Source organism: Clupea harengus, unplaced genomic scaffold, assembly GCF_900700415.2.
Source record: "Clupea harengus unplaced genomic scaffold, Ch_v2.0.2, whole genome shotgun sequence".
Classification (NCBI taxonomy): Eukaryota; Metazoa; Chordata; class Actinopteri; order Clupeiformes; family Clupeidae; genus Clupea; species Clupea harengus.
The window spans coordinates 1-67,771 of NW_024879764.1; the positions used below are offsets into that span (position 1 = coordinate 1).

General features: G+C 41.1%; 9 protein-coding genes and 1 long non-coding RNA gene across 16 annotated transcripts in view; 4 read left to right on the forward strand and 6 right to left on the reverse strand.

The window, feature by feature from the left end:
• Nucleotides 1-332: 332 nt before the first annotated feature.
• Nucleotides 333-7,317, reverse strand: zgc:123258 (uncharacterized protein LOC641502 homolog). 3 transcript variants are annotated; one of them, XM_042704952.1, is made up of 17 exons: nucleotides 7,091-7,317; nucleotides 6,647-6,757; nucleotides 6,350-6,529; nucleotides 6,113-6,202; nucleotides 5,882-6,015; nucleotides 5,448-5,599; nucleotides 5,259-5,355; nucleotides 4,691-4,792; nucleotides 4,103-4,184; nucleotides 3,703-3,777; nucleotides 3,462-3,518; nucleotides 3,240-3,293; nucleotides 2,338-2,437; nucleotides 2,145-2,225; nucleotides 1,802-1,962; nucleotides 817-850; nucleotides 337-498 (listed from the first exon to the last, which is right to left on the reverse strand). In XM_042704952.1, the coding sequence occupies exons 1-17, from the start codon at nucleotides 7,139-7,141 to the stop codon at nucleotides 494-496; spliced, it is 1,566 nt and encodes a 521-aa protein (XP_042560886.1). In that variant the 5' UTR covers nucleotides 7,142-7,317; the 3' UTR covers nucleotides 337-493. The 3 variants fall into 3 exon arrangements, with proteins under 3 accessions (XP_042560885.1, XP_042560887.1, XP_042560886.1); XM_042704951.1 differs by having other exon boundaries at nucleotides 333-850; XM_042704953.1 differs by lacking the exon at nucleotides 3,240-3,293 and having other exon boundaries at nucleotides 333-850.
• Nucleotides 7,318-7,561: 244 nt separating this feature from the next.
• LOC122130276 (CDC42 small effector protein 2-like) lies at nucleotides 7,562-12,426 on the reverse strand. Its single transcript, XM_042704954.1, has 5 exons — nucleotides 12,306-12,426; nucleotides 10,599-10,841; nucleotides 9,877-9,978; nucleotides 8,796-8,874; nucleotides 7,562-8,150 (listed from the first exon to the last, which is right to left on the reverse strand). The coding sequence occupies exons 2-4, from the start codon at nucleotides 10,650-10,652 to the stop codon at nucleotides 8,800-8,802; spliced, it is 231 nt and encodes a 76-aa protein (XP_042560888.1). The 5' UTR covers nucleotides 10,653-10,841; nucleotides 12,306-12,426; the 3' UTR covers nucleotides 7,562-8,150; nucleotides 8,796-8,799.
• A 1,578-nt stretch (nucleotides 12,427-14,004) lies between these two features.
• On the forward strand, nucleotides 14,005-16,681 carry mibp2 (muscle-specific beta 1 integrin binding protein 2). Of its 2 annotated transcripts, XM_042704955.1 has the most exons (8): nucleotides 14,005-14,243; nucleotides 14,719-14,809; nucleotides 15,116-15,164; nucleotides 15,329-15,515; nucleotides 15,606-15,677; nucleotides 15,860-15,966; nucleotides 16,059-16,156; nucleotides 16,408-16,681. In XM_042704955.1, exons 1-7 carry the CDS (start codon nucleotides 14,218-14,220, stop codon nucleotides 16,148-16,150), a joined length of 624 nt encoding a protein of 207 aa, XP_042560889.1. In that variant the 5' UTR covers nucleotides 14,005-14,217; the 3' UTR covers nucleotides 16,151-16,156; nucleotides 16,408-16,681. The 2 variants fall into 2 exon arrangements, with proteins under 2 accessions (XP_042560889.1, XP_042560890.1); XM_042704956.1 differs by lacking the exons at nucleotides 14,005-14,243; nucleotides 15,116-15,164.
• Nucleotides 16,682-23,080: 6,399 nt separating this feature from the next.
• On the reverse strand, nucleotides 23,081-24,994 carry bloc1s6 (biogenesis of lysosomal organelles complex-1, subunit 6, pallidin). 2 transcript variants are annotated; one of them, XM_042704966.1, is made up of 6 exons: nucleotides 24,844-24,994; nucleotides 24,550-24,620; nucleotides 24,200-24,344; nucleotides 24,029-24,116; nucleotides 23,850-23,936; nucleotides 23,081-23,741 (listed from the first exon to the last, which is right to left on the reverse strand). In XM_042704966.1, the coding sequence occupies exons 2-6, from the start codon at nucleotides 24,602-24,604 to the stop codon at nucleotides 23,622-23,624; spliced, it is 495 nt and encodes a 164-aa protein (XP_042560900.1). In that variant the 5' UTR covers nucleotides 24,605-24,620; nucleotides 24,844-24,994; the 3' UTR covers nucleotides 23,081-23,621. The 2 variants fall into 2 exon arrangements, with proteins under 2 accessions (XP_042560900.1, XP_042560899.1); XM_042704965.1 differs by having other exon boundaries at nucleotides 24,716-24,949.
• Nucleotides 24,995-29,114: 4,120 nt separating this feature from the next.
• Nucleotides 29,115-35,677, forward strand: slc30a4 (solute carrier family 30 member 4). 2 transcript variants are annotated; one of them, XM_042704957.1, is made up of 8 exons: nucleotides 29,115-29,349; nucleotides 29,699-30,262; nucleotides 31,050-31,196; nucleotides 31,410-31,563; nucleotides 32,325-32,553; nucleotides 33,168-33,273; nucleotides 34,626-34,760; nucleotides 35,232-35,677. In XM_042704957.1, exons 2-8 carry the CDS (start codon nucleotides 29,875-29,877, stop codon nucleotides 35,384-35,386), a joined length of 1,314 nt encoding a protein of 437 aa, XP_042560891.1. In that variant the 5' UTR covers nucleotides 29,115-29,349; nucleotides 29,699-29,874; the 3' UTR covers nucleotides 35,387-35,677. The 2 variants fall into 2 exon arrangements, with proteins under 2 accessions (XP_042560891.1, XP_042560892.1); XM_042704958.1 differs by having other exon boundaries at nucleotides 29,115-29,325.
• A 5,503-nt stretch (nucleotides 35,678-41,180) lies between these two features.
• cunh15orf48 (chromosome unknown C15orf48 homolog) lies at nucleotides 41,181-42,597 on the reverse strand. The gene is made up of 5 exons (XM_042704960.1): nucleotides 42,521-42,597; nucleotides 42,342-42,391; nucleotides 42,120-42,208; nucleotides 41,867-41,927; nucleotides 41,181-41,550 (listed from the first exon to the last, which is right to left on the reverse strand). Exons 2-5 carry the CDS (start codon nucleotides 42,378-42,380, stop codon nucleotides 41,482-41,484), a joined length of 258 nt encoding a protein of 85 aa, XP_042560894.1. The 5' UTR covers nucleotides 42,381-42,391; nucleotides 42,521-42,597; the 3' UTR covers nucleotides 41,181-41,481.
• On the reverse strand, nucleotides 42,345-47,079 carry spata5l1 (spermatogenesis associated 5-like 1). Its single transcript, XM_042704959.1, has 9 exons — nucleotides 45,609-47,079; nucleotides 45,313-45,498; nucleotides 45,030-45,188; nucleotides 44,586-44,795; nucleotides 44,158-44,388; nucleotides 43,515-43,649; nucleotides 43,275-43,400; nucleotides 42,521-43,187; nucleotides 42,345-42,391 (listed from the first exon to the last, which is right to left on the reverse strand). The coding sequence occupies exons 1-8, from the start codon at nucleotides 46,686-46,688 to the stop codon at nucleotides 43,050-43,052; spliced, it is 2,265 nt and encodes a 754-aa protein (XP_042560893.1). The 5' UTR covers nucleotides 46,689-47,079; the 3' UTR covers nucleotides 42,345-42,391; nucleotides 42,521-43,049.
• Nucleotides 47,080-51,602: 4,523 nt separating this feature from the next.
• LOC122130285 lies at nucleotides 51,603-52,653 on the forward strand. The gene is made up of 3 exons (XR_006151852.1): nucleotides 51,603-51,709; nucleotides 51,949-52,150; nucleotides 52,337-52,653. It is a non-coding gene; the product is annotated as an uncharacterized LOC122130285 (long non-coding RNA).
• Nucleotides 52,654-52,880: 227 nt separating this feature from the next.
• LOC122130281 (NAD(P) transhydrogenase, mitochondrial-like) lies at nucleotides 52,881-67,701 on the forward strand. 2 transcript variants are annotated; one of them, XM_042704962.1, is made up of 22 exons: nucleotides 52,881-53,007; nucleotides 53,652-53,819; nucleotides 54,636-54,865; nucleotides 55,129-55,346; nucleotides 55,726-55,813; nucleotides 56,026-56,114; nucleotides 56,235-56,422; nucleotides 56,579-56,712; nucleotides 57,145-57,336; nucleotides 58,029-58,182; nucleotides 58,497-58,658; nucleotides 58,818-58,928; nucleotides 60,257-60,402; nucleotides 60,576-60,771; nucleotides 61,715-61,948; nucleotides 62,816-62,976; nucleotides 63,210-63,389; nucleotides 63,594-63,753; nucleotides 65,786-65,867; nucleotides 66,406-66,524; nucleotides 66,918-67,033; nucleotides 67,279-67,701. In XM_042704962.1, the coding sequence occupies exons 2-22, from the start codon at nucleotides 53,690-53,692 to the stop codon at nucleotides 67,423-67,425; spliced, it is 3,237 nt and encodes a 1,078-aa protein (XP_042560896.1). In that variant the 5' UTR covers nucleotides 52,881-53,007; nucleotides 53,652-53,689; the 3' UTR covers nucleotides 67,426-67,701. The 2 variants fall into 2 exon arrangements, with proteins under 2 accessions (XP_042560896.1, XP_042560895.1); XM_042704961.1 differs by lacking the exon at nucleotides 52,881-53,007 and having other exon boundaries at nucleotides 53,474-53,819.
• dtwd1 (DTW domain containing 1) overlaps nucleotides 67,615-67,771 on the reverse strand; it is a 2,008-nt gene continuing 1,851 nt past the window's right edge. The window contains exon 4 of the mRNA XM_042704963.1: nucleotides 67,615-67,771. This exon is cut by the window's right edge and continues 355 nt beyond it. The gene's annotated coding sequence lies outside the window, so the exon portion shown is untranslated.

The window sequence follows — 67,771 nt, forward strand, 5'->3', positions numbered from 1 at the left end:
TTAATTTTGCTGGATCAGACATGGCTGACAATCTGACATTACAGTCTCTTATAGTTTTAAGAACTTTAATTCATTAACACCTTGACGTATTTCATTCTTTTTTTCTTATGAGAGAGTAACCCCACCCTCTTTGAATTGTTTAATTGAAAATAAAATTATAATAGATATAATAGATAGCGTATGTTTACTACCAGTAAAGTTGTTTCATAAGACTTAACAGACATCAATACTGAGTACGCGGAGTACATACGTGTCACACACACACACACACACACACACACACACACACACACACACACAGACAATGTCACACAGACTCCCATAACTGTTACCTGAGGAGATGGATGGGTTATTGACACATCGCAATTATGGAACTTCACACATTAAATTAAAAACTGCTGTGAAATGAGCAAGCCAATGGTCCGCATGCAAAGAATATTCGTGTACTGCCAGTCACTGGAGATGTAAAGTGATGATGCAATGGCCTGAGATGTTAGTCTGTTAAAAGAGGATAGTGGTAGGGGACGGAGATTAGTAGAGAGGGGAGACGGACGTGTCAGCACTGGCCCAATGTTTGAGCCGAGCCACTATTTTTGACATGGAAGATGCTGAGCATCAGAACTGTTGAGTACAGAGCACAGCACATTCCCCAGAGCTTTGGCGACATCCAGTGGCCGTTTTGGTTATAGTAGATGGGCTTAAAAGGCTTGAAAGACTAGCAGAGGAGAAATGCAAAACAACACACAACCACACCACAAATGGCAGTAAGCAGGCAGATGATGATTTCTCAGACACTCAATTAAAGATAGTTCACACCTGGAGATAAAGGCTCCCTGGAAGAGTCCAACACCTAATGGAAGATCAAGTTGTAATAGATTATCACTTTTTGTGGAAGAAGAAAAAAAACAACATTTAAACTAGTACGATTTTTTAGAACGTCTCTTCTTCTTCTTAATGGGAACATATTTTATCATAACTATATATAACTTCCTAATATAAATTGCATTTTTTTTTACTATGCAATGAAATGTAAATTTGAGCTCCAAAGTACAACAATAAGGTGTACAGCTTTCATAGATTTTGATCTATCTATGGTCTATGTTAAGAATATCAGTGCAGAAAATTAGTTCCTGAGCTTAAGTAATTTAATCCTTTCCTCATACCTGGGGAATTAAACATTTTGATGTTTTCACCTCAATTCCCTAAGGACACTCTGGTCAGACCATAGTCATAGAGACTTCTCCTTGTGAAAATGTTTCATCGTTTCCTCACTGCAGGTTGGATGGATCCACAATCATTCTAATTATTATACCAGTGTACCAGTATTATACCAGTCTTCCAGTTTCAGTAGCAAAAGAGTTTAAAACCAATCTCTAACATTTTAGTCTAAATAATAACATCGTTCCTTCACACAGCACCCACAGGTTTTCATGCAGATTATATTTTGTACTTATTTGCACTTAGACCTCCAACTCACAACAGTAAGAACATGTCAGATCAGGCCTGCCTAAGAACAAACTTAGTTTTTTTTTTTATTTAGAATATAAGCAAAGCCATTAGCTGAACGTTGATCCAACTGCTGAATGTACAGAACATTTGACAGTTTTGTACAGTTCCTCCCTACCGCTCTTTCTCTCTCTAAACAGAAGTGAAATCTGAACCGCTAGCCAACAATACATGACACCTGACCATCTCCTCCAGCTAAGTGCCAAGCTTGAGTGAATGTAAGGGGTCTGTTAAGCATAGCTCTGCCAGTCAAGCATACTGAGCTAGGCTTTGAGTTGACTATTTGGACGCCTACCTGGTAAGTGGTTCCTGCCCAAAACTGCTGCATCTCTTTCCGGCTCCAAGCCACCACAGCACTGGTAAGGAGTGTGAAAGGCACCAGGTATAGCAAAGCTGGCTGTCCCATCTTGGATATGAGCATAACCGCAAAAGTCACGATCATGCCCAGGAAGTAGGCTGTTGAATGAAAGACAAGAACCAGAGGATGCAATGTTATTCCTTGGTGCCCACAAAGAAGACGATTTGATAGACATGTTATGTCTGAAATGTGATTGTAAGTGCGTAAGTTTCACAGATATCACATTAGAAATACCACTATTGTAATATTTCACAAACTCATGTTTGTCAGACAACCGTACCGATTGTGCTGCTGATGAAGTAAATTCTCTTGGAGCTGCCAGTCCAGACATCAAATCTATGGCAGTAGGCGATCAGCAAGCCTAAACAGCAAAACAAAAACAAATACAAAATTAAATTCAATAAAAAAGCAGACCCATAACACTGCTAATGCAAGTGTTGTTACCCATGATGTATTGAATGCCATGCTTTCACCTGGTACAATGATGTCTCCATAGCCCAGAATAGAGAATTGCATTCCACATAGGTTCTGGGCCCAGGCAGAGAACCTAGGGACCCTCATGACCACAGGAAGCTGAAAGGCAACAAGTGGGTATAAACTGGTGGACAAAAAAATCTACAGACGAAGAAGAAATCTCAAAATGGGCAACATCTAAACAGCTTTTCAATCATTTTTCAGGGAGGAGATAGTGTATGCTACACAGACTGTAACATACACATAAAATGCTTTAAGCGCTTATAAGATTGCATAAGTAATTCATTGTGAGACTAGCTTCTGCTAGCTACTGAAAACTACACCCTTTAGGTGTATTCTCCAATAATTTTGTACAATTTATTTTAAAGCATTTAGATGTTATCCCATAAAAAAGAACTTTGAAACAACATGAGTCTGACCAACAACTGCTAAAAGGTCACAAAACACAACAGACATACCAATAAAAACCCAAGAAGTATCTGTTAGTAATCAATTGTATACCAATTTAATATAATATATATCTCCGTCAAAACCCCAGGCCTTTAAAATGAGGGAGATATTTTTGCAAAGAAGTGACACTAAAATACCATTAAATACCATCGTTCCAGTGTTCTGATGCAACGGTTGCATTAAATGAGTAGTATAATCTACTACCGCAATCACAAATTCTATTTTGAATGAATCTTGGTTTTGGCTCAAAGCTATGCTCCAAACATGGGTAAGAGCTCCAATCATATGAGTAAACAAATTCAGATTTCAGACAGCTATTCTGTAGGACCTTGTTAGTGTCTCCCTCTCAGAGTAGGAATACAAACAGCTGTCCACTCTGTGGGAGCTGGAGACTGTAGCAGCACTGTCTTTGCACCCGTCCCCCCATGAAGAGGTGAAAGATGGGTCTTACTTTCTCATAGGTGGGTGTGGGGTCGGCTGGTACTTCCACAATGTTACCATCACTCTAGAACCAGAGCCAAGCCCAAATACACAGTCAGTAACTCTGTCCCTGGCACAAACAACCGCAGCAACGAAAATCAAGTGTCGTGCAATGTTAATGAAGCGTTTCCCTGCTATGCTAACCCTCTTACAGCAAACCTCCTTGTATAAAAATACTCTAGTTCATCCTCACCTTCTCCCCAGAAGACTCTGGTCCCAGGGCAACTTGGACCATGATGCTTTCCCCATTCTGTGGACATCAACATGTAATGCAATATTCTTAATTCTGCTTACTGAAAAAACACCATATTAAACATGAAATAGTCCACAGCCTAAAGTAGAAGTGATTTGTGATCTATTATAATTGATGGGAGGAACATTCCTTATTTTTTCAGCAGGGACTTAATATCAAATAGATGTGTGATGTGACCCACCGGAGTGAGGAAGGGTGTGATGAAGACGAAGAACACATCGTAGAGGAGCAACAGGCTCAGCAAGATCACACATATCTGTAGAGAAGACAGAGAACACTGAAGCACGATGGCACTCTCAACATGACAGCATGTCCTCTTTGTGATAGCACGCACTGGAATGCTCTAGGTATGTTAAAATTAAAGTTTATGGAGGATGCTGAGCCACTGTCATGTGGCTTCACTAAATGTTGGAAAGAAACAGAGATGCACACAGTCCTGAGGAACCAACTAAATGTCTGGAATAGATCAGAATAGATTATGTAAAGTTTTCAAGTTATCCATGTTGATCCAGATATCCATAATGTACTGTGAACGGAAGTAAACCATCAATAAAAAGGGCACTGTTTCAGTCTGTTTTTACCTTGAAGTTTGACAGGCTGATGGTTTTCATGAAATTCAGACAAAAGGCAATGCCCAACAAATCTTGGAGTATCCAGATCCATCTAAAAAAAAATGAGATATCTTCATTGTATTGTTTTGCTGATTCCAATTATAAAGGTTATTGACTATGATCACTCAAAAACATTACTTACAAGTGATAAGATCACTTGCGAACATATATAACAAAATGTTAAAGTAATGTCTTAATTTAGTCTCTGGACAATCTTCTGATACTAAAGCATACTTACATTTTGTAATCAAGGTATGTTTCATTCACATTGATTCATTCAGTGGCAGCATGGAAACGAGATGCATGGTGACAACATTTCATGCCAACTTTTATGACTAAACCAGACCTAACGCACGCGTCTTGTGAACCCAGACAAGTCATACATCAATATAAGAATCTCGTGCTGAAAACAACAGCTTGCCCTCCTCGCTGGCTTTCACGGTTCTAAAAACAACCCTGACCACTTCCTGACCACACAGCCAAGCCTCCCACTGGCTGTGGAGCGGCTGGAACAACAGCATCTATTGGAGAGAGTGAGCATGCAGACACTACTACTACCTGTCTTCATTCCTGTACACTCCCCAGACCACAGATACGCTGACGCATATGGCAAACAGCAACAGTGACCTCACAGAGACGTCTTTGCTCCGGCAGGAGAAGCTGAGGAAAAAATGAGACGGCAACAGTGGGTAAGAAAATGTGTGCCACCCGCAGACAGGTCCAAAAAAACCTCAGGATGAATCACTGGGACATACGCAATACAGGAATATGTGACTGTACAGCACAGCACTACGGTAGGGGAAATATTTTTCACCAAACCCTCTTGAGCACTCCCCTTTAATGTAACTGATGAGTCAGGCCAACATTCAATGCATAAAATGGGACTAACAATGAACTCCCAAAAATTGAATAGGAAAAAAGAGCTTCTGTCTCAAATGTAACTGTATGTCCTGTAAAAAAGACATTATCATGCAGCACATTCTTGCAGTTGCAAGAAAAAAAAATCTCATTGAATATCACAAAAACATAATTTCACTTTTCAGGTGTGGGCAGAAACGTCGATGCTTGTGTAACTTTAGATTACAATAGAGCTTCACATACAAAGTGAGACTGTAATTAATCTCACCTGCATGTTCCACACCCAATCTTATTCAGTAGGGCGTCCAGACAGCTGTACAAGGCCGTTGCTGAGGCCAGACAGAAGATGACGATGATAACATAAACTGAAAGAGAAACACCGGAGTCAACACCATTAATGTGCTAAGCAATTGCACTGCTTCATTTACTGTCCAAACTTGACTGGGTGGAGACTTACCAAGCCACTTGTAGAAAAAGTACATGAGCACCAGCATAACGCACATGAGGGCCACGTAGATGACTACTTTGAGAGGAGAGTACAAAGCCAGGTCTCCACTACTCGATGCTTCCTCTGCACTCCCAGGGAAAGCCCCTTCACTCTGTTTGTCTCTGATAAGGAACAAGCAAAATGCTAAATGCAATTGCAGAAGTTCTGACTGGCATTTACGGCGAAAGCCAAACACAATGCATGTCAGCATAAAATGGACACTTCGCTTAACTCTTCACATCCAAGGGTTTGCCACTCTTGGTGGACAATATTTGGATGACATAAAATGCTCCTTCCAAATGCACTCACAGTATTTACTTTAAGTAACATGTTATGTAGAGAATGTGGTCTGATGCAGGATCAAAGTCATGTGTATTGACTACAGATCCCATAGATTAACTCACTTTTCCGCAGATCCACTCCAGTAGCCTCCCAAAGCAACCGTAGACACTGCGATGATCAGCATCACAACAATGCTTACATCAAACACTGGCACAGGGGGAGCATACAGCCTCGCGCTCATATCTTTGCCAAAGACCTGAGGGGACAGAGACACATACACCATTTCCATTTTGAGGCTGACTTCCAAAACTCGACCGCTATATTTCACAAAAGAATGAACAATTCAGTCTTACCTGCTGAGCATCAACAATATCACGATAGCGCATGAGGGCCAGTGGAATCGTAACCTTGGCATATTCAGAGTCATTTGCTGATGGTGGACTCTGAAATGATAACATCAAATATGTTTTATATCCTTCCAATGCAATCAGATATAGTTCAAGTAGTTTAGCCAAAGGTTGATATTTAACTTTCTAGATGTCATACTGATGTGAATGTATTTGTCTTACACTACTTTGTTCAATGCGTACCATGGTTCGGTTACTGACAACGAGGAGAACAGCAGCTCCATGTTTTTGGGCTACCTGTGCCTTCTGACTGAAGTCACATTGCCCCCTCATTACCACAAGTGCCTTGCCCGTCACATCTGGGACTATGGCAGAGTCGTCACAAAGAAAACTGGAGACCAGATTCACCACCTGGTACTTCTCCTTTAGGGAAAAAGACCAAGCTCACAGATTACTTTCTGTTTTCATCATTTACATTATGTAGGAGCGCCAACTTAGTTTGTAAAAACATTAGTTTGCGAGCATATTAGGTGAACTTACCGAGTCTCTGAGAGAGTTGGAGAGATTTGTCCAGGAGGCATTGTAAACAATACAATATTCTTTATCGGTGGATTCATTCGAGATGTGCAAAATAGCCTCTTGAGAGTATGTCTAGCATAAAACAGTATGGAAATGACAACACTAAAACATAAATGGAATCATATACAGACACTATATGAAGTCATATAAGGGGGGAGAACAAATGCACTGTTAGGTGACGATAGCGTCAACCAGTAGCTTTCGGTTTTCTTTGGAATCTCCCTAGATTATCCAATATTACTAGATAGCTGGCTAAGCTAATTTATGGTGTAGTAATTACGAAGGGATAACTTTGAGAAGAATAACTACACACATACACATGAGTCTGGTAACACAAAGACTTCTTAACCCATAGTTTGGGCGATTAGCTAGCTAGCTAAACACCTAGCAAGTTTGCTAGCTCACCTGGGTTGACAAGAAAATGACAGAGAGTATTATCCATAGTTTTGTTGACATGCTGTCGACATTCGTGATTCCTTTGAGTGTGGTGGTTATGTGTCCAGACGAACGAAAGAAATGACCCTATCTAATATTAATGGGTTCTTCTGATTACTAGCATACTGCTGTTCCGAAGTAGAACATAAACTAATTTTACTTCCTCTTCCGTTTCATAAATCTATCAATGTGATGACAAGCAAGCCCAGTCACATGGTCACATGTCCGAAAGTAAAATCCATTTTTTTTTTTTTTAAACTAAACATGCTTTCTGGACGGACATGTGTCTCAAAGGGTAAGAACTTTACAGGAAAATTCTTCCAATAGCGTTTAAAGGGCTTACGAGAGCCCTTCAGTTCTACTCGTTGAGTGTTTTCATTACAAATGCAATTCATAAACACACACACACGACCTTTTAATAAGATGAAAATACAATTTACCTTAATTTAAAGTACTTTATTTGAACATCAGAGGAGAAAACAAATACCAGGATTTTTACAAAAATACATTTATGAAGTATACTCAATTTGCCAATGGGCATTTAATAACAGTGTATTCTACCATCTGCAAAATTCTACATAAAATCTGCGACCCTGACATTTTTTGTATAATAGAAAATTCAAGTGGCTCTGTTCATAAAACTGTTCTATGACATGACTTTAAAAATGAACATCATGAAAATGTGGCTCAATATCTTTAGTGGCCCAGCCACAATATCAAAACCAATTGCTTGATGACTTCAAAAATAAATATGCACCCACAAATAAATCTAAAAAGAAAAAAAAAAAGACAGCAAGAAAACAAAAAACCCTTCTCATACATAAACACAACCTCAACAGGCATTCAGCTAAGTAATCTATTTGTACAGTGCAACCAGCATAGCAAAGAATGTATTGCAGTGCTTTCAGTATAAAAAATATACAACTTCTTCAATACCAGAGGTTTTTTTGCTCTACAATCTGAGCGGAGAACATTTCTGCTTTCAAAATGGCCCCTTGTTCATCAGTAGTTTCCTTTGCCTTGTTTCAACCTAAGGGAAGCACAGGTAACAAAGGTCATGTTTAAGCTTCAAAAGCTAAAAACTGAAGTAATATTTCAAAATTAGAATTACAATGTAAAATTGCTTTATGATTTTATGAGGCTGAATATGACTCTTGTATGTCCACTGGGTTGGATTGATTAGTTAAAGCAACAGTATGAAGCAATTTGCCACTGTTGAAGTATGCTTTTATAGGCAACTGATTTTGGCATCATCTTCAAATTCATATATATGGTCATGTGTACAGATAAACACACCTGTCGTTCCCACTAGCCACCCAGACTATGCACTGTGTAGTTCTATGGCCAGGGACAAACCACCCACACAAAAAAGCAAGAAAAGCTTTTACAACCTGACATTGCCTAGACATGCACTAGAAGGAAGGAAGGGACGATTGACAAATAAAGGAAATGATAATCACCCTGTACTGTTGTTGGTGTATGTAAGGTTTCTTATGCTTTTAGGTAGTTAGCTCGCTAGTTTTTAGACTCAAACTCCTTACTGCTTAGGTATTCTATTTACGTATGTAATAAGCTGAATTTGTTAAGCATTTTTTTTATCTTGGCAACGTCATGTGCCAAAAGGTACTTCAAATCATACATATAAACCATGCATATGTCAATCATATGAACTCACTTGACTATATTTGGACACCATCAGACACACCATTTCCGTAACCACCTTTGGACCTCATCTGTTGTTGAACCGTGTCCGCCTAAAATACAATAGAACATTTTATTGGCATGTTATTTATTTTACTGGCATTGTATCAACTGGATTAGCAAATAGTATTTCATGCTGTAATGCTGGATCATTCAATAGACAATCATACCACAATTGATTCAGAGATGTGCTCTCTATTCGATTAAATTCAAGTGACACTGCTAGCCACGCTTAATACAGGCAACAGGCAGGTTGAAGTTGCTTGGATGTGTACAGGCTTTGGTATGGTAATTTTTGTTATCATACCAGACAAAGTTTGCTTGTTTGTATTGGATTTCGCCAAACAGGAGGTCAGCCATGTTGGATGGATTGCAGGATGTTCACATTTTCCTCAGCTACGACTTGTGCTGTAGTGTGAGGGCCCTACTTCCCCAGTGACAGGGGGACCCCCTCATTACCACATCCTTCTTGACAACTGAACGTATGTGTTTATAGTAGACTTATGTACACATTACATTTCTATTTTCATCAGGTCTACCTGGAACACATCCGGTTACTGTCTTTGCTGCTGCAACATTATAATTTCCCTGCGTAATCAATAAAGGTTATACAAACGCATTTCTAAACAAAATTGGGTTGAAACACAGTAGTGACTAGTTTTGCAACCACCAATTAATTCTGAAGAAGAAAAAAGGTGCAAGTGAATAGGATCCCCTTCTGCAATAGTTTGTTCCACTAGTACTGCTGATGGGCTGTCACTCACTCCTCCTGTGATATAACTGCAAGCTGATTAGAGCAGGTATGCCAATGTGATGCATTAGCATTTTAATTAAAAAAAAAAAAAAACTCCCATCACAGTTTTTGTAGAATGTAAGGTCATGAATGTGGCCAATCAGAGTGTGACTCATTTACCCACCTGATTTTTGTTAAACAACTTTGAATCTCTAATAGATCTGTGTGAATCTGTCAAATTCGCACAGAAGATTCTGAGACCCAGTATGAATGTGAAGCTGAGCTTCATTCCACCTAGGTTTCTGTTACACAGAACACTCACCGATCCAACCGCCGTGCCCGATTCTCCAGAGCCCACATGTGTGGTATGAACAAAGTTTGTGGGCTCCCCAATCATGGATCGATCAATCCGTCTCCTTCTCTTCTGGAATTACATAAAACAAATGTGTTATATTATGGGCTTATTCAACAAGGAAATATTCAGGGGAAAAAGCTGACTCCACAGTTTTGTCACATCGGGTCCGTGAGGAGTCCCTAATGGAGATGCTGCTGCTTATAATTTTCCCTTCCAAAAACAACCCAAAACTCAATAAAGAGTTTCAATTAGTGCACCTCGCCTTCAATTTGTGCCATTATCAGTTAATTTCAGTAAAACCACAGTTTCAGACATTTTCCTGACATTACCTACTCAGCAGCTAAATATCAAAATGGTCTTAATATCAGCCAGGATTCCTCATGACATAGGAAATACCCTTTCCTTTGAATACAGCTATTAGAAGAGGCCAGTCAAGGGAAAAAAGCAGGCATTATCAGGCCCATGGACTTTAGTTTGAGAACACCTGTGGTTAAGTGAAACACTAACAGCAACATCTTTATGGAGATCAAGCATCATATTTGACAAAATATGACCAAATAAGAATTCACAGTGGATTATTAATAGGCATCAGAGCAATCTGAACTATTTAAACCAGATTAGCACAAAAGGTGAAATGATGCTGTCTTGTGTGGCTATGAATAAAGTGATAACGGTAGACGTAAACTCACAGGCTGAGGTTGTTCAGCAATACAGCAGCTGAAGCAGATCCAGAATTCAGTCATGATGAACCGAAGGACGTCACAAAGCAGCAACTTCCTCAATCTCTTCGCCTGTCTTCCTGTTAGAGCTGCACAACTGCTACCGCAAGCTTATGCCGGAAGCTGATTGCAGACAAGGGCCATAGAAAAAGTACCTCCTCAGTACGATACACACTTGAGGCCTAACACAAACGATGTTTCCACAGACCTGAGCTAAAAGAAAAAGGTGTTTAGAAAATGATAAAGCAACACTACTTTGTGATTCTAACATATCTGTTGAAAAACAATGGATTCAATGCTTTAAGATACTTCCTGCCTATAGCCCAAGATTGAAGAAATAAATAGTAGCATCAAATTATTTACACAGGCTAGAGCAAGCAACAGTGCAGTGGTTTTAGAGAATATTATGTAACCTCTGTCTGGCTTTTGAAAGGGAATCTCTACATGCACGCATGAATGTGTGTCAAGTTATATAGCCCTTCCTAAAACAAGAGAGAGATTAATTTCTTGAAAACCCCCAAAACATCACTAAATGTATTTACAGTTTCACAAGTCAACTACAGAAATGAAAGCATTCCACTTTAAAAGTTTAAGTGCTGAACAATGACACCCTTTAGACTATTATAATGGCGGAGAGAGAAGTAGCTGTGGTTTTAAGGTCTGTCAACAAGGTTCCTGCACTTGCTCAGAAAAAAACAGGAAACATGCAATAGTGGTGAGGTCGAGACTGCATTCGTATTGCCAAATAATGTAAACGTTTACATGAATGTACATATTAACTTGCTGTGTACCTCTGTCTATATAATTGTGAGCACAGACCAAATGTGTGAAGTGTTTTAAAGGACCACGAAGAATACTCTCAAAGAAAGATATCTGGGAAAAAAAAATGAAATAAATTCATAGCTGATGGCTTTGCATAAATTGAGAAAATACAGAATCCTGAGGAGGATGCAAGCAATCCTATCAACACCGTGTCTGACCATACGTTACGTAAACGTAACACGTAGAAAATTCAATTTATCTTTCAAGCGTTCCAGACATTTCTCATTTTCAGCATTCGCGTTACAATACTTGAGCTCATATTCTAGACGTTAAGATACTGCAGCATTGCGAGGGATGGATGCTGACATCAAGAGATAGGCCAAGCCTAGGCACAAAATGACTAATCAGGAACATTTGAAATAAAAGATCGCAATAGCTTTTCCAGACTTTGTTTTTACCGGGTAATTAATTGATAGTCACAGGCAACATCTGAATGAAAAAAATTAAGACAGTAAAGACCTCTCCCCAAATGACCAAGCAGCTAATGATAGTCACCAGTTTTACAAGGAATGGAGCAATTGGCTAATGCTAACTAGCGAAAAAAATATGTTTAATATAGAGAGGATCATTAACTGCGCCCTGTTAATACTTTAAGGAGTCGATAACTACTATGAAATGTCATGTGTGCATCGAACAGAAGGCAGATCACTTAGTTACTATTTTCACTTTATCTAATACGTGCTAACAATACTATTACGACATTCAGCAAGGCAGTCAAAGTAGTAGTTTGACGTAATGGTTGTTGTATTATCAATATAAGACTGCTTCCATGTAATTACAAGGCAATAATGATAGGCAATCTCCATTCCAATTAATTCAAATTAAGTACACTGCATGATGTACATCTTAACTTACCTTGAAACAACGCTAGTCATACGCCTAGCATGCTAACTTCCGTGAAGTTGAGAAGTAACAGATGCCCCTCCTTGTTGAGTTGCACAAGCGCAGGGACAGCTGGGAAGCAGGGCATCCAACATGAGCCCGAGATTTTGGCTGGTCTATTGATGAACTACCGTGACTATATATTGTCAGATCAGGTTTATTCAGATTGTATTGGAAATCTGTAAAATAATGCATGTAGGCTACACGATCGCAGTTGTATCTAGTGAGACAAGATAAGGCTATTTGTAATTTATATGGGATTATTACTTACAAATAAAAATGCTAGATAAAACTTTGTGACACAAACTGTGGACCACAGGAAAACTTAGGAGGGCTTCTGACTATATGTAGTGATAATCGAATGGCTGTGGTCCCCAGTGCGTGAAGATGTTTGTAGGATAATTCTATTCTATTTCCCCACATTTTATTTGTGGATAATATTGTCTACATCCTTAAATTAGCCTCAAGGCACCTCATATTATTGTAGAGGTGCCCAAGCTATTTATTGCTGAAATAAATAAATAAACCAACAACAAACCATTGGCCCTTTTCAACATTTTCCAGTAAAGGCTGATCAACTCAACCATATTGCTCTTCCACTTGACTGTGGTAACTGCCCCACTGATATACATAAAGTAGGCCTATCCACACACAATCTCTGTCAGTATGCATTGACCTAATTAAACACACCACTTCCACTAATCAGGAATTCTGCATATATTTTAAAGTGAGCTTTGTAAAACATTACTTGTATGCCTGTTAATATAATGTTGGTATCTTACAAGGCCGCGTTTCATTTCTTAAAAGAAATAAGGCTTTTTGAGGTGGATTAGCTTTGACATTTGTCAATTATAGCCTGTCCTGCTATAATCCACCACCAGGTGGCAACATTTACAGGCTCAATAACAAAAATCGCTAGAGATGTAGAATGTCCATTAAAAGTAGACAATGTTCAATAGAAAGAAATCACGCGTTATATTCAATATGTATATATTAATTTGAAGTATGACAAAAATAAGGATAAACATACAGCATACATACAAACAAACAAACAGCTACCACATATATAGATTCTATGCAGGAGGTGATGTCAGCAGTTTCACGTCTACTTAACAAGAACACAATGAACTTGACCACATTAGGACAGGAAGGTGTGATATGTCGCCAGTATCCTTAACCAAGAAACTATTTGTCTTCATGATGTAACATGGGCTATACTGAACATAAAGACCACAGTGAAATGCGCTTCAGTAGTGTCAATAAAGATTTTTTTAAATGGTCTGTGAATAGCAATGCGTGCCTGTGTGTGGGGGGTAGCGGGATTAGCGCCACTTTTCTGTACAATTTGTTCATTTCTTTGAAGTAAATGTATCTTTTGAATTGTTGCGATAATCGTGTGCGGGCAACCGCACTGTGATAGAAAAAAAAGACACCGACAGTTTTATAAAACTGATAGTGTCATAAATCACGATACTAGGTTAAATTTCCAACTTGTGTTTGCTTTCTGTCATTTTGTTTATGCATATTGGTTATGGGGGTTGGGTGGAGCCTCCAAGGAGGAAAGCGGTCCTTAGCGGTCGCAACGCTCTGTGATTGGCTGTAGCAATTTCGTTTCCGCTGGATTCTACTCTTTATATGCCCAATCACATTTCAAGGAGTAGTATCTGTAGCACTGTGACTTGCCACAAGGTTCTCTCTTGGTGGAAGAATAGCAAAGGAGGAACATCGTCCTTTACTTTCACCCTAACCGACGCCATGGAAGACTCGACTAGTTGACATTACCTGAACCTTCTCTTTTAAGCTTTCTTCTTCCGATCACTGCGTTCCCTCAATAAGCAACCCGCCGGTTTTTATCGACGTTATCTCAAGTTTCTACACCCTAAAGATGAAGTACATTATCGGCATTGGCGGGTAAGTTAATGAATGGCCGGCTACTGAATTAGCATTGTAGGCCTCATGGAGGCACGTGGAATAAGGAAGGAAGTATGGTAAAGAAAGATTCGTCATTAGACCGATATTTATCTTTTGAGTAATTTTTAATTTTAAGCTTTCATTGTAAGAATTGCCTATGTAATGGGTAATTTGACGTTAGTAAACAATGATGGCCATTAGATAAAGTGATGAACCTTTTTATGTCTGGCTCGATCACATTTGAAGTGTTATAATCCTGCAAACGTCAGCTGTTACGTTATAGTTTAAAACATTTTGTTGTCTTCAAATTTGTATTATTGTTATTATTTTGCCTGTAGTAGTATAATTTGTTTCTTGAAATAGAGGTTTACTCCTTAACTTTCCCGCGGAGTGTCCACTTGTTTCAAAATGTCAACTGTCCAGTTGCGCCACATTTTAATCAATTTTAAAATATATATATTTTTTTTTCATGCAGCGTAACCAACGGGGGGAAAACTACCCTCACCAACAAGTTAATCAAGAACTTGCCCAATTGCTGTGTGGTTCATCAGGATGACTTTTTCAAGGTGAGCGAAATTCCAATATAGGACCTGAAATGCTTGCATATATTGGCCCTTCCAGTATCAGAATTACAGTTAGTTAGCCATCCTTACTTGGTTATGACTGCTTTGCTCTACATTTGATATTCAGTGGATGTCATTGTTTGGCAAATTACTGAAGGGATGTTGGTGGTTGGAAATTCATCGATTGTAAAACTCTGTGGACACAATTCCTTTGTGGCCATATGTCAAACAGGGAATGATTAGTTAGCTTCCGAAAGACACGCCCCCGATAGAATGTACACAAGTACATCTCATTCATGTATGTTTCAGCCCCAAGATGAGATTGACCTTGGCGAAGATGGCTTTAAGCAGTATGATGGTAAGCTGGGGTCTCTCTGAAGGGTCATCTGTGTGTGTGTGTGTGTGTGTGTGCAACATGGGCGCCTTATTTAATGCATTCTGCATGCTTTTAAACTAAGACGCCTATATGAGCACGTTGCAGATCAGGCTCTCATTCCTTTTGACCGGTTTGCTTCCCTATAGTCATTACTGCTTTGGACATGGACGCCATGATGAGCACAATCTACGCTTGGCTTGACAACCCGGTGAAGTTTGAAAGGTCACACGGTGTCAACAACACCATGGATACTGAGATACTCCCTAAAACCGAGAATAAGGATGAGGGTCTTCACATCCTTATTGTGGAGGGCTTTCTGCTTTACAACTATGGGTAAGTCCTCTTCTCTTTGCAAGCTTCATCTCTGTCCAGCTATATTAGAAATTCCACAGGTCCTGATTTTGATTTTATTTTCCTCCTCAGACCTTTGATCGATGTGCTGAACCAACGCTACTTTATTTCTATCCCATACGAAGAATGCAAAAAGAGGAGGTGGTAAGTAGAATTCTCCATTTTAATCATCATGAAAGACTGCTGTGACTGTCATTCTTCATAGAGCTGTGATCACAACACGAAGAGTGCACTGGCCACTGGAGTCATGCATGTAGTATTTCACAGGTTTGGGGAGGGGGAGAGAATCTATTTATTTTATTTATTTTTTAAATTCTTTTTTGTAGCTCAAGGAACTACGCGGTGCCAGACCCACCCGGTCTGTTCGATGGCCATGTCTGGCCCATGTACGTGAAACACAAGGATATCATGGAGAACTCAGGTGTTGACGTTGGTAAGTGTACATGGTTGTTTCTTCAGATCATGTCAAGCGTTTAAATATTTGACTTGAAATTGATTTTTGTTATCCGTTTCTTGTAATTACAGTGCAGTTGGACGGAAGAAGGACGAAGGAGCAACTGTACAATGCCGTTTACGGGGACATCATGAACAACACCCAGAAATGTCTTCAACATTAAACAAAGGTATGTTGTTTACAAAACCCCCAAAAACTAAGGCAAGTAGTTGTTTTGAATTATGCCTTAATTATGTTGTAGCAAATTACATTTGTCATTATTCTGTATTTAGAACTGGTGATCATGTGAGGTTGAATTCCTGTTTTGTTGAGTAGCAATGCCATAAAGTTTAAGAATGAACAATGATTAAATGCATGAGAGTGAGACTTGTCTTTCCCTCCATTCACCATGGAAAAATGAACGTGTGTTCTATGTTTCAGGTCACATGATCGGCTGAGAACAAGACACATACTCAAACCTGCAGGAGGAAAACTGCCTGGCTTAACTTTTGGAGTGGCAGCTCACTATAAACCAAACTGTCAGCCAAGACAAGAATTATTCATTCAACAGCATATAATATGCCAGCTTGAAATTTTATATCGTCAATATTTATTGCTTTTTACGTCTACTCAAGTTCATATCAGGTCAAGGATGATTGCAATTCATTACACAATATGAATTCAATGTCTAAATAAAGACTCCTCCTGCAACAAACATTCTTTTTGTCTTTTAGTTTTTCCCCCTGCTTGTGCAGAGAAGGAGGTCGTGAAATGAAATCATAATATCACATTTGGGCAGCCCATGGGAAGCCAAACATGCCATGACCTTGTTTATATGTGCTTCAAGTCTAAAACTCCACTACCCACCTGCCACTGGGAACACATGGCTGCGTAGGTGGCTGGCAAACACCAGTGCTCTAGTCCCCACTCTGCCAGGACAAAGTGCTTATTATGGTTTTCCCTTTTCGTCACTTTGCATTTCTTAAGTATGGGTTTCTAGAAAGAGGCGAGACACCACAGCTGCTTTGGTTTTAGGAGCTGTGTCACTATCTGTGTCGTTACGGCAACCATGGGCATTAGTGATAGCAGGGCGTATCCTACAGCAGCAACCTCGTGACCTGGGCCACAGAGGCGGGGCGGGTCATGGCTAACTGGAAAGCACTTGGTTGAGTAATGTCTACATTGCCCCCCCCTCCCCCTCCTCCTAGTCTGAATTTATTCAGGCATTTGCTTTCTGACTTTATGAAACAAGTTGTGAATATGAAGGGGAGACCTACAAGTAAAGACCTCTGCTTACAGTTATGCAAATAAGTGCCCATGCCATTGTTTCCGTCCCTCGGTTCAAGCTTGAGCCTAGAACTGATGAAAGTTTTGAAGACTTCTCATCTGTTGCGGAAATTGTGTTAACCCACAATATGGTTGAGAACATTGTGAACCTAAGGCAGAGCAGCGAGTACGGCCCTCTTGTTCTCTTTTCTTTTTTTTTGGTTTAGTTACGCAATGTGCACATGTGAGAATTCAGTCTGCAATACAGAGGGCATATCTAGCATGTTGTGAACTGCCAACTGTATAATCAAATAGTGTTCTCAAGTCATCTATAAAGAACTATTCATGACTCAAGTTGTGGTCTCAGCAGAGCCATACTGAGAAATTAAAAGAGATTTAAAGTCACATGGCCTTTTTGGCACCATATTGTTGGTTTGCACCTTCACATTTTTCCACAAGCTGGCATCAGATTCCTTCATTTATGAGGGATAAGTGAATTTACCATGCGCACAGCACCCCTGACCCGGCTCTTGTTTGCCCACATTTGTGAAAATGTTCTCCATATAAGATAGAATGTGAGTTGTATTTCATGAAGAATGCCTCATTTACTGAAGAAGTACAATAAGTAAATCAAAAATAATTTTAAGAATGGAGCGGTTCAAGTAATGGTATACTCTGAAGTAGTCTTCGTGTATTGAGGCCATATCCTGTTTCTAAAATCATAAATTTCATTATACCTTGCTATATCATTATACTTTGTGAAGAATATAATATAATCGTGATTTCAGTTGCTATTCAAAGGATGTATCAGTCTGTAACGTGCAATATAAAGGCTTTAGGACTGTTAATGTCACTACTATCCTATGATCACTTCAGTTAAAGACATCGGTAGCATATTTAGAGAAGGTATTTTTCACTTGTTTCTGGATAGATTAACTTTCCTGTAGCAACTTGATCCTGACTTGTCCTATGTCTTTCTAATGAACATAGTGTTCTATATGGCCTTCAGTTTTACTACGTCACTCTGGCACTGGCTACCACTGTCAGTCAAACAGCTAACAGTATGTAGTAGCAATCTAAACTCTGATACTGATCTGAAAACCGTCAGTGGATTCTTTCAGTTCAGTCCGGTTCGAAAACATTTAGGAATTCACCAGGAGTTATTCCCCTTGTGTGAACAGGCTACATATCTGTCGTATCTGCTAAGAGAGCCTGTACATGCAATGTGGCAGTTGCTGCTATTCTATCCACGCTGAGAATTTCCTGGTGTCTATTTTGGTTGCACATGGTGCACACCTGGTGCACACACAGTCTACAGTAAATAAATTAAATGGCCTCCTTTCTCTTTTTCTTTCTTTCTTTCTTTCTCTTAGTAAAGCACCGTTAATGAAAGCCTTTGTTTAGGCACCTGGGAAGGTCCAAATGGACCCACAGGTTTTTTGGCAGTATTCCCTGATGACCCATTTGACCTACTTATCTTGATCCTAACACTGTGCCCACTTACAAACACTTCAGCTATCCACAAAACCTGGCAGCTCTCAAACTCAGACTAAACGAAATTACAATGCAGCCCGCCTCACTTCTCCCTTAATTGTGAAGGAGCTCTTTGACAATGGATGTAAAAAAGCAAACCCTAACACCTCCTATGAATATTTGACACAGACTCACAAAAAGAGGGACAGCGTGGTCCTTACATCACTACGAGAGTGTTGAGAATGCATCTGGGAACGAATGCTCCAGATAAGGGGTTATGTAACGACAGGTTGTAGGCCCACCCGCACTTGAAAAAAACATGTCTGAATTTGTGTAAAGGCTTGGCCATTTGCCTTGCTAAACAGTCCCTACTGTGAGTGGTACAATACACATCGGCAACCCAATCTGCAAAACAACCACACGTACAGTAATTAATAAAATGTACAAAGCGTTTTAATGTTGTTTCATTTCTTTTTGGCAACAAGTGCTCTATTTGGGCTCCACTTGGTATCAAGCCAGTTCCTCAGAAAAAAAAGTCACATGCCCAGTAAAAATATCAAGATCAGATAAATGTGAAGACACATAATCAACAGGAAAGAATGTTCCTAAAACATCTTCATAAAAGCAGAACACTGTACAGATTCTGAAGATAGGAAATATAAAGCAAAAAAAGAGAGAACATTTAAAAAATGTAAAGCATAAAAAAACATTACCCATACATGTGGGTTATGTTTCTTTATGCTTTTAATTATAGTGAGTATATATATGCTTTAAATTCTTAATATGTTCAGTGTTAGTGTTCCGTATATATACTATACAAGGGCCCCCCTGAAAAACACCCTATCACGTCACTCTGTTTGTGATGATGAGCACAGACAAGATGCACATACTTCCCAGCAGCCTTTGCACTTAAATGACGTTGCTAACAACAAATAAAAATGCCAACATTGATTGAGGAAATAACTTAAATGTTACAGGTGAACCATAAGTGTTTGTGAAATGTTGTGAAATGTTTAAAATATGAAGTTTTTTTTAACTTTCATATTTTAAAACTAGACATTCTGATGGACATAAGTTGTCAGGTAAAGAGTGTATATATGTATTGTTTAGTTTGAACGAACACTTGTCAAACTTGTCACTGTGCTTCATGCTTCAATGAGCGATACAGTGAGTGAGTGAGTGAGTGAGTGAGTGAGTGAGCGATATAGTATCACTGAGGGATATATAGAAGGGGCCCAGTCCCCTGTGAGCTGTGGTCCCGAGTGCAGCTGCTCTGGCTGCACAGCCTATAGTTACGCCCTTGGTCCCCACTTCAGCCATTGCAAATACATTTGTTTGTTTTTTCACTTTAGCTCCTGTGGTAAATATTGAGAAAAGGTGCAGTTCTAGCACTTTCATACAACCCTAGGAATGACACGCCAGATTCCTCTCATGGACAGCAGCAGAAATGGATTCTCGCTGTGTCTGCCCCAGAACGCCTCCACATTGAGTATGGGCTAAGCATTTCACAACTCATCCACAAGGTCTGAGGCCAGATTCAGATGAAGCATAAACAAAGCAATAAATCCCCATATACGTCCCTCTCTCTCTTTCTCTCTGTCTCTAACCCCTCCATTTCAGTGTTGTTGCTCGGGCTGTCTGAAGCCTGCAGTCTTACAGCAGACACTCATCAACTCCAACCACTGGCAGCTCGATGGCCGTTGAGGTGTAGACTGATGTGAAGACATAGCATTTGCTTCAAGTCAACACATTTTCCCTGCTCAGTTATTCAATTCAAGGCAAAAACAAGGGCTTGGTGCATTGGCTTAATCAAATCGTCCTCATTCTCCTCACCGCAATTACTTGCCACTTCAAAGTCACTTTCTCTGCGTAGGCTGTGCTTCTATATTTACATGGTGCAGATGACTGGATGGAGCCTGTTGAAGCCATGCCCTGATTTTAATACAAAAACTCGTTTCCAAATCCTTGCTTTTTATATGTTTTCCTTTGAGAACAGTTCTTTTGACACAAACAACCCCCTGGACTTACATGGAGTTAAGTTGGTGCCTTGGGCAAAAACAAAAGAGAAGATTTAATCTCTTGTGGTTCACCATGAATGGCATTTACCAAAGCACATGGCATGCAACACCTTAAAGTTGTCATTTCATTGCCTTGAGGAAATATAGCATGCACGCACACACAAAAACAACATTCCAATAATGTTTCATTTACAGCTGTTCGTCAATAGTTTTGGACTAATTTGTTTTCAGCATGTATCTGACAGTGACTCAATATCTAAATTAAACTGGATATATTTATTGACTATTATTTCATTTTCTGTATGCAGCAATTGCCTTATGGCATCTGAATGTTACGTAAAGTTATATAACCGTGTTCTTTAAGAGGACGAGGACTTAATAAGACTAAAAACAGATGCGCAAAACATGTTTTTTCAGGCCAGTATTTAGGCTTCACATGGAATACTACCATACCAACCAAATGGTAGTGTGGAAGGGGGAAAAAATTGACATGATGCAGCAATTAGTAATAACGCCTGCAGACCATATCCTGTTATGGTGGGTCAAACTGAGGCTCTTTTTTGTTGATCCAGTCTGAGCAGGTCCCGGCAGGAGCCACAAGCCTCCTACTCCTCACCATGGTGAATCACTGTTTACTTAGACAGGAAGACAGCCCACGACTGCACCACATGCAGCTAAATATCTGTGGAGTCGGTTGTGGCTTGAGCAAGAGGTTTGTTTTCTTCCCCCTTACGGCCAAGTTCTAAATTGAGAGGCAAGTTTAAACGATACCAAGGGCAGGGAGAAACAGAGCCAGCCTCCAAAACCACAGTTTAGCCAGGCTTGTCTGGCGTCGTGAGCGTGGCCTTTTTCACGTATCCGCCCTGACCTCATTGAGGCGCTGTCTGAGGCACAAGTTCGCATCCAGACTTTTTTCAGCCCCAGTTCCTGATCTGAAACAGAACAAATAGAAAGGTGTTGTAAACCAGATGTTGTTGCCGTTGGATATTGCTCTTGCCTATAGTATGATTATAAATAGGCTTTATGCCAAAAGCGACAGGAGGCAGAGTAGACATCTGGTGTTTGGGGGAAGAAAACTATTTAACCTATTTTGTTGTGTTATTTACACAAACACGAAACCACTTACAGAAATCAACAGTCAAATCAAATATAAGATAAAAATATGTGACAACATGTTGGCAATAATTGATGATTAGCTTTAAACCAATACATATCATTTTCCCTAGTGTATGCGGTTCTAATGACTATAAGTATATATACAATTGTGATGGGTCTCCATACATTCACACTACTGTGATGTGTTTAGTTTAACTCTAACTTTTATCTACTTTGAGAATTTCCCTTCCCAGTTTTATTTATCTGTTGTCTCTCAGAAAAAAATCTGCATTCTCAAAAAAAAAAAAAATGTATTACTTATCTGCGTATCTGTGATCTGCTTGTTTGGATGACTTTGTGAAGATATGGAAAGGCCTGACGAATTAAAGATTCAAAATACTCTGCTGCTCTCTAGAGTCTAGGATGGGTAATAACAGCAGCATGGCCCAGGTTGCAGACACAAACTCTTACATCAGAGTTAGCAAGGTGGTGAACTACATGTAATTAAACTAATAGCTTATTATTATTTGTATAGTGATTCAAGTAGTTCAATTATTTTTTGCCATTATTTGTGTAGTTAACTACTGAAACAATTGTGGGTCATACAAGGAAAGGAATGATATTTTATTTTACCATTGCTTCTCTACTGTAATGGTACCCCCTTTGACTGCCCCCCCCTTTTTCTTTCTTCCTAACCGCTGTGAAGACATGGCCAAGCAATGCATTCATCAGGCAGTCACACTTGACCGTTGTGAGTGGATGTGCAAAACTGATTATTGCTGTTTACTAACAAATGTTCAGAGAAGTTGTTACATGCTATTTTAGAGGTTACATGGCTAATTGAATAATCCTAACCTAGTGGGGATTCTTGTTCCTGGAAGGCAGGTGTCTGACTGATAGACATTGATAACAGCTCTGATATCATTATGAGACAGTAAACCCTGTGGTAATATCAACTAACTCCTCAAATCTGATATCATTATGAGACCCTGTGTTAATACCAACTAACTCCTCACATCTGATATCATTATGACACGATACACCCTGTTAATACCAACTAACTCTAATTGTAGTTGAATATTCAACTGCTGGGCCACCCATTGCTTGAAACCCTTATCATATTGTGAGCATGAGTCTTTCATTATTTTCACTGCATTCACACTAAAAATATATTCTTTGAAAAGATGCATGTTCACATAGTCTGAGGACCAGCTCAACCTCTGTCCATGTTGGTATTTCAGTAAATGTTGCTAACATTTACAAACATTTGAATCAACTTTATTACCTTTTCAGACAAATACAATCATTTCACATTGTGCTCTATGATTTCACGTAGCCCAAACACCATGCATGTTTTGGAGTTCGAGAGACACCACAAACAAGATCTGAAATCTGGCCTCCAGCATAGTTGAGCTACAGAATGGAAGCATCACCAAAACAGTCTCTGATAAACCTATAGGTATCCCATATGGGCCATTTTCGTGATTTGTGATAATGTCACGTTCAATGTCACGTTCACTTTAAATGTTCATTGTTGCTCTAACCGGTCACTTCATGTTTGTGTCATTTCAGTTCACATATGAAATGCAAGTACATTAGCTGGTGCATCCTATGTTGTAAGATGTTACAGAGAAGGGATTAATGCCCCCCCCCCCCAATAAATTAAACTAAAAGTAAGAACGGCCTCTGTCCCCCCGTGGCTATCGAGGAATTAAAGTCCTTTTGTAAATACAGAGGTCAGTTGATTGGCCCAGTAGCCTCATACAGATGTCTTGTCACTGGTGTGGTCTGGCATGAATCTCTTTATGTTCTTTTTGCAGGCTTGGCAATAAGTAGCCGTTCTCGCTCCAGCTCCTTCTCACGCTGTTGTTCTTTCTCCAGGGCTTCTTTCTGTCTCTGTTGCTGAAGTTTTAATGCTCTTTTCTACAGAAAATAAAACATGAAATTTACTTTGAATGCAATGTCCCCTCTAAAAATGTATTCTAGCATTAGACTCTTATAACATGTTTACAGATTTGGGATCTCTCTTACCTTTAGTTTACTTGTCTTATCGTGAAGAATCATCATCTCTTTTCGTATGTTCACCAATTTGGTATGATAAATCTTTGCCTCTGTGAACTAACATACATACATACATGAAGTTGTTTTTCAAGAACACAAAATAACAAAGATTTGTATAAAACATGAATTTGATGAAATTGTATACATACCAGTGAATTTAAATCAAGCAATGAATTGCAGTCTTTAAATTTTGTTATTTCCTGGTCCAGTGTGTCGAGCAAAATTACTTGGTTTTGTCTGTGGAAAAAAACAGAACATAAGTGTGCACTAAATTTAAACATGCAATGACACTCTGCTTGTAACTAACCACAATTACATACGTCAGTTCCTGCAGTGCTTGCTTGGAGTCTTGCAGGTCTGGTAGATAATGAGCTATAAGTCCATGTGTCAGCTTCTCAACGGTCTGGTCACTGATGAAGGCAATGTCCTCTGGCGGTGTTGATTCTCTTATCACCATATTAAGCTCTGTAAAAGATGTGCAATAATATCTGGAGTAGCCTATATGGGTATATCTGGGTATATCAGTTTACTAACTGGGATACTGAGATCATTACTGAGGGGGGTCTACCCCATCAAATCACTTCTCACAATCCGTTTCCTTGAATTATGACATTTGACACTTCGAAGTTACGGAGGCAAGGCCTCAAATACTTTCACACCTATCACAAACCTTGATTCTGTGGTGTCTCGCCCTCAGGTAAAGGTTCTGTGTCGCATTCCTCCATGTGTGAGCTGTCACCACTGTCCTCAACAATAATCAACAGAAAAAATGTAAGCATTAGAGAAACATCTTTATATGCACGTCTATTATACAATTAAACAAAAACAATGAATACCAGTGAGTTTCCAAGATGAGGGCTAATCGTAATGGCTTCATAAAAGTGTCTCGAATTGGACGTACGTAGTTTTAAATATCAGTTACTCATAACGAGAAATACAAAAATGCACCATGCCAAAATATTACCAAACACTACGTCTTCTTTATATGTGACAATCATTTATCTCTTGATAATGCGCGGATTCATCATCAGGCCGCAGACCACCTCACTCAGCTACATTTAAATTCCTGTAAAAAGAAAATATCATGTGATTATTCTCATGTGACAGTGCATGTAACCAAACGTGCTGACTGTGGTTATCCAATCTGTTAGGTTATCTGCATGGTACGTCATACAGACGCAATATAACACATTCGTATTGGTCTACAGAGCATTACATACCGCGACGTAATTGGTCAAAACCATGGCTCCGGGATTCGTACGTTCCCTCCCTGCGCTGTCATGTTATGTCCCTTATAGAAATGATCTGGTAAGAGTATCGTTAAACACATTACCAGATCGCAATCTGTGCGACAGTAGCAGACATTTTCTAGCTATGTGAATCACCTAAAACTTAGAAACGTGTTGGATTTGTTTTGCCGTTTTTTATTCAGTTCTTTAATCAACGAAACATCGATATAAACCAAACATCCGTTGCAGCACACGTTTGAAAAGTTTTAGCAGATTCGCCTACCGGTACCCAGTGCTATGTAGAGAGCTCTGCCGTACAATTGGCGAGAAAACAGTGTCAAGTATATCAATATATTAAACTCTTATTTTAGATGTGAGAAATGAAATGGCAGGAAGATAGGTGCCAGTCTTCAGGTGGAGGATCTCCATATGCTGAAGTAATTTGTTAATGTTAAATTCTGCACACTTGTGGAAACAGACAAAACAAACTGCAAAGTGCTTTGTTTTAGAAGTCTTTATTTTGAAAACCTGTCAATGAAAATTAAGTATCAATCGTGGCTGGTGGTCAAATTATTTGACATAATTTTTGACACCTCAGGACCTGTCTTGTTGCAAAGCCGCTTTGCAATAATCCATTTTGTGAACAGGTCTGTTATTGTCACAATATACTTCCTTCCCTTTGCAGAAGTAGGAAGTGGTTCTATCAAATCAACTCATAGAACAGTCCATGGCTGGGACACTTCAATTTACCGCAACAGTGGGTCCACTGTTTTAATTTTCTCTCAGCACTGGTATTAAGGACATTCTGCGACCCATTTCTGAGAGGCCACTATCTTTTTCACTGTGCTCTGATACTCAAAATGTCCACCTGTTCCAAAATTGTCATGCCACTCGTAAGAATCTAATCCTTCTCCTCTGCATTCATAACCAGTACACATGCACAATCTCTACTCTTGTAATAAAGCTGGCTGTTTTCAAACGTGTAGCTATTGGCTGCTCTGCTAAAGGAGGCCCAAATTTCCCACTGCTCAGGTCCACCGATGTCAGGGTGGTGTGTGCCATTCCTCATGAAGTGGAGGATTCATACTTGTTCTGATAGCACGCCATGCTGCAGCAATGTCAAGAAGTGTGAAAATGTGCACATTGACGTCTGGTCACGTGAGACTTCGTCGTCTACTCCAGCAGAACTATGGTGAGAAGAGTAACAAGATCATAACCAAAAACCATACATCCTGAAATATTCATAAATCTCTTTTCTCTTTTCTCTTTTCCTCTGGTAACCACAGGCAAATGACAGTAGGCTAGCTACAATATAGTTTGCCTATGTGACACGAAGTGGGGAAAAAATGAATGACTTTCCACTCCACAAAAAAAAGTTTGCAATAAAAAAAAAACATGTTTGTCTCTTTAGTGTCACAAAAATATTGGTTGTGAATCAGTCCTCTTTGGTTGACATCTTGCTTGAGTCAAAAAGTTTTGCCTGTGAGTTAAAGAGTTTTGCAAGTTAAAAAGTTTTGGTTTGCATGTTGAACTGGAGAAAATGGGCAGGATCTACGCTGATGGATAAGAGAAGGGTTTCTATTGGTGGGTTTGAGTTGGTGGTACACCACCGTTTTCTTAAGCGCGCTCCCAATAAGCACTCGACTGGAGAGGAGAGAATGTTACATATTGAGCTACAAAAAGGTAAGTTGGCATTATGTTCTAATCAGATTTCTGTATGTGCTAATAGCATTAGTGTTATTATAAAAATATTTGTATTGCATTACATCAGCAAGTATAGAGTAGATATGTATAGTATTACATTACATGTTAAGCCATTTTTGCTTTTGGTTGTGGACACTTCTACTGGCAATAAAGCTGGCCACAACCTGTTCCTCACACAGTAAACATGCATCTAACGATGTCCACCTTTTCTAACCCCTCATCAGCTCGTACTCTAAATGAGGCAAATAGAGTAGTGATATGTTTTGAAGGGGAAAAAAAGACAACCTTTGATTGCAGTGCGAGAAATATGCTCTCAAAACTGTCTTTCATGCTTGCATTAACAAAATACAAAAATAACTTCATACATTAATGTGAGATCGTCTACCAACAGGGTCCTCTGGTATTCATTTTGACTAGAGCAGCTACGCCCCTGAACCCCTTGAGCTTCGGTTTTCACCTTGACAAATGAGGACGCGATACATCACAAACACAACACGTTCTATGATGTACCATGTAGATATGATAACCCTAGCAGATATGATACCCACACTGAATGTCCTCCTTCAAAAGAGTGAGGAAGGGATCCTCTCTCTCTCTTCTCCTCTTTTTCCTTTTCCTCCTCCTCCTCTCTCCCTTTCCATGACACTTGGGCAGCGCTTGGCCCTGGTTTGTCCTCTTGGATTGAGGTAATCAGACTGCTGCCGACTGCGTTAATGCTTCGTCCATGAGGGCAAACCAGTGCCAAGTCGCTGACGAGTCCAGACCAAACAGTCCAGACCAAACTTGGCTTGTTGTGATGGCAAAATAGAATTACTATTTCACTACTATTGTATTGTGCTACATCTAGGCTTATACTAAAGGCTTACTCAAAAGTACATACATTAATATGTGAACGTGAATATACAATAACCCTGTCCATAGTACTTCTCTCATCTTGTATTTTGTTTAAAAAAAAAATCATTTGTTTTGCCTGGCCGTGGGTGACCCTGCCCCCGATTCCCATCTTGTCCAAAATAATCCTATGTAAATTAAAACAAAAAAATGAATAAAGCTATATAACTTTATACATGTTGTGTTTGAAGATGATTACAGCAAGCCAGCTGACTTCAAATGACAGCTTCATTTACCCTACCTCACAAGGTATCAAGCTAATTATGAATAACTATTTATACTTGCATTAACACGTTTAGCTTTACTTTCATTGGATTGGATTGGACAGGGATAACAAATGTACAAGGACACTGGAGATACTAATATTTAAAGGAGCAATATGTAGACAGGACACCAAGCGTTTAAAATCGGTACTGCATTCTAAATTCTAAATATTCTAGAGCGTTTTTTCCCCCCTCCGCCTTCTCCCCAGACTCAAAGCTCATACCGGTTGCCAGGTTGAGGACAATGAACCTACACAAATAGGCGCAAGATGAGCTCAACATTAAACTTTGAGAATGGCAAGTAACAACGAGTCCTACACTATACCTAGATCAGCTAATTTATACGTTTGTAGTGTTTCTATTTATTGCAAATTATAAACCAGCACATATGGATTTTTTATACTCTGTTAGTATTAGCTAGATGCATGGCTTGCTACGGTTGCCAAAGCTAAGCCTGTTATCCTGAAAACAAGCTTTGAAGATACACACTGTAGTTGGAGTTCCTTCTTTCCAGGCCCCAGTAATGGAAACACATTGCCCAATTAAACAGATAACGTATAAATCATTTCACATCTATTTCAGAGAAGTACCCTACTGTTCTCCCTTGTTACAGCCTGATGCAGATCTCAGTTATGAAGTGTCCTCACCAGTGTCAAGTAAACCCAGTGAGGGCTGGTCAGGTGGCACTAATACAAGAGGCAGAGGGCGAAGAGGAGGAGGAGGAGAAAAGTGTCCTAGTGGTACAAGAGGCAAAGGATCTAGAGGAGGAGCAACAGAGAGGAGCAACAGGTCCTGCACTCACTAACTGTCCTAACCTGTCAAGTTAACATGACTGAAATCTGTGAGATCAGTGATTGAAATCTGTAAATCCATGAGCCTTACACATCGCCCACACATGCACACAAAAGACAAAACGTGCAAGCATATGGCAACCCAGGGTGTCAAAATGGTACTGGAGAAATGGGCAAAGGACAGAATCACACAGGCCAGTACACAAGGAGACAGTTTAGCATGTTTCCTTAATCTCTGATGACATATCATGTTCACTTTATGATTAAGTACAGTACATAATGTATTACATACTGGCCCTTTAAGGATCTTTCATTGACTTTGAGAAGCAGGTATCATGTGATATCTCTCATGTGACTGCGCATGTAACCGAACTTGCTGCCAAGGTAGTTTCCGAGACCGTCTTTCTCTGGTAGTGCTTCTCTTGTAAACAAGAAGCTAACCTTACTTCGATGCTAGCTAGTAAGGAAGCTAGCTCCCTAAAAAGTACTGTGTCCAGATCTTACACTTAAATCATGGAAGTGGGAACAAACAATGACTGATTCACAGGATTTAGTTCCCCCCTCTGAGGTAAATAACCTGACTTTGCTGACGGTGAGTACACGAAAAAGCTATTATGTACAGAGTTAATACTAGATACATACCGTTAACTGTTCTCTAGCAATGGGAGAAACAGTGGAATGTTATGTGGCGACTGACATCATACATTAAAGAGCGAGACTGACACCATCATTACAACCTCCATGGCAGAATAATTACCTAAATATTCATTGATTATAATAACAGAAAAACATTTGCTACATCATGAATTTGAGCTTCTAGTCTATAATAACTGGATTGTATACGTTAGCTATCTAACTAGCACGTTAGTGAGCTAACTTATCTACATTGCTAAAGTATAGCTACATTTAATGCTCTGTGGTCGCATGTTGTCATCACACAGGTTTCAAGAGCACAATGTGCCTGGTCTTGATGCCGACAGATGAACACGGTTTCTACTAAAAAGCGAACTCCCTATTTCTGACCTCTTGTCTCACCTGGGACGTTTTTTCGGTCTATTTTTATTTATTTATTGTTTTCTAATTTATTTATTTATTTTTATCAAACGACTGCTCCAACATGTCGGGTGCAAACTTTATGGCAAGGGTGAAGTCCGTCTTCAGGAAGGAACCCGAGGACTGGGACCTCAGTGACACCGCTCCATTTGATTTTTCTGACGATCTGGTAGAGGATGAAACACCCAAATTTAACAAATTAAAGGTTGTGGTCTCTGGAGAAATGGACGATTACTCAGCTGGTGCTCCATCTAATGGAACATCCGTCAACACTATCGTTGTGGACGATGATGACTCGCTTCTCGACTCAAGTCTTGGGAGCCCGGGTGTGAACATGGACCCTTGTGTGAACTGTTTGAAGAGGAAGGATAAGGTGAAACAACGAAGGGTGATGAAGAAGCTTGGCTGTGCTGCTGTTTTGTATTTCCTATTCATGATAGGAGAACTCGTCGGTAAGGATTCTTTCTCTTCATAGATGCTGGTGGGCATAGGGCAGGGTGTAGCTCAAGTTTTTCAGGTTGATGTGACATTCTTCAAGTAAGGATAAAATCTCAACGAAGTCTTGCGTAGCTGCACATGTTGTAGATTTAGATTACTAAATTTGATTGGGTTTTGAGTTTGAAGTGCAGCCTGCATGTATGCCCTTACTGCCAGGCTTATGATTCAAGTGTAATATATTGTCAGTTTAATGCTTAGGACAGTATGGGACATTAACAGTTAATAACACTGGTGCATCTCTGGTAAATCAGATTATTTTAAACGCTCCGAAGTGAAATCTTGAATCGCACAACGTCTTAAGGTTTGATTTACGAAGGATTAGATAATAATGGTACTAACACACAATTGCAACATTAACAGCTATGACGGACATTTGAATACAGACTAGAAATAGTTACAGGCAGTTTGTGCGCTGCCTTTATGGTGTTCAAAGTAGACCTAATACTAGTCTACTGGAGGCCAATTCCAGCTCTCCAGGATAGATTCTTCCTGCGCATGATGCACATGATGACAAATAACACAGTGACATCAATCTAATACTCATTCCAGGATAGTTCTTTACTCACATAGATGACTGGCATTGATTACATTGTTGCTTAGTGTTGATTGATGGCTTTGTTTATGTTTGCGTTACTATCTTAGACAAACACGTCCTGGCTGCTCAGTGATTGAACATTGCACTTTGCTTTGTTTGTTTGTGTATCAAAATTAAACAAACTAATTATGCAAATTTGTTGCCAGGTGGTTATGTCGCCAACAGCCTGGCAATCATGACTGACGCACTTCATATGATGACGGATCTTATTGGCATCATTGTGTCTTTGCTGGCCTTGTGGCTTTCAGGAAAGCCTCCATCAAATAGATTCACCTTTGGATTGCATCGCCTGGGTATGACAGACCCCATCCCAATCTCACTTTCTATCAGCATCTTGTGTAGAGATCTTTCTTAAAAGCAATCAGTTATTCCCCCCCCCGCCCCGCCCCCCCATTATCTAACAGTAGTTGGACAAATGTATTTATTTAATGAGCAATCTCATTGCTTGTGTTCATTGGACCGATTATGTTCCGTTCTTCATTGTTCTTTGTTATGTGGTTTTTCAGAGGTGGTGGCAGCAGGCATCAGTGTATTGCTCATATATATACTGACTGGAGTGTTACTGAATGAAGCTGTGCAGAGGACCGTCCATCAGGACTTCACCATAGATGGAGATGTCATGGTCATCACAGCTGCGGTTGGAGTCGCAGTGAATTTGATGTGAGAAACAATAACCCCGCACGCACACACACACACACACACACACGCATGCACACACGCATACACGCACGCACACGTTCGCACACACGCATACACGCACGCACACGTTCGCACACACGCACACACACACACACACACGCATGCACACACGCATACACGCACGCACACGTTCGCACACACACACACACACACGCATGCACATGCACACACGCATACACGCACGCACACATTCGCACACACACACGCATGCACATGCACATGCACATGCACACACGCACACGCACACGCACACGCACACACACACACACACACACACACACACACACAAACACACTCACAGCCAACCCCTGTTTGAGCATCATCTCTGTAATGCATCCCTCGTGATGAGCAGCAGCACTTATCATAAATTGCTAAATAGTGCTGTCCAAAGTCCTGTTGTTTTTCTGTCCCATGGGCACACAGTTCCCCTCAACTTGGTGATGTTTTAAAAAGTGGCTCTGATGGCCTGTTCTCTGAATGTTGTTATAGAATTTCCTCTGCTTCATTCCTCTTCAGTTTAAGCACCATCACTACTAAAATGAATTAGCACAATACACAGTCATTCCAAGCAGGCAGTATAATGCCCATCTTGAGTTTTACCTGCTGCTCTTACCGTACTATGTGACTGCAGTAGATCCTATACGCTAGAATGTGTGCAGCACTCTGAACGCAGTGGAAATGGACCAACTAATGCCAAATGGTTTTGTTGTGTGATGAGACAGAATGGGATTCCTCTTGAACCAGTCAGGACACCTTCACTCGCATTCCCACGGGGCCCCTCCTCCTCCTCCGCAGAGCCAGAGCCAGGCCCACGGACACGGGCACGGGCACGGCCACGGGCATCAGCAGGGTCAGGGCAGCCTGGCAGTCAGGGCTGCCTTCATCCACGCACTGGGTGACCTGGTGCAAAGCGTTGGTGTGCTCATCGCAGCTTATGTGGTCCGCTTCAAAGTAAGTTGAATCCATCGCATACATGTATGGTGATGGGAGGCACTGGTGTAGAGGTAGTGAAACCTGAGGAAGTTACTGCCTCTGCTCACAGCACTAGTTGATGCCCAACACTAGGCATACATCATATGTCACCTTTCTCTTGATTTGATTTGATATAATAGAGGAGTCCAATCCAATGTGACTTGATGTAATGGAGCGCTGGTTATCAATCGATAGAGTGTACGGTATGGCTCAGTAGGCTAACTAGGTCACAGTCAACAAACTTGGCTTGCAGTGACCTAAAGCTGCACAGATGACACAGATACTGATAAAAGTGAATTAGTGTGCCAACTGTTGGGTTTCAATGATGTATGCTGCTGTAAAAGCTGTTGTATTTTAAATGGGTTTCTTAGCCAGAGCACAAAACTACATAGTGACTAGCCTGGACAGATAGTGAGGATAATAAGTCTGTTAATCTGAAATGTACTTGACCATGTGCCAAAAGAATGAATATGCGAATGTTAGTGAATACTGCGAAAACTAGCAAAACATGCCTTAAAAATAATAAAATCCTGCATAAGGTAGCTATAATGTAACGGCTCTATATATATATATTTTTTTTTCTGTTTCCACAGCCAGAATATAAAATAGCAGACCCTATCTGCACATATGTGTTTTCAGCCCTGGTGCTTTTCACCACTGTGAGAATCATGAGGGACACGGGGATTATCGTATTGGAAGGTAAGGGCAGTCTCACAGGCGACATGGGTTTAGCCACAAACATCAGGCTGAACGTAATGCCCATAGGGATGATGTTGACTCAAAACACTTCAGAAAGCAATCCAAGTTTTGGTTGACCATGGACAGTCCCTAGCAGTGACCATGGAGGATGGGGTGGGCCTAAGTGACTGTGTGGTTGTATGGAAAGTAAATCAATTGTACACCATTTAAAGATTAACTCTGAGGCACTGGTTTAAAAAAAGCAAGACTGTGAGTATGTGTGACTGTGAGTGCTTCCACCCTCAAGGATTCTATGTGTTCCCTGACCGCAGTGTTGTGGGTGGGTGGGGGGGGGGGGTTGCTTTTGTACACAGTTTAAAGACAGTACTAATTAATGATGTGGTGTATAGATTGATATTTTCCTGTTTGGAGTCCAGTTTTTAATATTCAGCCTAGAAGCTTTGCATATTTAAGAAAAGTTCAGACACTGTACCTTCTAATGATTTACCAATTGTGAATGGCATTTTATTGAAGGTTTGGTGTTCTATTATGTGGTTGACTCGGAGCCAGGCTCGGCATCTGATGAATGTTCTCTACACCAGATACTTCCTCAAAGCTTGACCTTTGCTACATGAAGACAAACACATTGATTACATTCACCTCATCCTGTCTCAAGGGTGCATATTGCAGTAGCACCTTTGGTTATTAGCACATCTCATGTGCTGTCTGATATGAATACAACATTTAAGCTCCCAGGAGATTCTGTGCAATATTGATGATGCACGTTATGTAATTTGATCATTGATGGCATCCTGATATTTTTTGTTTGTGTGACAAAAAAAAAGAGCGCATTCAGCCTAATGGTATGGGGCGAGGGGTAATTCTGGGTCAGCATTTCAGCTTGTCTTGAAGTCAGGAAGTGGCTTTGTGCTTAAGCTCTCACATATGGGGCACTACAATTGTCTGTTTGGTTGGTGTTTCATAGCCTAGTTTCATTTTGATTCTCTGGTATTGCGTACATATCAGAAGTTCTCAAGCTGATCAGCCTTTTGATTTACCAGTGAGCTTCCTCTCAGCTGGTCATAATTTAGGAGCTTGTAAAATCATGTGTATGACTACCTCTGTGTCAAGTGAATTTTCGTGTGAAGTCAGTGAGCCAATACATCATCCTTGTGGTATAATTAGCGTGGAGCTTGTGCAATGTACCACTGCCCTAGGCCTAGACCATCTCTGAAATGCTTTCATTTGAGGAATCTAGGGTTGTTGTTCCAAATCAAGGTAGGGCTAATGAGCCAGAAGTTACTAGACTGTATCTAAACATACATTGAAAGAAATGTCCTGAGTCTTTTTTCCTCACCATGTCTTTCCATCAGGTGCTCCAAGGCATATGGATGTGGCACGCATCAGGGAGGACCTGTTGAAGCTGGAGGACGTGCGCTCAGTGGACGAGCTGAACATTTGGGCGCTCACCGGGGATAAGACGGTGGCCCTCGTCCATCTGCAGCTCTGTGAGTGGCTCTGCTTGCTCTGTCTCTGAGGCCTTAGCCAAGTCTTCAGATGGGATCCAAACTTTAATTAGAACCTTAATTAGAACCTTAATGTCCTAATCCTGTCCCTGCTGGCCTACTGCACTGCACGAGTTACCTACCCTGTGCTTTACCTACCACATCTGATTGAGCTCATCAGGAGCCCTGGTTAGAGTCTGGTGTTTTGATACAGAGTGTGGTGTGTGTCTCACTTCAATACACCTTATACTATAATGCTGTGTGACATACCCCAGTGTGAGAAACAACACCTTTACAGTAGATTATCCTTGACTCTGGCCTCATGTGTCTCAAATTGAAACAGATAGGATTTGTCTCTGTCCTGTTTTCATGCTGTACTGATGCATACAACCTTTCAGCACCTGACTTGAAATACTGTGATGGACCTTTGGTGTGTATGTATGTGTCTGTCTGTCTGTCTGTCTGTCTCTGCAGTGCCCTCCAGCAGCGGGAACTGGGAGGACGTCCAGGCCAAGGCCAGGCACCTGCTGCTGCACTCACACGGTGTGACCAGATGTACAGTCCAGCTCCAGTGCTCCCGGCTCAGGGCACCAAACATATGCACTAACTGCCAGCCTATCAGTGCCTGAACACACACACGCACACGCACACACACACACACACACACACACACACACACGCACTCACTCTTTCATACAGAGCATATGCTCACACCATATCACACACATTGGTGCAGCTTTCCAACCATGCAAGTTGTCTTCGGAACTGCAGATCGTATGATGGTCTTCAAAGCTATTACTAAGCTGTTGACATGTATTATGCAAGGAAGTGGAATCATTTTTGCATTGGAAGTGCCAAAGGATATTCTAGTCTAGTTTCTGTTGATGAATGCACTTTTTTAATAAAAAAAAAACATTGCATATTCTTCCCAGGTTTTTAAAACAAACTTGCCGAACTTTTGTAAAATAAAAATAAGACTTTTCATTTTTTTTATATATATCTAATTCAAATCAACTTGAGCTTCATACATGTTTAGTTGTTTTATCTGTGGATGAAAATCATGGTTTCACCGTCATGATCTGTAAGGAGTACTTTTTTTTTTTTTTTACCTTTATTGTATATATTAATTTTGGTTTTTTATTTTGTGAGGTTGTGTGTGTGTGTGTGTGTGTGAGTGTGGAAATTGAAAGGCTCCTAAAGTCAAGTATGATGTCCAAGAGAGTGTCATGTTGAATTTTTAGTTGGGTATATCATGTCATTTCGGCCTCAAGGCGAAGCTTCCTTATGCAGATGTGCTCATGATGTATCTTAATTGTGACTTGCCTTTTTCACACTAATTGACTGTATAATTTTGTTCTTTCTTTCCTTGAACACACATTCTAAGAGCGAAGACTGCTGAGGTTCAGTGCAGTATTTACCAGACAGAAAATACCATAGAAAGGTGATAACGAAAGAAATGCAGGCTTGTGTTTTAAGTGACCCTTGCATCGTTCTCGACTGGTTTGAAGGCTTGTGGATTCAGGTCATGTTGCTTGAAACTCAATATCTAGCTTCACTATATCATGCACAAAGTGAGCTTATCCTCTCATAAATGCAGTGTTGGCAGTGTTTCTTTGGTGGCGTGTTGACTAAATAGTTAACACACAAATGATAATCAGATTGATTTTGCCTTCTTTGATAACAGTGATGGTATTAAAGACATGCTGTGCATTGGTCATGTTGAGTACTGTTTTTTACATATATAAAATGCTCTGTACCATGCACATGGTTTCTGTAAACCACAACCAAAGCATACTTTTTGAACAGCATAAACATTTTGAAAATGCATCTCGCCTCTGCCAGTAATCTATACCATGCCTTCAGACCCTTAACTGGAAATGCACAACTCTGTGAATGCTAAAGGCATATTGTGCCAATGTGTTTCTTGTACAGTATTTTGCCAATGTTATGGCATCACAGCAGTTCATTATTTGGATGTTACTGTTAACACAGAGATGACTGGCCTGCTTTTTGTGTTGTTTTCATTATTAAACTGTAGTGACATTTGCCACGGGTGGTAGAATGCTCTGAAATGGGATCCGTTCCTTGTCATGATAGGCTTTTGACACTTGAGATTGAAAATTTGCACATTCCTTTAACTGGAACATACACAGTTTATGTTAGCAGTGTTGCTGTTGTCACATTGATTTATCTGTTTGTTCCATGTGGTCAGGATCTCATTCCTGTTGTTGTTGTCATTCATAGGGTATCATCAGTGGCTTTTCACGGACACTGAGAATGTGAATAACTGGGTGTTTTGTTTGAAATAAATATCTTTTCAGTATCTCCCTTGGCATTTTTGCACCATTTTGGAACCTTTAATGATCTGACTGGATTGACAACCGATAGTGAGGAGAGATGCTCTGTAGTTAGTTCTCACTGACACCACTAGGTGGCAATGGGTTCATACATTAGACTGTGCCTGTACTCTATGTGACGGAAGTAGATGTAAAAAGATGTACAGGACACTAAGACAGAACAAAGGACTTGATAAGACCTTTAGCGTTTGAGTAACTGTGATTGATTGAAGTCTATCCTTGGCAAGGGTCAAAGGGTCATGCTAGAAAAACAGAAATGAGTGAAAAACACTTCAAATTAAACATATGATTTTCGTTGGTTTCTCAATAACGTATTTATATAGTTTTGCTGTCAGCAATAACAGCCATTACATACAGTGCCCTGCAGAATTATTGGCACCCTTTAGTAAAATTTAGTAAAATGAGATGCGAAAAAAAGTCTTTATTGTTTATCCTCATGATCTTTCATTCAAAATATTCACAAAAATCTAACCTTTAATTGAAACAAATATTTTTCTCAAAAATATGTGTGCCACAATTATTGGCACCCCTTCATTTAATATTTTGTGCAGCCTCCCTTTGCCAACATAGCATCTCTGAGTCTTCTCCTATAATGCGTGATGAGGTTGGTGAACACATGGCACGGGATCTGAGAACATTCCTCCATACAGTATCTCCAGATCCTTCAGATTCTGAGGTTGACGCTTGTGGACTCTCCTCTTCAGCTCATCCCACAGATTTTCAATGGGGTTTAGGTCGGGGGACTGTGATGGCCATGGCAAAACCTTTATTCTGCGGTCGGTGAACCATTTTTGTGTAGATTTTGAGGTCAGGTTTGGATCATTGTCCTGCTGGAAGGTCCAACCACGGACCACTTTAAGATTCCTGGCAGGGGCTGTTAGGTTTTCATTTAATATCTGCTGGTATTTGATGGAGTCCATGTTACCATGTATCCTAACAAGATGTACAGGGCCTTTGGAAGAAAAACAGCACCACAACATCAAAGATCCGCCACCATACTTCACAGTGGGTATGAGGTGCTTCTCTGTATGGCTATTTTTCTGTCTATGCCAAACCCACCTTTGATGTTTGTTGCCAAAAAGCTCTGTTTTGGTCTCATCTGAACATATAACCCAGTCCCATTGAAAGTCCCAGTAACATTTGGCAAACTGTAGGCGCTTTAGTTTGTTGTTGATTGGCAGCAGAGGCTTTTTTCTGGCAACCCTCCCAATCAACTTGTGGTGATGTAGGTGGCGTCTGATGGTAGTTTTGGACACTTTCTGACCCCAAGACTCAACAAACCTCTGCAATTCTCCAGCTGTGATCCTTGGAGATTCTTTTGCCAGTCGAATTATCCTCCTAACGGTGCGTGTGGTCAATGTACACACACTCCCTCTTCTTAACCTCTCCTGTCGCTTTAACCTTCTTAATTATTGTCATGATAGTGGAAATGGGTATTTTCAACAGTTTAGAGATTTTCTAATATCCATTTCCTGATTTGTGCAGCTCAACAACCTTTCATCACACATTGTCACTGTTCTTGGGTCTTTCCCATAGTGATGAAAGACTAAGGGAATTTGGCCTGTGTCACCTCATATTTATACTTCAGTGAAACAGGAAGTCATGGTTGACCACTTAAGAGTCCCTAATCAAACATGTGAACTTAAAAATGTAAAACATGAATGGAAATATTATTCAGTTAGATTTTAATTATAAGATTTTCTAGCGGTGCCAATAATTGTGGCACACATGCTTTGTAGAAAAATATGTATTTAATGTCAACAATGAAAATATTTTTGTGAATATTTTGAGTGAAAGACTGTGGGAGCCTGGCCTTGCAAGGGCAAACAGTGGGTACACAAACTGGAAAAGAGCAGTCAGACAAAGGAGTTCCGGTGAACAGAACTTAGGATTTTATTGTACAAACTGAAGGGGGAAAAGGGAGGGGCGCACAAAGGTAACTCAAAAAGCTTCACCGGTCTGGCCGTTGGCGTCAGGGGCTCCGTCGGGCTCTTCCTGAGGCAAGAGAGAGATAGACAGCGATTACTCGTCTTCAGTAATATAAAAGGCAGGCCGCGGGCCTCCTACCCTGAAACTGTCTTGGAAGGCGTCTGGTTCTCACTCCTCTGTAGCTCAAGACAGTCTGGCTTCCATATCCTCTGGTTGAGTTTAAAAAGGCCCCTGATTGCCTGATTGATTCAGTGCACCTGGGAGGGACAACCAGAGACACCTGGGTGGGGAGGAGTTCCCTATGAGAATCCTCTGGGGTAGTACCGCCCATCACAACACACACACACACACACACACACACACACACACACACACACAGTAGTAGGGGTAGTACCGCCCATCCAACACCATGCCTCTTAATTGCCTTAGTTTGGCTGTACTCAGCCATGTGGGGCACTGCTCACCGGCTTTGCCATCACAAGACCAAGAGGATAAACATTTTTTCATAGCCTGTTTTGCTCATATTCACTAAGGGTGGCAATAATTCTGGAGGGCACTGTATACAAGGAAATACAAATCATGTCTGCGATTTTTTTTTTCAGTCATGGACAAAGCCCTCTGTTGTAACCCTGTTACCAGGCAATGTGGTTACTAGGGAAGTTATGAGAGATAACAACACAAGCAGTTAGGCGTGTGTATTTACTTAACACAAATTAGTTTTACTACACTCACTTTGCTCAAATGCTATATCTTGACCAATAAGACATGGACATGATGTCCTTTTCTTTTATTGCTTGTGAGTACATCATCTAGGAGTGTTCTGTCTTACACTAGCTCTGTTTCTAAGCAGAGAAGGAATGTTTAAAGAATAAAGGTTTATATCGGTAGCATCAGCACAGAGATGCCAAGCCAAAGTGTGTCTGTCAGTGGCCCCTGACAAGAACAGACCTTCTGATGGAGTCAAGTGGCTACAGGGCCATGAGCTCACTCTATTTCCTGGTCACATGATTTGCTGGTGGGAAACCATGACAGCATAGGCGAGTAGAGCAGTCAGTCACGTACACAGGACAGGGCATGAGGTCATAGTTACACTTTACCGTGTCTGCTCTCTCCCACTCCAGATTTCTGAATGAACAGTGTGGCCCCCAGCCCAACCTAGGGGCCACACTAGTGTTTATACACCAAAGAGGGCAATGACAGTGAAGAGGAATAATGTCAGCTTTGTTTTAACTTTTTGTCTCAGTAATTTGAGGCGAACAAATCTCTCAAACCAGACATTTTTTTTTTATCAATACGACTCAAATAATGTTATCTTTACATAATAGTTTATAGTTTAGGGTATACATAGCTTTGATAAAGAGCTAATGGCTGGCACCTCATGGAATCCTCTATGTGCCATAATGATCCACTGATGTTCACTTCTCTACTAGAAGCAGAATTCCACAATAAGAGGATTGTCTCTGAATGTCAGTGACAAGGTGATCATCATTAACTAGTGCAGCAATGAAAACAGCAAATGTCTCTAGGAAGAAACATGGCTGAGTGTTAATTGTCAGTTTTTGTCAACAAGTTTCGATATATCAACACGTGCATTTATTTCTGTTTCTGTTCAGAGATCAAATTGGTTTTAATTGAAGAACTGAACAGTATAAACAAGTGAGCCCAACATGTGTCTGATCATTCTGTCTAAATTCATTGTGTCCACTGAGGCATGAACATCATGCTCAAATGACCTTAGCAAATCACAATAGTCAACACTATATGTACACTGAGATCATTGGTTTTACAACGATTCATCTTTTGTTATGGATTACTGCTAAAGATACACTTCAACACAATAGAGCATGAATCACAGAGGCACTTATGAAGCTTTCCAATCGTGTTATTTATATATGTTTAAAATTCTGGTCATCATGACAGATTTCCACAGTATATGGGAAAGAACTTCACTGTGTTTTAAAATGACAAAATTGTATTTTCTTTTAAACTCCCTTATTGATTTTGTGTATTTTCACGGGAGTGTGCTGAGTTGCTGTAACAGAAGGCAGTGTCTATCAGAAAATTAATCTCACAGTAATTATGTTAAGAGCTGGATTGTGACTCAGTGATAGTCAGTAAGTATGAAATTACAAAATGACCATTTTTGTATCACTTTATTTTACTGTACACAGATTGTTATATTAACACATTTTAAGAGCACAAACATTCTTATAAACATATTTTTCAGATGTGCAGAAGATACATCACTTTCACATTTATTTTAAGTTGGGTAGCCAAAGCATAGACTGAGACAACGTAGGCTGTAACCCACCAATTTAGCAGAAGCATTTCCGCACACTGATCGTCCATGAGCCTAGTCTGTGCAGAAAGGATTCCGCTAGACTGGTGAGAGGTGCCGGCGCAGGTGTCTCTGAAGCAGGGAGGCATGTTCGTGGCTTTCATTTAGTCAGGCTCTTCACCAGCTCCAGCTCCTTCACCGGCTTCCATTGTTGGTTTATGGTGATGAGCTGAAGGTGAGGGGTTGAGGAAAAGCTATTGAATGTACTTAAAATATTCGAGACGTTGGGAGTTGTGAGATTGGTGACCAGCATTGGTGAACAACATTGGTCAAATTTTGACGTCACTATGAATTTCTAGATAGCTTCTTTGAAACTGGATGTCACGCGAGGATGACTCAGCAGAGAATTCTCTGATAACAACGTTGCCTCAGTTTTTTAAAGTTGTTTTCAATATATAATTATAATATATATATATATATATATATATATAATTCAGAATACATTTGAATGCACATTTATAGAACGCATGAATATTTAATCCTACCTTTTGTGGTTTGGATGGATCTACCCTCTCCCAGGGCTCTGGATTTTTCGACCGGTTAAGTCTAGAAAATGTACATTAATGATATATCAATTATGTAAATGAACCTATGAGCCATTTTTGACAAATGTAGTCAGAATCTGCAATAGGAAAGCAATTGAGATACTATTTTTTTTATGAGAGGCCATCACATAGTCGACCTATCTCTGGTCTAACTTAATCAAAACAAAATGTTCGAAAAGAGAAAGCTTCTCACATCACATCAGGCTTGGTCAGCAAGAAGTAAAGTGACGCAGTAGCGGCACCAGCTGCCGCCATACCCGTGAATCCAATTAAGGGAATAAGCTGGAAATATATATGATCAAATAGTCTAAATCAAGGCATTAATAATTCAAAACAAATTTGACGCAAAATAGTTTGAATGCTTCCACATACATAATATGTGGATTTCTCTTTCACTTTACACTCTCAATCCTACCTCTTTTCTCTTCCGTAACATCAAAAAGAACCCAGACATGTTGCCTAAATCTATAAAAGAATGGAAAATAAATTCAAACTAGTTACTTTTAAAGAATTTAAGAATTATTTTATCATGAACTACACACGGGCTCTCAGCATATTCCCAGCATCACACGGAAGCCAGGCGTTCATTCCTACCTTCCTCGGTTTAGCAATTGGCAGTTCAAGGTGCGTCTGTGAGCAGCATCCTGATACGAACCCTTATAGCTCACCACCGTAGAAGTGATACGAGTTTCAAGGCACGTACACAAACGTCCGGTATCAAAATCAATCGCAGAAACTAATTATGCAGAACAAGTTAGTTGTCACCAAGGGACAGGAACGCCCCCTGATGGCTTTACCATACCATAAATAAATGAACGTGAAGAGATACAGATGGCGCCAAAAGCATGCAGATGTTTCTTTTCAATAACCACAGCTCTAAACGTATTGCACCTGCTCAGTATTTCCGAGCAAGACCGCAAAATGCTCATTGACAATAATAGGTATTCACAAGGATCTCACAAAACAAGGATAGGATCACTAGAAACAAAGCACCTTGTATAATCACTAGACAGGATGTGTAGTAGGCCTACACTACATATTTTGCATATTTATTTAAAATAAACATTAAACATATATACACATGTATACACATACATTTTTTCGCTTGCCATGGGAACATCATTCATGTAAAAAGGTGTTGATAATTTTCTATTTCTTGTACATTGAGGGAGGGCTTCACATTTTGCAAGGCTTTAATGAAGTATTTTTGCTGGATTCTGGAAGCTTCCATGCTCTCCTCATGAAGAGTCAAAAGAGCCGCCTGATAAGAAGAAAAAAAAAAACAGGCAGATTAGGATAAGAGAGGATTCGTCATTTCAAAAAATACAGTTTTCGTTTTCCTCCTTACCTCTTTGCATAGATTTTCTAGGTCAGCTCCAGAGAAGAGTGATGTTTGAGTCGCCAGTTCTTCCAAGGACACATCTGAATCCAGCGGCATCCTTTCTGTGCAAAGCCTCAGTATGGCCAGTCGAGCCTACCGGGAGTACCATTCCCATCCAGATTAGTTTTCTTTTGTGTGCTGTACCTACAGTGTAACTCATGTCTGAACTTCTTTGCACAAGACTTGAAAGACCATGCATGCATTTACCTCATAGTCTGGGGGTGGTACATAGATGATCTGATCGAGCCTGCCAGGACGCATCAGGGCACTGTCCAAAGCATCAGGGCGATTTGTTGCAGCAACAATCATCACATCTTTGTTGCAAACCTCATGGAACTCCATCTAAAAGATGCAAGATACACAGTCAAGGCAATTTTCAGACATGCTTAGAGGCTGTGTATTGATGGGTTAACTCACAAAATCACACAAAAGCACATTCTTCATTTCTTCCATTAAAAGGGCCAGGGGTGTAACTATAGGGGGTGCAGCAGGTGCAGCTGCACCTGGGCCCGTGGGTCTTGGGGGCGGGTAGCCGGGGGTTTTTCAACCAAGAAAAATATCTGCGCAGGGGGAGGGGGTGTGGCGGCGGCGGTTAGTGACATACCCTGACAATTTCACAGTTTTAAGTGTTGTAGGCTGAATATCTGCGCAGGGGGAGGGGGCGTGGCGGCAGCGGCGGTTACAAACATGGGGTACGGGACTGTAAAATGTTTGGGAACCACTGCCTTACGCCACTGACTAGGGCCTGTCATAATAGCCTGCACCTGGGCCCGTCGTAACTACGTTACGCCACTGAAAAGGGCCTCTTTACGTTTTCATTACAAAGCTGTCCGTGAATGGCAACACTGACCTGCTGCTCCTGCTGGGACTCTGGATGCCCCTCGGACTCGCACAGCTTCTTCTGGGTGCTTCTCCTCTCGGCCGTCTTAAGGCCGACCCCATCCAGCTCGTTCAGCAGCACTGACAGCACCTGGGCCTGGACACTGTGGGCAGCACGAGCGCCCCCTCTGGAGCCCAGGATGGTGTCCACCTCGTCCAGGAACACAATGGAGGGGGCACAGGCCCTTGCCTGACGGAACAGCTGCAAAGGAGAAGAGCTTAACATTGTTTACCACGGTCAACTATCATAAAATAAGCCATTTGCTGACAATTGCATGCATCTTAATATGAAATTTAAACTTAAACTTACTTAAAATGCTAAAATCTAAATATATTGCATATTTCATACAAATAGTATAGAAACTGGAGTGTAATGGTTTGTTAAGAAGAAATATGAACCTGCGCCAAGGCCTTCTCAGAGTCTCCAACAAAGGGTGAGAAGAGGTCAGCTCCACTGACAGACAGAAAGGCACAGTGTGAGGAGGTGGCCACAGCTTTGACCAGGGTGGTCTTGGCACATCCTGGTGGCCCGTAGAGAAGTATACCTTTGGGGCGTGACAGGCCCAGTCTTATGAACGACTCGGGGTATTTCATGGGCCACTCAATACTCTGAGGAAAATCAGAAAAATATGTGTTAATTACACTGGCATGATGACAATATCCAATACAGCATCCTCACAAATACTGAAATGGAAATGCAGGCATATATATTTATATAATATATTTGAATTTTAGGAATCATAATTAGTTGCTTTAAAAACCCATCAAGATGTATCAAAAATGAAAACAACTAACAAAATACATTTTATAAGTCCAAAAATGAAAAGAAAGAAGATTAAGCACCTGTTTTAATTTGAGTTTCACGTCATCAAGTCCCCCTATCTGTTCCCAGGAGATTGGCTTGTAATCGGTCAGGCCAATACTGCTTCTTAAACAAGAAGGCTGTACCCGCTTTAGGGCTTCATGGAAGTGGTGCATTCCAATGGATTTCTCCTCCGAGCCCTTATAAAGCAGTAGACAAAACATGTTAATGACTCCGTTAATTAGTTAGATTAATTAATTAATATCCAATTAGATTCAGCATTTGAGTTTGATTTCCTCGTGTAAAACATTTGGGCTTCCGTACCTCTGGGGAGTGGAGGATGGCCTCAAGAGCGGCCTCCCTGCAGAGGGCACTCAGGTCAGCACCCACATATCCAGTGGTCACTTCAGCCAGGGCAGTGAAATCAACACTGCTTGAGAGGGGCATCTTGTCACTTACACATTCCAGGATTGATTTTCTTTGTCTAAGGGTTGGAACACCGATGATGACCTAGAAAAAAAAAAAAGACAAGGAAACTTAAGTTTTTGTCAGGATATAGAGTCACGTATACTTTCAATAAGTCACGCAACCGCAACCACTGTAAGTTTAACCAACTTCACCTCTCTGTCAAATCTGCCAGGCCTCCTAAGAGCAGGATCTAATGTGTCGGGCTGATTTGTTGCTCCAATTATGACAAAGTGGTCTTTACTGGCGATGCCGTCCATCAAGGTCAGCAACTGGGCCACCACTCTGTTCTCTGGCGCGCTTGATGAGCCTGCTCTCTTCGGACACAGGGAGTCTATCTCATCTATGAACAAGACACATCGTCCCTCTTCAGAAGCTGCCTGAGCCTGCTGGAACATGGCCCTCAAGTTCTCCTCACTCTCTCCAGGCCTGGATCCAAGGATCACGGGTCCGTTAATCGTTATCAGAGTGGCACCGACCTCGTTTACCAGGCTTCGCACTAGCATGCTCTTTCCTACACCCGGTGGCCCAACTAGCAGTACCCCTCTGGGACACGACACGCCTAGCTTTCTTAGGGTGTTGGGATAAAAGAGAGGCAAATTAATGAGCTCTTTCAGTGAGGCATAGATATCCTCCATCCCACCCATGGATATCCTTGGCAATTCCTCAGCAGTTCTTCGACGGTGTTCTGCAAGGGTGATGACAGCTGCTATTTCCAAAAAAGTCTTCTCTGTGACTAGGCCTGCCTTGGTGGAGCCTGAGTTAGCATTCTCAATGTGAATGCAGGTCATTTCAGTTGCAAAAGAACTGATGGTGATGATATGCTTTTCATGTACATACATACCACTTAGAATTTCCTTCACATTTTCACTAATTAAATGAGAGGGCATCATTTTCTTGAACTTCATGCTTTTCACAACAACGTTTACTTTGACACGTTTCAGTTTTGGACAATTCAGTGGTCTAATATCTTCACAGTTAAAAGGAAGTGATTTGTATATTGAACGGCTGAAATTAGGTGTAGCACATCTGGTATCAAACTGAAAATATCCCTCCGCCAAGTCACTTCGTGGCCAAGCTGTGCAAAGGCAGGCTCCTCCAGGTGTAGAAATCAGGACAGGTGTTCCAATAGTAAGTCTGAGGCTGGCCATTAGACCTGGACCGATTCGGCATCTTTGGGTGTTTTTGTCTTGCGGGTCACAGGGTAACAACTGCAGTTCTTTCATAGACATCATTTTTGCATCCTCTTGTAGAATATGAGTGAATTACAAATGGGCCAGAATGGGTGAAGATATAAAAACGCAATCTGGCAAGAAGGGTGACAATTGTTTTCTCAAGAAGGCTGTAACTGTGACTAATGTAACATTAGACGTATGCCATAACTTATTTCCAGTCGCAATATCGGATAAATTAGCTTACAACAGCTTAGCACTAGACAGGAATTTAAATATGAGAGGCAGAACTCAACAACGTAACATTACGAAGGCACGCTGAGTTTGGAAAAAAGGTTGACGTTGTTGTAATATACAAATATACTATTTCAAAGTTCCTTTACAGCATGGGTTAGCAGCGACGCTGATGGGCTACCATGTAAACAGTAACGTTACAGTAGAATCCACGTGTGCGACGTCCATATATTGTTGGTCAAGTAAAAACACTCCCTTGGTCTAAACGAATAAAACAACATGCAAGTCTACAAAAAAAGGATTCACAAATGAAGATATGTACGTGTATTTAATTTATAGTATTTTACTTATATTTGTAAGTTATTTTATTTTCATAAGAGGGAGTACTTGGTTAATGAATTTGGATTTATGGTCGTCCAACTATTTATGATCCGACGGTCTCTTCACTTTGAAAATCGTCGATCGCCATCGTGTGGGAAGGATAGGGAATGACATCTAATAAGGGACAGAAGAGTTTTCTCTATGATGCTATTTTCATATTCATTTCCAAATTAAGGGTGGGAGTTGCTTTTGCAACTCAGGAAACTCAAACCAATACAGTTAGTGGTGAAGATCAATGTGGTTAACCTTTTCTCTTTTAAAAAGTATTTTATTAGAACTTTTAATACATAATGAAATGAATTATACCTGATTAATTAAGGTATAGTAGTTGTCATTTTCACAGGTCCTACAAGAAGTTCACATCTGAATTACCAGGCAGCCTGTCACATATCTTGCTGTTTTATACATAAGTCTCTATTATTTGGTTGCCTCTTCTGTAAGCCTATTGGCTTATATCCTCTCCCTGCGGTTTCCACAGTAGATGTGTGATAGATGTTTATCTTGGTCAAGGAAGAAGTCAACTCATTTGTCTATCCATATCCCTGTGTGACACAAGGTAAGATCTATTTATGAAAGAAAGAAATTGATTATACAGGTGATAGAAGAGTTTTTCAGCCCTTTAGAACAAAATGGACCCCCTGTAGGACCTCCCACGACCCAGGTACTGGCCATGCTGAGAGCATACAATGATTTTCCAAGTGTGCTGTCATCATGAAATGCATAGTAAGAATTCATTTCAGTGGTAATAAAGTCAGTGTATCCACAGAGGAGGAGCAGTACGTTCGTGCAAATGATCGAGAGTATAATGGAAAATGCTGTGAGTATGTAATAGGCTACATGCCATGGATGATTATGTAGGTAAGGTAATATTCCATATATGATGTTAAACATGGAGACAGCTAGATGTTCTTACTTAGAGAGACGTCTCACTGATAATGCTAAGAGAACCACACTAAGCACAATACACTATTCATACATTTTCCATTTCAGTTGAAATTCATAGATCACTGCATTTGACCTACGAGGTTTGCAAAATCCTTGAGGGACTCATTTACAGACCGAACATCCTACATGGCAATATAACTGAATGTCAAAAGCAAACAAATTGGGAAAATAGCACAATTACAATAAAATACACACTGCTATAATGTGGCATTGTCATTATTGTTGGTTAGATAAATACAACTAGTAAACAATATGACAGTGAACAATTCTAATTTAGTGATCAGGATTATCAATGCTTATGAACAAATATGTAAGTGTTAAACAAACTACAGAGTAAAACAAACACAATATAATACTGTCATTCAGGAGACAGCGAGAATAGAATAGAATTGGTTTGTGGCCTACTGGAATGAGAGTGATTTGTGTGTGTGTGTGTGTGTGTGTGTGTGTGTGTGTGTGTGTGTGTGTGTGTGTGTGTGTGTGTGTGTGTGTGTGTGTGTGTGTGTGTGTGTGTGTGTGTGTGTGTGTGTGTGTGTGTGTGTGTGTGTGTGTGTGTGTGTGTGTTTCTGCTGCCCAGCCTGTGTCTGGGAAATCCAATGTGCTAATATCCACTGAGGTCATAAAGGCCTTAGATGCAGTTTATCTGAAAAGCTTCTCATTGATCTTCAGTGTTTTGGGCTTGAGTAATCCTCTTCACTCTGTCCTCATCTCTCAGGGGTGGTCACTTGAGACCTGAGTCTGGGACTTGGATCCTTGCAGAGATCTCTTGCTACTCCCACTACTCAAGACTGTATCTTCATTAAGACATAAAAGCAGGACAAATATATCTTTGCAAAGACAAAAAAGAAAACAATCACTCCTCGACCTTGCAGGCAGACACTAAGGCGCTAAACAGACACCAGACACAAGATCATTCCTGATCATTCCTGCCAGTCTTAAAATGGAGCACATGTAGTTTGGAGAGCATGTTAGACTAACCCATGTTTAACTCTAAGTCTAGCTGTAAGAGACATATGAATATAAGTCTGATTCACAACTCTTTCACTCCCAGTATAGAGTGTCTGTACCACAGCAGGCAGGAAATGCCAGCCAAGGCCCGCACCACCACCCTCACCAAGCAGCTGGACCGGGTGGAGTACATCTTCTCTGTATTTTAAGGGTGCTGACACCATTTTGTTTGAGAGATCTGCCAAGTACATCACATCAGAGCACCTTAATGTAGGTCCTATCCTGTTGTGGGTTTTCTGTGTTTTGTTTGTTTTTGTTGTTGTTTTTTGTGTGCCTGAACTGCTTCTCCCTATGACATTAATATAAAACCTATGACAAATGGAACATGCCTTTTGAGCCAGGATTCTTAGTATACCAGAGGAAAATGAATGTGTCTTGAGCTGGCATTCCGACAAAACCTCGCAACATATTCTTATCACATATTTGACAGGGTTATTACTTCTGACATATTTTATTAACAGCGTGTCAGAGAATGAGGACTAATGATCTTGAGAGCCAAAGACCTTGGAACATTATGAATCCAACTCAGCCAGGGAGTGGAGAAGGGCCACAGGGGATGGCAATGAGTTCTGAATGTGAATATGAAAGATCTTTGTTCAAGGCATGCACATTAAGACGTCTGGGTAAAACTGAATCCCTGTTTCCAGCCAACAAGATTAGCTAATGGTTTCTAGTTCATTTTTGAGCCACGAATAGGTGGTTGAAAATCAAAACATATAGTTATCATGGTACAGCTGAAAAGAAAGTATACACCATTATATGGTTTACAAACAAACTTCTCACAAGACAGTAGATTGTGCATGTCACTCCCTGTTCAGTAGCATATCAAACTTGTGCAGAGTGAACCAAGGATATATCATGAAATATACTAATGAGGCATAATGTCAGTGAATGTTGATGTTACTATTGTAAAAGCTTTTATTTGATTTGTGATTGTAACTTTGTTTATATACTGTTTCTTTAGCTGTTTGTGGGTGAAGGGCTGTTCTGGCCTCCAAAGACTTGGACAGAGCTTTCTTTGAGGAATGGGCGAAAAGACTTCACACTGTGAGGTCTCTCTTGGAGGACAGAGAACAGTGTGTCGATGCTTTGTGTGAAGAGATTGAAAAGGAAAAGGAAAAGGACACTGATCCTACAAAATAGAAATTATGATTCATAAACGTACTAAATACTAAATATATGAAATTCAGACATGGCAACACATACATTGACTTTGCACGGTATACTCACTGGCTGTGCATCCTGTTTGATTTTCTCAACTTTTACTTTCTCATGTCTCCAAATGTGTAATTGGTTAGACATTTAAAAAACGATTAGAGGTTTTTTTAGAAGGGGTATCTTGATCCAAATTCTTCGAAACTTTTCCTGTGCATAACTAAAACTAATGCAACAATTTGCAATCTTCAAATTCATTTTGATGGACATGGTCATGTGAAGGACAGATAATTACACCTGTCGTTCCCACTAGCCTTCCGGGCCATGCACTATGAAGTTCTGTGGTCCAGGAATGTTAACACCCCACAAAAACTGTGAAAAAGCCTTCACTGCACGACATCACTAACTATATCCCCAAAAGATGCCATATTAGCAAGCTTTTATCACCGCCAACTCAGCTGTTGGTGGCATTTCCAAATTCCCTTTTCTTTTTGGAGGAGAGACAAAGATCACATTGATGGACCACTGACACACCGTTGCAAACCTCTGGACCAAGCTATAGATATCAACACACATGACTCTGTGTGTGAGGAGACCATGAATGCAGAGTATGACTTATCATCGGTGGACATTGCCTGGTAAGCCTGACATTGTGTGGTGTAAAGTTCTATGCAAAATCTGTGTTTGTTTATATGAGTGTATGATTGTGGTGGGAGATGACAGATATTTGAGTATTCTGTTATGAGGATGTCCAAAGGTAGAGATAAGAGCTCCTCAGGCTTGTGCACTGGAACCAGAGCTGCAGCACCCCCTGCTGGACACAGCCTGCTTGTGCAAAACAGTCTTCTGCTGCTGGGTCACCCCCTACAGAAGGCTCAGGTGGTGGAGCTGGTGAAGAAACATAAGCAGGCAGTCACACTGGACATAGGAGATGGTGCCAATCATGTTAGCATGAACAAAAGTAGGATTATAATGACAATTCTTAACTCTCTCTCTCTGTCTCTGTGTGTGTGTTCTTGTCTTCACTTACTCTCTGTTCTCACACTAAATGTGCCAATGTGCCTGGAAGTCAGTGAATATAATGCTTAGTGTTTAATGTTATGAATAAATGTAATGCTTAATGCTCACTGTCTGAAATAGCCTGGCTAGCACATATGTGACTTCTGTTGCTCTCCCCAGAGGCCCATGTTGGCGTGGGCATCAGCGGTCAGGAGGGCATGCATCCAGTTCTGCTTCCTGCAGCGCCTCCCACTGGTGCTACCACCACATGTGGAAACTCTTGCACTACTTCCTCTACAAGAACTTCGCCTTTACCGTGTTGCACGTCTGGTTGGCCTTCTCCTGTTGTTTTGTCAGCACAGGTGAGAGTAGTTCTGGTGTTGTGGTGTGGATATCACGTGCAGGTGGGGTGCTCGTGTCCATGGAAAATTAACCCTAACTGGTTTGAGAGCCTAATAGTATGAAGGGACCCTGTCTTTGTACCCTTGTTCTTCAAAGACCGTATACGATCAGTGGTTCATCACTCTCTTAGCCTTCACCTCACTGCCTGTAATATATAATTGTATGTATCTTTAAGCCTTTGTGTTTTGTCTTCTGCTAGGACGTTAGTGAACAGAATAACCAGAGATATCCTAAGCTCTATGAGCCAGGTCAGCAGAGGCTGCTCTTCAACAAGTGCCAGTTCCTCCTGTGCTCTCTCAAGGCATCGGCACGTTCTTGTTCTGTTCTTCATGCCGTACCTCACCCTCAGCCACTCTCTTAGGGTAGACGGAACCTCACTGATCATTGTGTTGAGCGTTCAGGTAATGGTGTGAAGAATCCCACATTGCTTTTTTGGTTTGATACCATTCTGGATAGGTGGTGTTTGGTGTGGGTAGCATATGTGGATGTTTGTATCAGGAATATCTGAAGTCTGCTGTTTTTTATCTTTGAGAGAAGTAGGCCAGTATTTGAAATTCTCTGTTGATGGAGGTTTGTAATCTGCTCAGGTGCGCCATCTGCAGGTGAGCAGGAAACAGAGCCCACTGAAGCAGAGTCGAGGGTCTACACGCAGGACTAGTTGACGGCAGTCTGCCACTGCCTTCTCCCACCAGGAGGGCTTTGGAGAGAATCACCTCTGGGAGGACCATGAGGGGCTCACTTTTCCTTTATTTAACATTTTGGCCGAAATAAGAACATTTCAGAAAATCTTACAAAGAGGCGACTTTTTTAAGACACGTGAATGTTAATGTTTTTACTAAAATTCCGTGTTTCCTTACGAAACAAATTAAATATGGTTACCTTGTGTCTTTAACATTTCATGTCCCACACCATTCACACGACTGGCCGGTGTTAATCTGACTTTTTTTTTACATTTGCATTATTACAACCGAGTAGCGTGCATTATTATTTAGTTCGCCATATACCCAATCCTGATTTATCTTACTGTTGATCTATGGTTGGACGTTTGGATGAAATGGTTTGTTTTCGTAACACATTGGAGGTGCCAATTTTTTTCACCTCTACTTGCCTGAATCACATGGGCCGCTATTTATAGTAGATTAGGCTGCGATATCGAAACCTCTCAGTGGCGCCTCGCTGAAGGTCAAAAACTAAATAATGTCGAAAGTGACTTTTCCCATGTAGGATAGAAATATCACGCAACAGAATCTCAGCAAAGGTTAGTGACATCCTATCTACCAACAGCCTCACTGTTTTGTGTGCGAGTGTGCTTGGTCTCTAGCAGTAAACAGAGACAGTATGCGCTGTGCTCAAGCTGCTTCTCCTCACCTTTCTTCAATGCGCAGTAATGGAAAATATCACACACCAAGCAAATCCAGGCAATTTCTGTAGCGAGTCTAATATGGCTCTATGTTAATATTAAAATGGCAATATAGTATTTTATGAGACTAAGATAGATGATAATTGTGTTTATATATATTTATGTATATATCCTCAACCATCCTAAAAGAACTGTGCTCTTAATGAATTGCAAGCATTTTATTTGAGGGTTATATGTGTGGCTGGCTGTACCAGTGTGTGTAACAAGTTCTGGATAAAATCTTGGTGAGCCACACTGTCACTGAGAGGAGTTTCTTGGCACTCTATCCCACTCCGCGTCACATTCCCAGTTCTCGCGAAGCAGCAGCCATGTGTTTGCTTACTGACGTCCTGGAGGGCTGAAATGTCACTCTGCTGGGCCTAAAGCATGAGAGTGTGAGTGTGAGGGGCCGGCTCTGGGTTCCTGGCGTTGGACTTTTTTCGGGAAGAAAAATGTGCCTTTCCATCTGAGGTCAAGCAAGTCTTTCATCCCTCTGCATTCAGGATCTTTGGGTAGGGGCCGCAGGACGACTGTGTGAGCCATGTCTCGCCTCCTGAACTCCGTGTCCTGCTCCTGTGTGCCCTTGTTTCACCAAGCTGCACTCAAAAAGTCACCTGGGAAAAGGTACTTCCAGACCTGTCGTATTTTATGGGATCAAAAGGCTTCCAAAGGTACGTAGTGTCACACTGCACATTTGATTTACTATCGTGTAGTTGTATTACATCATATTTTACTTCCCTGGCTTTCTTGAGTTTCCTTATGCTAGACAACTGCAGGTCATTCAAGTTCAAGTTCATGTGAGGTCTTGCTTTTCCCTTTGTTATGTGGTGAACCCACACACTAGAGTCCTGAGATAATGACAGATGAAGGGTACCGTGTTTGGAAACAACTATGAGAGGCATTAACTCTAATCCTTACCCAAATGCATCTGCCTACATTTAATTAATGTTTGGGTGAACGACTGTAGGAGAGGTCATATAAAGGTGAAATATGAACTTTGCCAGTTTGCCGGCGATCCCCTTCTTCCAGACGGGCCTCGCTGGAGTGAGGTTGTTAATGCCTCAGCAGAGGGCCCTCCGGAGGTGTTTTTCTGGTTTTGCGTTTTAAGAGTGGACATTTCTGTGGCTTGTGTGAGAGTGGCTCACTGAGTGTGTGCAGACCGGGCAAAGCTGGGCACTCAGCCATTCGGTTGCTAATAATGTCTTGCTGTTGTTGGAGGTTGGCAAGCCAAGTAAGGAGTGATATGTGAAACCAGACTCCCTGGATCTTACTCTACAGGCCCTACCAAAGGCCAGTGTATACACTACATGTTCTTAACCTGATTTTGTTTTCTTTTGTAATAAGCATGTTTTAATCTGTTTTTTGCAGTTTTTTTTTTAACTGCTGAATTAAAAACAAAACTAGGCGTATCTGTGTTTTGAAGCTTTAGGGGGATCCTCACCAATGTTGTTTATCCACTGCAACTGCAAATCATTGTGTTTCCTCAGGTGTTCCATACAAAGATGTTCTGGTAGGTGTGCCCAAAGAGATCTTTAAGAATGAGAAGAGGGTGGCTCTGTCCCCGGCCGGAGTGGAGGCCCTGGTCAAGCAGGGCTTTAATGTCCAGGTGGAGAGCGGGGCTGGAGACCACGCCAAGTTCTCCAATGATCAGTACAAAGTGGCAGGCGCCAAAATAACCGACACTAAGGGCGCCTTTAACTCAGACCTGGTTCTGAAGGTAAGTGGAATCACAGTTGGACCACTTGAACCGCTGATATCAGTCTTAACATTTTTGCATTTCATCACATTTTTGTACTCTCTGAACCCTGTGTTAAACAAATGTAATTTTGTTCATAACTAGTTACACTGAGCACCACACTTACAGTGAAATGATGAGGGTCTTTTGAAGGGCATTTATGTAAACAACTCTTGCGAAAACGCAAAACAGTGATACAGATATTTGGAGGACGAATATCTTATTAGATCTTTTTCCAAACACAGGTGCGAGCACCAGTCTTCAGTGAGGCTTTAGGGAAGCATGAGGCGGAGCTGCTGAAGCCCAAGTCCACCCTGGTGAGCTTCATCTACCCAGCCCAGAACCCGGAGCTCATGGAGAAGCTGGCCAAGCAGCAGTGCACTGTCATGGCCATGGATCAGGTCCCCCGTGTCACCATCGCCCAGGGTTATGATGCCCTGAGCTCAATGGCCAACATTGCAGGGTGATCTTACGCACACACAACCCATGAGTCATTGGTGATATGTACTGACCTGCTCCAAAGCCTTGTGGATTTTTCTGCTCTGCCTCTTTTATTGCTGAAGGATTAATGTTCTGTCAGGACCAGCACGAAAGAGGAATTGTAAAAGTGCATATTTACAACTGAGATCAACTTTATTTATTGGCGCAAAGAGCAGAAAACATGCTTTCCATTAGAAATCCCTCTCATCTTCCATAGTGTTGACTGTGGCTATAAATTTAAGACGAGCTGAGCTTAAAGCATACCCATCATGCTAAGTTGTTAGGAAACACCTCACACATGGTTTAATGTAGAAATCATTCAGAGGCCAAGAAGTTGCATCAACTCTGATTTTTTCTCATAGGTACAAGGCCGTGGTCCTCGCAGCAAATCACTTTGGAAGATTCTTCACCGGTCAGATTACCGCAGCTGGGAAAGTACCTCCAGCTAAGGTAGCCACTGTCAACTTGCTCAAGTTATCACAAGAAAGTAGGCATTTGGCAGGGGCCCGAGAACTAAGGCTGTGCCTTACACATTGCAAGTTTAGCCGTAGAGAACTTTTTTTTAAGTATTTAAATTATGTGTTATCAGGAGTTCAGCTTTACAACCAGCCTTAAAAGCAATAGATAACTGAAATAATGATCATGTGTTTCACCCTTCACAGGTGCTTGTTATTGGCGGTGGTGTAGCAGGCTTGGCTGCAGCAGGGACAGCCAAATCAATGGGGGCCATTGTGAGAGGGTTTGACACAAGGTGCAAAACATGATAAACTACCATATTAGTATACCCCAGAGGTTAACCTTTAGGACTTTGAGTTTGACCAATGATCTCATCGTTGTCTGAGCATGAAAGTGAAGTTGTTTCTCCAATTAGACCAGCAGCTCTGGAGCAGTTCAGGTCCTTTGGGGCAGAAGCTTTGGAAGTGGATATGAAAGAGTCTGGGGATGGAGTCGGTGGTTATGCCAAGGAGATGTCTCCAGAGTTCATTGAGGCCGAGATGGCGTTGTTTGCCAAGCAGTGCAAAGAGGTCGACATCCTTATCAGCACTGCTCTTATTCCAGGTGAAAACAGTCAACCACACTTCTTTTAAATCCATTAATCTATTTATGAAACATTATAAACAACGTTAGTCTATTTCAGCTAAAACTGACACTGGCCTCATTTGCTAATTTGATCTCATCAGCTCAGTTTTTCATTTCTCTCCGTGGTCCCTGCAGGAAAGAAGGCTCCCATCCTGATCAAGAAGGCGATGGTGGAGTCCATGAAGGATGGATCTGTGGTGGTGGATTTGGCTGCTGAGGCTGGAGGCAACATTGAGACGACTGTACCAGGGGAACTCAGTGTTCACAAGGTGAGTGACCGTTCGGACCAGTAGACCACCATGTCGCAGAGGTGAAAGCATGCCACATGCCACACAGTAGTATTAAAAATAATAAGTTATAAAAGAATAGGTTCAAATAATAGGTATAGTGCCGAGGCTGGGCATCTCATTAAACAGGACATGAAAACAAAAGGTGTTAGAGAGAAAAATAAAAACGGCAACACCCACTGACAAATCGATAGGGTTTGCAAACTTGTGAACAGCAAAAACTTGAGGTAGAGGAAACACACAAGACAAAGCGGAAGGCCCATGTCGTCACCCGTAGAAGTTAGAAAATGTATAGAGAGAAGACAAGGAGTGATAAATAAAATGCAAGAACGTGATGGCCCCTTTTAAGGGAAATCGATTTGTTCCCTCTCTCTGCTTTTTTATTTAGCCAAGGTGTTTGTTTCTTTCCATTAGGGGGTGACACACGTTGGGTTCACAGATCTCCCCAGCAGAATGTCCACTCAAGCCAGCGCATTGTACTCCAACAACGTTCTGAAGTTGCTGAAAGCCATTAGCCCTGATAAGGATTACTTCCACTTTGAACCTGTGGATGAATTTGATCACGGAACACTTGATCATGTCATCCGAGGCACTATGGTGATGCAGGTAAGTCAATGGCACACTTCCACACATACCAGAGGGGCATTAGGACCCATTTCATGATTGAGAATCAAATAGGTGCTGTCAACCCAAATGACAATATAAGAAAGAGACTACATTTGATCTACGTATGACGTGCGTGGCTCATAGTGAGACGAAAACATTGCGCTTAACAACCCCAAAGCCAAAACTGAATATTAAAGGCCCAGACAGCCAACTTGGCTTATACTCACAAGCTTTTCCGCCAGGCTGACATCTCACGTGAGAAAAAGGATTGGCGCCCTTGATTTAGTGTGTTAGCGTTCATTTCCAAGAATTTCTGCTCAGACACTTTGTTTATCACATACTTGAAAGACAGAGGGGGAACAGACAGCCTCCAGGAGACATATCATCTTACCTTGTGTTGAAAAAGAAATTCACACAATTTTCATAGGAATTCATCTTAGCACGCTCCAAATAAGTCTCCTGCTCTGTTAACTTGGCTGTTGCTTCTGAGGCCCTGTGAACTATGAGTCACTTTTGGTTTTGGTCCTCAACTTCTGCCATTATCTACTCATCATGCTCAGAGCTGTCTCAGTTCAGACAGAGTTATTTATTTATTTAATGTGTGTGTGTGTGTGGGTGTGTGTGTGTGTGTGTGTGAGTGTGTGTGTGAAACTGTCCACTCTGCACTGATATGTATGCTTTTGTAATCCCAGCAAGGCAAGAACATTTTCCCATCGCCATTACCAAAGACTGTTCCTCCAGCTGCCCCTGTTAAGCACAAGTCAGTGGCAGAGATTGAAAAAGAGAAAAAAGCATTGGTTTCACCCTTTAAGCAAACCATGACCTCTGCAGGAGCCTACACAGCAGGTGAGTGCCTGGAAATACATTCTCAAGGTTCATTCTGGATTGTCACACAGACACAGACACAGACACAGACACAGACACAGACACACAGACACAGACACACACAGACACACAGACACACAGACACACAGACACACAGACACAGAAACAGACACAGACACACAGACACACAGACACACAGACACACAGACACACAGACACACAGACACACAGACACACACAGACATACAGACACACAGACACACAGACACACACAGACACACACAGACACACAGACACACACTAACAGGTATTTATGTGTATTTGTCTTGTTCCAGCGGTGTCCACTATCATTAGTCTGGGTCTTATTGCACCCAACGCTGCTTTCACTCAGATGGTCACCACCTTTGGTCTTGCTGGGATCGTTGGATATCACACAGTGTGGGGAGTCACCCCAGCCTTGCACTCACCTCTCATGTCTGTCACCAATGCCATCTCAGGTGAAGTACCCTCATCATCTAAAGACCTGGCCACAGCATATATAGAACAACAAACTTAATAGAGTTAATCACACTCTGTTTGAATTATGCATAGTCTCCTTCATTTTGATTTTAAGATGTCTATGAATACAGCACTCAGACTGTAAATCCTATCCCTAGGCGTGACTGCTGTGGGTGGCTTGGTGTTGATGGGCGGAGGTCTCTACCCATCATCTCTCCCTGAAAGTCTCGCACTGGCGGCTGCTTTTGTGTCCTCTATCAACATTGCAGGTTTGACCCAGACCCTGTCAAAAAAGACTGCAACATCCACTTATACCCTACTCTTGGTCGAGAAAAGATCCACTTATACCCTACTCTTGGTCGAGAAAAGATCCACTTATACCCTACTCTTGGTCGAGAAAAGATCCACTTATACCCTACTCTTGGTCGAGAAAAGATCCATTTATACCCTACTCTTGGTCGAGAAAAGATCCACTTATACCCTACTCTTGGTCGAGAAAAGATCCACTTATACCCTACTCTTGGTCGAGAAAAGATCCAGTGTATTTCGCCATTACAAATTTATACCATAACTCTGCCATACAAAGCCAAAGTGCCATATCTGCAAAAAATACCAAACCACGAAAAACAGCACTTTTCCTTTGTTTTACTGCAGTATGGTCGTACAGTGATAAACTGCTGTAAGTAAGCATTTGTGGGAGGAATATCACTTCGCTCCGAGAGCTCTCTCTAGTGGAGGGATAGAAAAGTAAAATTTCCTCAAAAAATAGATGGCATTTCAGGCCAAGGCTAGAGTAGGTAAAATGATAGATGTTAACTGGTACTTCAGTATGTTAAATTAAAGCCAATTTAAACCTGTTTAAACAGAGTTGTGCCCCTGTGTGTTTGGTAGCATTTTATATTTTAACCTTTATACTTAAATATAGGTATTTTGGGATATTTTGATACATAGCAAAACAAATGTCTCAACCTTCAAGGAACAAAACCAATGTAAGGTAATATGCAAAAAACAAAAAAAAAAAAGATTTTGCATCTAAACAAAGAAAAATAGATTAAAAGGAAATGTTTAAAGATGTATTTCTTTTTCAAACTATGAACCATCAATGCAAATCAACGTGCCATTCAGAAACAAAACTAAAACATATAAAGTATTTCATACTGAAATTTCAAGCAGAAACTAGCAGTAGCTATCAGTAACTAGCAGCCTCATTTTAAAAGTGGGTTCTAAAACAAAGGCAAACGGCAGTATCTGACATTCTTCATTGTGAAACCAAGGCCAGTGAACAATGAAACTCAAACAGATTAAAGAGAAGATACAGCACTTTTAATTGATGCAAAAAAGTGAAATTCGCAAAAAATGCAGACACTGCGCTTTGCCTTACTGTCAGATATAGACATTCATTGCTAGCCTTACATGAGAGTATGTAGATCTGAATGGTTGATGGATGATTCCTTAAATGTTTTATTCCCAGAAGTGTACTTATGTCATCCAATTCATTCGACCATGTTTAAAAGATGGGAAGAATTCGTAGTTCCAACAGAGGCATGTATGCTGCACAGACACTGCATGACTTCCAATGACTTGTCTCTCCTCTCAGGCGGTTTCCAGATCACACAGAGGATGTTGGACATGTTTAAGCGACCCACAGACCCCCCGGAGTATAACTACCTGTATGGAATCCCTGGAGCTGTCTTTGTGGGAGGATATGGGGCATCGCTAGCCGGCGGCTACCACATAGAACAGGTGTTGATGCAATGAGACCCTATTATTCTATTGATTTATTTTAGGGTAGCAAAACGTGTTGGGCTGGCAAAACTTGCATGATCATACGTCTAAACTGTCTTCAGGGACAAGTCTGTAGATGTAGGTGTTTCTGTCGGGCAACCACCTCTCACTCCCGGCCTGTGTGTTGACAGATGATGTACCTGGGCTCGGGCCTGTGCTGTGTTGGAGCCTTGGCGGGCCTTTCTGCCCAGCGCACCAGTCGGCTAGGCAACACCCTGGGAATGATGGGGGTGGCTGGGGGCATCGCCGCCACCCTGGGTGCACTCCACCCCTCCCCTGAGCTGCTGGGACAGATGACACTGGCCATGGCAAGTGGAGGCACCATAGGTATGTCTGAGCGCATACCACAGTATCTACACATACCAGAGTGCCTTGTGTGTTCTCATGTGGAAGTCGATCCAAGTTGCCATGATGCTATCACATTAAGAGTGTACTATAAACAGAGTGGACCAGAAATATGACTTGAGGATCCCATTTGCCAGGGGACAGACCAACACGACAGCTGCATTTGGGAGAAAACTGTAGAATTAGAGCTGAATGTCACTCACAAGTATATCATAAACACATGTGAAAAACAAACAAAAAAACATTTACAAAAAGACATTTACAAACAACATTATGTAGCTGTAACAAAAGTCCTTTGAGGTCTGCTGCATCATCACACATGCCTGGAAATTTGAGAGGAATTTCATGGCACTTACAGTGATGGTTTACATTACGGCATAGATAGCATGATAATAATCTTGTCAGAGTCTAGTGTTTGTGGCTGTAATTTTCGAATGATGAATGATGATACAATCAAACCTCTGGCACTTGGCACAAGTTTAGGGTGTGTTTGTTTATGTCTGGCATTGTTTGTCTTTTTTATAAGTTTCATCTTCTAATTTGATTTGCAGCCATTTTAATTTCATAATAAGTAGCTGGCCTGGATCCCTCTCTGTGGTGTTTGATGTTAATGCCCAGTTATGCTCTGGGCTTATGAGAAACAGGCATTTCTTTTTCATCAAGTTTGTTAGTCTGAATTGAATTATGCTCTAATCAGACATCACATGTCACAGCTTTATAAAAGATGGTGCTGAAATGTTGACAAAATTTAGGGCACAAAGATGACAGATGATCTCCACTGTCTGAGAGTGTCAGCCTCACATTTATATCTCATATCAATTGATTTAATCCATAGTAATATGAAAGCTAATCCTCTTGTTACTTAGACAATGTCCATATGCCTGTCTGAGTTGTTACCTAATCCCTTTTTTCTATCTACTGGTAGGATTGACCATTGCCAAGAAAATTGAGATTACTGACCTACCTCAGTTGGTGGCAGCCTTCCATAGTCTTGTAGGGCTGGCTGCGATGCTCACCTGCATTGCTGAGTACATGATTGAGTTTCCCCACCTCGACGCCCATCCTGCCGCAAATGTGGTGAAGACTGTTGCCTATCTTGGCACTTACATTGGTGGTGTCACCTTCAGTGGTTCCCTGGTTGCTTATGGAAAGCTTCAAGGTACACAACATTACAGGGGGATGAGATTGTTTCCTGACTTACACAAAAAGATGCCATTAGCTCTGTTGATCCACACAAATCTGTGCCAAGGGTCAAGCTGGTAAATATTCTTGTCACGATTGTCTCCTTTAAACATTTTGCAAATAAGACAGGTTTCGTTTTCTAGTTATGCTTTGCCTTAAAGCTGTCTGGTATTTGTCCTGGGAAAAAATGTACTCTTGCAGGCGATGTGAAAAACTACTGATTACTAAATGTTCAAAAAGTAAGGAAAACATTAAGAGATTTGAAAAACTGGCATCAGTGAGACCATTCCTCCTGTTGCAAGGATTATGCAGGGCGAAAGAAAAACACTGGAATGCTTCATCTGCCATGGTATATCATTTCATAAAGTTATCCTTCTCAAAGCATTGATTTGAGGTTGATTTTCCAGCTTTGGCATGTGATGGCCCTTGTTGTAAAATTGTCATGTCTTCTTCAAATGCTGAATGAGGGGATAATGTTGAGGAGCCTATCTGCAGGAAGAGGGAAGACCCACTGAGGCTCTGGCTGACCACAGATAATCAGCCATAATCAGCACACCCTGTGGCCCAGCCTTTGCAAAAAGTTGTCATCTTGTATCGATAAACATTTCCTTGATTTCCTGGCCTTAGAGAGGCTTCCCAAATTTGCATTTTAGGTTTGATAGTTGTTTTCTGTTCAGTTGACAAGAATGGGAGACTAGCATCAAGCTGTATTCTCATGCCTGCCTTAAAGTTTGATGTTTGCTTTCAGAATGAATTTAGAAAAAGATTTCTTCAGCTAACAGAAAGAAACTACTTTTCTTTTTACTTTTCTGCAACATTAAAAAAAACCCAATCCCTGTGCCAGGCCTTCTGGACTCCGCTCCCTTGCACCTCCCTGGCCGACACATGATGAACGCTTGCCTCATGGCGGCCTCAGTCGGAGGGATCCTGCCCTTCATGCTAACTGACACCTACGCCACGGGCATGGGCTGCCTGATGGGACTCTCCGGCCTCTCCACCGTCATGGTATGTGCTTTTCTCTCCACGCTACGCGTGTCTTAACAGTACAGTCTACATGATTGATTGCCCCAAAATGCTATTATCCATGCCGCCTCATCCCTGCTCCTGTTGTGTTTCGCTGAAGAATACCTAATATGGAGGTATAATGCCAAGAGGATGAGCAGTTAACGACACAATTTTAATTTAAAGTACCGTCTTACTGGTAGTATTTATAATTTGTCTCTCTCTCCCATTTGCAGGGTGTCACACTGACTGCAGCCATTGGCGGTGCCGACATGCCTGTGGTCATCACTGTGCTGAACAGCTACTCTGGCTGGGCCCTATGTGCTGAGGGCTTCTTGCTGGAGAACAACCTCATGACCATCGTTGGCGCTCTAATTGGCTCCTCTGGTGCCATCCTGTCTTATATCATGTGTGTGGTGAGTATGGACGACTAGCTTCAATCAGGTGTCTCCATTAACACATCCTTAGACAGAATTACAAAGATGACTTGTGCAATTGCAACCACCTGTGAGTGTTTTCCTTTGGCTTATGACTACAGTTCCTGTCCTTGAAAATGCACTCCTACTAAACTCAGACACTGAACACGGATTTATACACTGAAATATGACATTTTTTTGCAGGCCATGAACCGCTCCCTTCCTAATGTGATTTTGGGTGGCTATGGTACCTCATCCACTGCTGGTGGGAAGCCCATGGAGATTACGGGCACCCACACTGAAGTTAATGTGGACCAGTCCATCGAACTGATAAAGGAGGCTAACAGCATTATCATCACTCCTGGTAGGATTGTACAGCAAACTTAATGAAGTAACTACCGACGTGCAGTGAGGCATATCTTTGGCTCTGATCTACAGGGATGTCACTGAGGAATCCTGACTCTTCGGCTGATACTTAAAAAGCTTCATTTAGGTTTATGGCCCTAAATAGTAGCACAACATTTATAACATACTATGGCGAGCTAGCGTGGAAGAGCGCGCAGTGAGACCGAGAACGCAGTTTTCAAGGCAGCTCTTGTGCTGCAATTAACTGCACAGCCCCCAGGCGAACCGTTTGTGATCTGCAACAGCTAACTCACATGCTCACACACAGCAGAACGCATTCACATAGTCTTATTTACAGAACACTGATACTTCCACTGACGGAAGGAATAACGCTAATCTAACAAAATGGACTGATAAGGATTTAAATCTGCATAGCACACAGACGAAATGATAACAATAATACGCACTAACACAGGACACAAAAGGGAGGCATGAACCACATTATTCCCGAACAGAATACAGAATGCACAGTCTTTGGCTTTCGCACGGCATACTGGAAGCCATTCCACACTCCTGCATGCTTCGCTGGCCCAACACGCTACAATATTATCCTGTGTATTTAAATTTTTTGTTTAATGATGGTTAATTAGCTGCCACCAAAAACTGGGAGGAATTTAAGTGTGGTGAGATTGTGTCCACCAGAGGGCAATAGTGTGCCATGTCCCCCTTTTTCCGGAGCCAAACCATATCAGTAACTACAAGAGCACCAGGAGAGCGCAGACCTCAAGGCCAAATGCCCTATCTCACAATGTAAGAAAGTGGAAAATGTGTGTCTTTGCCCCATGATTCGGATACGCTCCAAAATGTAATGGTTTCTTCATTGGCCTATGCTGCACCCTTCCACCAAGTTTCATGAAAATCGGGCTAGTAGTTTTTGTTGTGCTGCTAATAAACAAATCGCACCGAAAACCGCACCTTCTTGGCATAGGTAAATGATTTAGGCTACAATGAAAAGTTAAGGCAACAGTAGGTAGTTTTTAGCACTTTTTGATATATGTTTGTATCATCCTCAAATCCTCAAAGTTTCTCCTAAATGTTTAGCCTTACGATGTTTTGTGAATTAAAGCCCAGCTATATATCTAGAAATATTCCAGATAAAAATAAAGAAAAACTTAAAGGGATCAAGTCACCGAGCTAAAGCTCCATGTTGCATGCATTGCTCATTCTTCACGTGAAATCCCATAGTGATCTTAGAATGTACTGTCCAGAGGAGAGAAAGGCCACCAGAAGCGCATATGGGGAAGGATACAACATCAACAAGGGCACTGAACACATGACTCATGTTTGTTTTCCTTTCTCTTATTCATGGCAACGTTATAAATCACAGAGCTGGGTCCCATGTATTAGGTCACAGCCTTGTAAGAGGATGGAAGTAAAAAAGAACAGACAATCCCGACACGTCTACTCCACCGTAGCAAGTCCTCGGTGAAGCGCAAGAAGTCAATTACAACAATGTGGTGGAGGGAGCAGAGGGATACAGTTGCCTTTAGGGGTCAGATGTTGGGAGGTTTGTCTGTCCCATAGGGATCTACTTAACTGCTAAATCTACTGCCCCTGCAGCACGGAATACAGACCCCTCTACCCTCTCCAGATATTTAAAAACAGGGGTCAGCCAAAGAGAGGCAAAAAGATGGTGCCTCGCACGCACACTTCCATACCGGTAGAATTCCTCTGCATTAAGGCACTGGGGTTAGAAGCCTCAGTGTTGACCCAATCATGGGGAGCCCCCTCTCTGATGGGGCATAGCATGGGCTGTGTGAAGGGCATACAACCTGGCTTGTGACACGTCACCTGAAATTCCAATGACAACAATTGCTGTCTGTCTACAGCATTACTTAACTGTCATATTGCTACAACAAGAATGTCTAATTGACTTTGAAGCTGAACGTTTCTTATTGTGAACTTTTTTAGACTTGTGGTAATCATATTGAGAATAATCAAATGGAAATACAATGCTGAACCATACATATTTTTCTCGTTTGTTTTACAAGGTTGGGGTCTTTGTGCTGCAAAGGCCCAATACCCCATTGCTGACATGGTGAAGATGCTGTTAGAGCAGGGCAAGACAGTCAGGTAAGACTAAAAGGTTTTCAGTGGCTGCTTAACTGAAGAAGTTGGCCAAGATGACTTGCCTGCCATTTGATTGCGAAGGGTAAAAATGAATTTCTAAGCACAACCCACTCTTTCCTGGAACAATTTAGGAAAAAGTCCCATAAAATTCCCCGAAAGCCAATGGAACAATCTTATTTATATTCAAAACAAGACAAAACATGTCTATGTCTCATATCTTAATGTGAAAAATGTCAAGATTACCCAAATAAATGGGGAAAACTAAAACAATTGCGGAGATACTCCAGACAGTATTTACATATCAAACAAGAGAAAGATAGAGATCTTTGGGAAAGTTTAGGAAATTATCCTGTGGAGAAATGACGAGAGAACGCACAAGACAGAGAGTCAGTGGACGAAAATGTGATTTAAAAATTGCAGTATGTTTATTTTATTTACACTTATTCATTTACAGCTGTATTTAAATATCTAAATCCAATGTAATATGTAGCTAATAAATGTGCCTAACAAGTCTTATTTATTTAGTTCTTCTCCTTGTCAGATTTGGAATCCACCCCGTGGCTGGCCGGATGCCTGGTCAGCTGAATGTCCTGCTGGCTGAGGCTGGAGTCCCCTATGATATTGTTATGGAAATGGATGAGATCAATGACGACTTCAAAGGTGATAATCAAAGGGGTCAGCTGTGATTCCAAGAGCGTCCTCCTTAACTTGTGGGAGGTTTGAGAAAGTAGGGTTAATTGAGCAGGACCTGCACGCAGACGAACCTCACAGCTCCGCAGGTGTCTTTCCATTGATTCAGCCATAATAAATAGCTCCATCACAGTTGAATTAGCGCTCATTATATAACGATGTTTAGACATGCAATGTTTGAGAGCAACAGTCTGTTTTCATAACTACCACCTTCCTAGGCTGTGCAACTCTACGGACAGATGGTTCTGCTTAGATTGGATGGAGATGAGTGAGACGTACTAGTGCTAGCTTATCTCTTCATAGTTTTGCATGTTTTGGGGTGCACTTTGGGGGTTTGTTTAAAGTATTTTTTTTTGTCAACAGAGACTGATTTGGCTCTTGTCATTGGAGCAAATGACACAGTAAACTCTGCTGCTCAAGAGGACCCAAATTCCATAATCGCTGGAATGCCAGTGCTGGAGGTCTGGAAGTCAAAGCAGGTACAGTATAAGGCTCCCCTACAGGATAGAGCTTCAGGATAGAGGATCTTCCCCCTGATTGCATGATGTGATGACATGATGTGGTCTCAGTCACCTTTCTGCCCAGCAAAGGGATGTGAATCATGCCACAGGGAGGCCCTGTGAGACCAGGGGGGTTATGAATCATGTTTGAACCATCATATTGGGAAACATTTGGATTGCAGTGATTTCTGCTGCTTGCCACTAACAATCTCATCTGTCATTAGGTGATTGTGATGAAGCGTACTCTTGGTGTGGGCTATGCTGCCGTGGACAACCCCATATTCTACAAGCCCAACACATCCATGCTGCTGGGAGATGCCAAGAAAACATGTGATAGCTTACAGACTAAAATTAGAGAAGTTTACTATTAGCTCCAGCATGCCCATCTGTGATCATTTCAGAAGTAATATTTGTATTTATTAAAACATTTCGTCCAAATCCAGTTACAGATGTATGATTGCTGTTTTTTTTCAATTCCATTGCATAGGGTTTATTGTGCATTCAAACCACAGCTAAGAGTAAGTCTGTGATGTGGCAAATAATCGATACAAATCAAAATGTAAAAGCAATGAAAGTTTTATTGAACTGCATGCACTTTCTGATTTGTAAATAAAAGTATTTCACTATGACTTCTGTCAAAAGATGCACTCGTTGATTTTGTGTTTATTGAGTATGCACAGGAAATGACCTCAGTATATTGATGAACAGTCTGTTTTT

Bases quoted from the DNA above. Each gene is read 5' to 3' on its own strand.
- mibp2 (XM_042704955.1), top strand. From the start codon at position 14,218: ATGAAGTACATTATCGGCATTGGCGG. The intron at 14,244-14,718 runs GTAAGTTAATGA...TTTTTCATGCAG, and splicing joins TACATTATCGGCATTGGCGG to CGTAACCAACGGGGGGAAAA. The intron at 15,165-15,328 runs GTAAGCTGGGGT...GCTTCCCTATAG, and splicing joins TGGCTTTAAGCAGTATGATG to TCATTACTGCTTTGGACATG.
- slc30a4 (XM_042704957.1), top strand. From the start codon at position 29,875: ATGTCGGGTGCAAACTTTATGGCAAGGGTGAAGTCCGTCTTCAGGAAG. The intron at 31,197-31,409 runs GTATGACAGACC...GTGGTTTTTCAG, and splicing joins CTTTGGATTGCATCGCCTGG to AGGTGGTGGCAGCAGGCATC. The intron at 31,564-32,324 runs GTGAGAAACAAT...GTGATGAGACAG, and splicing joins GGAGTCGCAGTGAATTTGAT to AATGGGATTCCTCTTGAACC.
- LOC122130281 (XM_042704962.1), top strand. From the start codon at position 53,690: ATGTCTCGCCTCCTGAACTCCGTGTCCTGCTCCTGTGTGCCCTTGTTT. The intron at 57,337-58,028 runs GTAAGTCAATGG...TTGTAATCCCAG, and splicing joins GAGGCACTATGGTGATGCAG to CAAGGCAAGAACATTTTCCC. The intron at 67,034-67,278 runs GTACAGTATAAG...ATCTGTCATTAG, and splicing joins AGGTCTGGAAGTCAAAGCAG to GTGATTGTGATGAAGCGTAC.
- bloc1s6 (XM_042704965.1), bottom strand. From the start codon at position 24,756: ATGAAGCCATTACGATTAGCCCTCATCTTGGAAACTCACTG. The intron at 24,345-24,549 runs GTTTGTGATAGG...CATCTTTTACAG, and splicing joins CGAGACACCACAGAATCAAG to AGCTTAATATGGTGATAAGA. The intron at 23,937-24,028 runs GTATGTATACAA...TATGTATGTTAG, and splicing joins TGCTTGATTTAAATTCACTG to TTCACAGAGGCAAAGATTTA.
- cunh15orf48 (XM_042704960.1), bottom strand. From the start codon at position 42,380: ATGTCTGGGTTCTTTTTGATGTTACGGAAGAGAAAAGAG. The intron at 42,209-42,341 runs GTAGGATTGAGA...ATATATTTCCAG, and splicing joins TGTTACGGAAGAGAAAAGAG to CTTATTCCCTTAATTGGATT. The intron at 41,551-41,866 runs GTAGGATTAAAT...CCTCACCTTCAG, and splicing joins ATCCATCCAAACCACAAAAG to CTCATCACCATAAACCAACA.
- spata5l1 (XM_042704959.1), bottom strand. From the start codon at position 46,688: ATGATGTCTATGAAAGAACTGCAGTTGTTACCCTGTGACCCGCAAGAC. The intron at 44,796-45,029 runs GTGCTTAATCTT...GATTTTCCTCAG, and splicing joins TGAAACTCAAATTAAAACAG to AGTATTGAGTGGCCCATGAA. The intron at 44,389-44,585 runs GTTCATATTTCT...TCTCCTTTGCAG, and splicing joins CTGAGAAGGCCTTGGCGCAG to CTGTTCCGTCAGGCAAGGGC.
- LOC122130276 (XM_042704954.1), bottom strand. From the start codon at position 10,652: ATGACTGAATTCTGGATCTGCTTCAGCTGCTGTATTGCTGAACAACCT. The intron at 9,979-10,598 runs GTGAGTTTACGT...ATGTAATTCCAG, and splicing joins TTGCTGAACAACCTCAGCCT to AAGAGAAGGAGACGGATTGA. The intron at 8,875-9,876 runs GTGAGTGTTCTG...ATTGTATTTTAG, and splicing joins CGGGCACGGCGGTTGGATCG to GCGGACACGGTTCAACAACA.
- zgc:123258 (XM_042704951.1), bottom strand. From the start codon at position 7,141: ATGTCAACAAAACTATGGATAATACTCTCTGTCATTTTCTTGTCAACC. The intron at 5,600-5,881 runs GTGAGTTAATCT...GTTCCTTATCAG, and splicing joins TGGAGTGGATCTGCGGAAAA to AGACAAACAGAGTGAAGGGG. The intron at 4,185-4,690 runs GTAGTAGTAGTG...ATTTTTTTTTAG, and splicing joins GTGTACAGGAATGAAGACAG to ATGGATCTGGATACTCCAAG.